Source organism: Lotus japonicus, chromosome 6, assembly GCF_012489685.1.
Source record: "Lotus japonicus ecotype B-129 chromosome 6, LjGifu_v1.2".
NCBI classification, from domain to species: Eukaryota; Viridiplantae; Streptophyta; class Magnoliopsida; order Fabales; family Fabaceae; genus Lotus; species Lotus japonicus.
In genome coordinates this window covers 8547040-8617415 of record NC_080046.1, presented here as the reverse complement: position 1 = coordinate 8617415, position 70376 = coordinate 8547040, and the positions used below count along the sequence as shown (strand labels likewise).

Below are 70376 nucleotides of genomic sequence, written 5' to 3'. Positions count from 1 at the left end.
CTTTTTTACATATTATTAATATAGAATCTAATTACATATTTTACATTTTTTTATTTTTCCGTTTATGTAAATTACAATTTGATAAAATGATAAAAATTAATTATATATATTTATATATTTTTTACACCATTTTTTAGAGTGGGGTAATTTTACACCATTTTTTAACCTGCTATAACAGGTCAACACATTTTTTTTTAAGAAATTGAATATATAACAAATTTTTTATTTTGTTATATTTTTTAATTTTTCCGTTTTAGTAAATTACAATTTGATAAAATGATAATAATTAATTAAGTATATTTATATTTTTTTTTACAGCTCATAAAGAAAAAAGAAAGAACCGGGAAACCCGGGCTAAGGCCTCAAAGAGGTGACGCCCGAAGCGTCAGCCAACATAAGCAAACTCAAATCCCCCAAAGGTTGCTCCACAACTATGCAAGCTTCATCCTGAAGAGTGTCATGCTTAGCCAAAAAATCTGCACACGCATTCCCCTCTCTCAAAACATAATGCAGCACCACATGCCAAGATCTCCCCAGAAACTCCTTAATGTCCCGAAGCATAAAGATAAGTCGCAACAGGCACAGAATACACAAGTTCCACCGCATCCCTAGAGTTTGATTGACAATCCACATAACGCGATCTACACTCTCTCTCACTAAAGCTATTTTATTTCCATTTACCAAACTTTTCTTCTAAAAACTTTACTAATACTTGCCATGTCTTGTTATTAAAAAACCTCAATAGCAATTATACCCAATTACTAGACAATCTTAGTTTATCAATTATATTCAATCATTTAGTCAAGCTAATATTATGATAACGTAATTTTACAATTAATATTTTTTATTCTATAAAAAGATTCAGTATAATATGTTCAAATTTAAAAAAATACAGAAATTTCTTCTTCTAATCAATTCATTCATGCATATTACCTTTCAATGGTATTTGGTTTGAGATGCACAGAAAATAACACTCAGAACATAACATTCATTTCATGTATGGTCCCGGGATACTACAAGGTGTTAATTAATGAACTAGTAACTAGTAGGAAAAAAATGGAATATAAAAAAATAAAATTCTGATTTCATTGACAAAAAGAGTTACATAAATGTAAAAGGTGCGGAGACAAATACATCTCTGTCAGTAAGAAAGATCGGACTTCTCAATTAATATATACACTTTTGACAAACATGGAAAAAAGGGGCATTTCTCAAGAAGATGCTGCCACCTTAGTCTCTTCCAACCATTTCCACACCATCACTAAACCAGTTCCATCACCAGTGAAGAAGAGCCCACCAGGACCAACCTCAATTGATCGGATTTCTTTTCTTGCAAATAATCTACCCCTCTCTGAAAATCTGTAGATAAAAGAACACAAGGTTAGTGAACAATTTATAACTCAAGTTACAGAATAAAAAAAAAGGATGCAGTGCAAGTTTTAAGTTTTACATACGGTGGCAATTCATACAAGCGAACAGAATTGTCTCTGGACGAGCAACACAATACATGCTTGCCTTCTGCATCAGTCATTCCATTAAGTGCAACAACACCCTGTACCAAAAGTTGAAATAAAATCAACTGATTGAATCAACTAACTCCACAACTATGATAAAAAGCAAATATACTTGTAAAAAATTTAAAGACTAAGTACAGATGTTGTTTATAGTGGTTAAGTAGCTTACATTTTCTAGAGTGTGCGTATATGTCACCTTCAAAGGTCCCTCTTCTGTGGCAACCCAGATCTTAATAGTGCAGTCAGATGCCCCAGATAACAGAAAATCGCTCCAACAAATAAGTGATGTAACTTCCCCAGTATGACCATTGAGTGTCATTAAACACTCTAAAGTATCAAGGTCCCAAACCTGCATAACACAGTAACAAATAGGAAAACGATAAGTCACCCAAGATTCATAATGACAAAAGAACATAAAGCAATTTCAATGTTAACACACCAAAAAGACCAAGAAGATTTTAATGAAGTCTACAGCAGTATGAACTATGAAGAACTGACAATCAAAATTTGAAATCTTTCTTTAATCCAATAAAATCCTGCCTTTGGAAGAACTCCACGTGCAGCAATACATACATTTAAAAGAAAGCAAGAGCACAAACTTTCACAGACAGACATTAGACATACCTTAATGCTTTGGTCCATTGACCCTGAGTAAAGCCTATTGACACCAACAGTCAGGCAAGACACAGCTTTAGTGTGGCCACTGAGTGATGCAACCAGTTCAAAAGGGGAGTTGGCATCAGAGCTTCCTCTCCATGCAGAGATTACACCATCCTCTGCTGCAGCAAAAAGTGTATCATTGCCAACAATCATGGCAAGGACTCGCCCCTTAGGTCCAAGAAGAGTAAACTCTGAAGCAGTCGGAATATGCCAAGCCTTCACAACAGCCAACACCATATATAATCAGCTAACATGTATACATATGATCACAAAATGAAGCAATACAAAGATCTACATAAGAAGAGCTTACCTTGACCGCATTCAGCAGGCCAACAAAAATCCATGGGCCCTCACAGATTAAAGAGGCCACTTCAGCACCGAGATTTGTTACATTAGCACATTGACCAGTATGGCAGTCCCATGTACGAACTGTCCCATCAGTGCTGCCAGAGTAAAGTTTGTCTGATCCAGCTGGAAATGCAATCCCAGTGACAGTCTGTTGTCAAAAGTTTCAATTAATTACTCCAAAACTTTTAACATACAAGGGGGAAATACTAAATCTAGCAACATATAGATTCTAATTCCTGAATATGTAAGATATCAGGCAAAAATTATTTCAGTAACAGATCATCATATTTAATTCAACTATTAGAGTTGAAACATATAAACCAAGGGTAATAAAGATGACATCAATTAAAACACAGAATTGGATTATACATTATATCAGAATTGAATCTAAAAGTTGTTAAGAGAATCAAGTACCTTCTTGTGTTCATGAAGTTTTGCTAATGTAGATATCCCATCACCATTGTGCCACGAATGTAAATTCCGACACTGATCACCATATGTGCAGTTGCCAGTGACCCAATATTTGCATATACTCAGTGACGGCTTCTGAGAGGCTTCAGGAATACATGTCCCTTGTCCACTTTTTGTATTCAACACCGCCTTGGAGTTATGCTTAGGGTTATTCTCAGAGGGAGTCCTAGCATTGCATCTACTTAGTAACGGCTTCTGAACTGGCTCAGCGATACCGGATCCAACTCTGCTCTTACTAATCAACACGGCCTTGGAGTTATAGTAAGGGACGCTCTCAGATGAAGTCTTTGTATGACGATAACCAGCAGATTGCGGTGGCGGTGGTGTTTCTCCATGCCAGAAACTGCAAGGGTTTCTGTTGCATCTCCCCTGCAGCCAGAATTTGCAAATCTCACCCAGTCGTTCAGTTCTCTCACTCTTTGCCACCCTCATATCCATGATACTCTAAAAAACAGAAACATCCAAATAGCAGCGAAATCAGCCACTTCACCATCCACAACAATGTCTTGCATCCGAAACATTCCACAATCATACTCAAAAACAGTCTATTGAAACCCTAATAAAAGAAACCCTAAAATCGGAACCCTAATTAAATCGGCACTTCAGCCGGGTCGGAAAGAAGAAAGATACTCGTAGTACCACATGGCCGATTGTAACAGAGAAATAGATAGAAAATGGAGTATCATTCGCAAGAGAAAGCAAACCTTAGAAGTGGAACTGGAACAAGAAAGGCTCCGAAGAAATCTCAGACGAACAAGAAAGCAAACGATGTTTGTTTGTGTGTTTGTTTGTTGTGTTGTGTTGAATGAATGAATCTTGAATGTGGTGTGTTCAAATTTATAGGTCATTATTGTCTTCCCTCGGAAACGCGGTTTATGAAATCTTCCCGTTACAGATTCTTTCATTATTCAATATCTTTCTGTTTTAGATAATATCTTTTTTTACATGTTTCTTATTATTTTGGTGCTAAAACAGTCTTTTTTTTATATAACAAATATATACCAATTTTTATATTTGAAAATAAAATAAGTATTAGTTATAAAATATGTTATAAATTATGATAAACTTTTGTGAGTGTATATTACTCAAAATTATTTCATAAATTAAAAACAGTTAAAAGAAACACATTTTCATTATTTTCATTTTCAGAAAATGGAAAATATGTAATTAAACCAAACACATTCTCTAAATGTTGAAAAATTGAAAATGAAAACCATTTTCCGAAAATGAAAATAGAGAATATTTTCTCAAACCAAACAGACCCTAAAATTGAAGTTATGATATATATTTTTTCCAAATATTTTCTCATATTTATCAAGGTTTTTATAATGGAAATAAAAAAGAAAGCAACTATATATATATAATATCACTAAAAAAACGTGTTTTTAGAGGCATTTGGAGGGACATCTTCTGGTTGAGGCTCTTGTACTGCAAGAGCTATAGAAGTTGCTCGCCTTTTACGAGCTTCTTGTTCACGCTTTTTACGGTTTGATGTCGTAGGGTAAACTCTGCTAGCGCGAGGTTGACATGGATTGTTGGGATTCTTTGTTCTTGCCATATTTGAACCAATATTAGAATGCTTAACATAAGACTCAGAACATAAATGGGAGAAAGGATTTGCAACTTTGAAGGTCACTAATAGAAAACACACTTTCATAGTGCGTTAATAACGTTAACTAACGCACTTTCAAGGAGTGTTATAAACGCACCTTGAAGGTGCGTTGCTATCGCATCTTAAAAGTGTGATACGATAAGAAAAAGAAGGGAAATGGTTGGTTGGAAATGGAAAACTTACACAACGAGAAAGAGGTGATCGATACTACTCACCTTGATGGTGGAGGAGCAGATTGGTCGGATTCGTAGCAATGTTGTTGAAGAACGTTGCAGGAAAAACTGAGGAATCTGCCCAATGCAAGGCAACAACACTTGCGCCTTCAAACTTTGGGAGAAATATGTTCTTTTAACATATTATTACAAACATATTTTTAAATTTTTCTCCATTTTTTCATTAAATTGTTTTAAAGGTTATTTTTTTACTCCAAAGTAGAGATTAATCCCGAGATTCTAGGATCACGTTAAGTAGGTAGATTGAAATTTCATTTTAATTTAATTACAAATACAATATGATAAAATGATAAAAAATAATTAAATACATTTATATAATTATTTACACACTCTCCCTAAAGGCTATTTTGTTTCCATTTACCAAAATTTACTTCTCATTTTTTTTAATAATAATTGTGTCTGCGCCATGATGATTATGAAATATAATAGAATAGAATGAGGAATGAACTAGTTGGCATAAAACCGGTGTTTCAAAAAGCTCATATGTGAGGTGGATTGCGAGGAGTTGCTGGTGGTCTTGGAGGAGCTTGATAGCGATCATTTTATCCCAAAAGCTGCAGAAATAAATCAGTTCCTTGAGAAGGATTGACTTTAGACATGTTCTTCATGACTCTATTACATCAGTAGATTGCATTACGAAGCTAGGAGCTCATTCCCCTTCATCGGGTGCTCGAGTGTTAGACGCGCCTATCATTAGACTAGAGACTCTTTTATTAAGAGACTCTTTATCAGTTTCTTAATTTTTCTTTCTTTAAGTCTTCTTTTCCAATGTAAAGAAAAAAAAGAGTGAAATGGAAAACAAGAGGTGTGGGCCAAATAAACACCAGCCCACCTTTTGCAAATGAAAAGCCCATTCTGAAAACTCTTCCATTTTATTAACAAAAAAATAATAATTTCCTTTTCTTCTTCATCTTCTCTCTCTATCCACTCCACTTTATCTTGTATTGAGATTGCTTTACAGCACTGTGGTGTGGTTTGTGGCGTTCCTCTCCAATGGCGTCAGTGTCAGTTATGGCTACAGGCAGCGAAACCAGGTGGAGCATGTCTTCACTGCGCTCAGCTCTACCTTCTCCTTCTCCTTCTCCTTCCTCCTCCTCATTGCGCTTCCCTCAATTCCGGCGACCATCCTCACCACCGTCACTCCGAATTTCAAAATCCAAACCCCAAGCTCTTCTTCCCTCTTTCACTGGTCTCGCCCCTCTTCACCATCTTTCCCTCTCCTCTTCTTCTTCAGGTACCTCTCCTTCTTCGTAATTTCTTGCATTCATTGCTTTGGTTGGTTCTGTAACCCCCTTTTGTTTTGTTGTATTGATTTGTATATGAATTTTGTAAAAATATATTCTTTTTACTTCATCTTGGAAATTGAAACTTTTGGGTTGTGCCCAGTACTTAGATACAGGTTTTGGATTTGTCTCTATACTAGAATTACAATTGTACCATTTATTCAGGTGTGTTTAGGAAGAAGGGTGTTGAAGGAAAATAAACATTAAAGCTTCATTCATTCACCCTTAAAAGTGTGGATGAAGTGGAAAGAAGAGAGATAGGAAGAAAGGAGAGAAAGAGTAAGAGATTTGATGGATGATATGATTGAATTAAATAGATAGAAAGTGAAGGTGGAAATGAGGTGGGTGTGTGATTCTATCATTTTATTTAGGATTGTATGATAAGAATGTATGTCAATTACAGATAGGATACCGTCATAAAATGATGGAGAGCATGAGCATGGAGAAGAAGAGAGTAAGGGTTCTTTAATATCATGAAATTATGCCCTTTGTTTACTGGTTTTTGGTTACCTTATTTGCTTGTAAAAATGAGTTGATTACAATTGCAAAGAGAACTCTGGGGACATTGAAAATCTGTTATCATTTGAATGTAAAAGCCATTGGAATTTTAGTTAATTTTTGGTTGATTTATATGTCTGGAGAAACTTAATCTGACAGGCTCAAAGGTTGGAAACATAGAATGGTTCTGTTTGATTCAGAGGATAGAATTGTATTAGAGGGGAGAAGAGGAATTTTAATTTCTATTATGTTTGGTTAAGATGAGGAGAAGGGGCGATTTTAATTCTCATCTTATCAATATTGGGTTCAGTGGAACAGGAATAACTCAACTTCTTGTTTGGTTAGTGAGGGCATAGGAGGGATTTTAAAACAAATTTATTTTTCTTGCATGTACTTTCAAAATATGAGCAGTGACATTTTAGTCACGCAATTTATCTTATATTCAGTTAGGAAGGGTTTTGGCTCCTCCGACCAAACTCTATGAGTGCTATTCTTATATTCGTGATAGATCAAGTTGGGAAATCATGTGTAACATTGTTTCTGAGGTTGTTGTGTGTGAATGAAATCTGCTTTCCAATTCTATTCATTCTCCTTTGAAAGTTTAGTAGTCCCGCGCATTCCTATTGACTTCACCACTGTACTTCATACTTTTTTTTCTTGGTGCAGAATTTAACAGCTTTAGTCACTGCTTCACCATTATTGACAATGGCGGTAGAGTCTATGCCATGAGACATGGGAGGCGAGTACCCAAGCTCAACAGGCCCCCTGATCAGCGTCGGGCACTTATTCGAGGACTTACAACTCAGCTCCTTAAATATGGCCGCATCAAGACAACCAGAGCTAGAGCCAGTGCAATTAGGAAGTATGTTGACAAAATGATCACTTTGGCAAAGGATGGTTCTCTTCATAAAAGGAGACAAGCCCTTGGGTTCATCTATGAGAAGCAGATTGTTCATGCTTTATTTGCAGAGGTTCCAGAACGTTATGGTGAGAGAAATGGTGGTTATACAAGAATTATAAGAACCTTGCCGAGGAGGGGTGATAATGCACCTATGGCATACATTGAACTTGTGTAGCCATCGCCTTTATCTGGATGCAATCTGTAGCAATCTTGCTGCAGTTGTTGAGATTGGTAATGCATCCAATGGTAACAGTTTTACTCTTCCTATGTTTAGTTGTTTTTGTAATATGAGGTTTTTTGTATTAATGCTCAGTTTGCATCTCTTTTTGTACTTATGGACAGACAACCATCTTTGATCTTAAGCTCTGCAAATGGTCATAGATTCACTTATTTTTCTTTTTTTAAAACGAACACTTATTTCTTTTTTAGAATTTCAAATGTTAAGTATGTTTGTATTTGTATTATGTCTCTTTGACTAGTTTCTGTTTCCATCTCTTTCTGATCATCTGCTAAAGGTCAATTTCTGCAATCTGCTTCATTTTGTTGGGGTTAATATATGCTTTGTATTTAATTTTTTTATTTATAAATAGACACTAATAACAGTTTGCACTAACAAAAGTATATCCAATTTTAAGCAATATCATTTCTTTGAAGAATTGATTTGGAAGGAAAACTATTGTTTAACTTCTCGAGTACTTTTTGGTTTTAAAGTGTTTAGTAAATGATGATTGTAAAGCAATGCAATTTGCAAATGTGGAAATGGACTTATAGAGCTTTCTGTAAGAGATTAAAGGTAAGCAGTATTTTTTGCCTTTGTGGTTTGCACAATGGTTTTGTTTTTGTTTTTTTGTTAATTTTTCTTACCTACCAGAGTTGGTTCAAGTGGTATATGCTTGATTCCTTTTAAGAAAAGTTTTGGGTTCGAAGCATGTGGATGGTAAAAACCTCTGCTAGGAGAGTTAGCCCCACTATGATGTGAAGGCTCGAACAAGATTGCTTCTCGACGAGGATACCTAAGAAAACAAAAAGTCCTATAATATGAATATAATTTTTATTCTATAAGCAATATTTGTCAGGAAAAAAACAATAAGATCCCTTGAAGAACCAGATCTGAGATGTTTGCGATAACATCACTTAAAAGAACCAGTGCAACTTCATAAGATGAGAGCACCTGATGCACAAGATTATGGTTCCAGTGCCTCAAATCCTGATCAATAAGATCAGAAACAGTAGCAACGACACCATCAAATTGATAGCAAGAGACAAGGTGAAAGTTCCCAGCAGAAGGAACCCAATTGTCATCCCATATGCATTTGGCCCATGCTCACTCTCCAAATACATTCTCTATCAATCACCCACTTGGGATTATAAATACTGTTCCAAGTATAGCTAGGCCAATGACCCAGTTTAGCAAGACATAAAGGGGTATGCTTAAAGTAAGCAACTATTTTGGTCTTTATAGTTTCAATTATTTCAATTAAGTCTTTGTACTTTTAAAATTGAACAAAATTTGGTGTTTTAATTTGTCATCCAATAACTAGCAAGAAAAAAACTGATATATTATAATTTTTTACGTCAAAAATGATAAATCATCTGAATATGCTACTAATATAACAAACTGTAATTCACACTAATCGTTTTTGTTAATTATTAGATGACAAGTTAATGTCCGAATCATAGTTTTAAGAGTAGAAGCACTTAATTGAAACATTTGAAACCATAAGGACTAAATTCACGCATTAGTAAAATTATATGAATTAAAAGTGTAATTAAGCCTAAAAAAGTGAAAAAATAGAATGGAATGAAACTTAATGAAAATCAGGCTAGTTTCATTTTAGTAATAGTATTATATTTTTCTAATTAGTGAGAAAGAAAAGGTGAGATATTGTATGAATAGACTATAATTATGTATTTCAATAAGTTTAATTTTATTTATTTTTTCACAATTCATATAATGAATTTTGGTATCATTTCATTTCATTTTACTTTCTTTTATTTATATATCTACCAATACAATGATAACCTAAGTTTTTGTCACTACAATAAAATCGTTAAATGTTGATGTCAATTAATTTTCAACTCACCACTACATCACATGTTAATATTTAATGAATTAATGATAACATTAGAGAATCAACACTCTAGCTCTTGAGCAGGATGAGGCCTTCGTGGTTATAGATCGACCCCTGGACGGCTGGACGGGATGAGTTTACTTTTGCTGGCGGACGCTTCAGGCTTTTCCTCTGAGAAGCCTTAGTTTTGGGGATTTTGCCAAGTTTTTCGGTTTTTCTTTTAATTTAAGAACAATACCAAAAAAAAAAAACTCTAGCTCTTAAAAAAGACAAAAACATTTTTTTTTACTAAAACCCAATTTTATTTTTAACACACACAAGTACCAAATCCATCAACTTTTCATTTAATTTTTTCTTCATTTATGAAGTAGGATGATAAATAATTATCCTTGTTATTTTAGTAACATAGCAAATTAATTAAATAGGCCCTAGTGTAATGTAATTAAATATTATGAAAGTAAGAACAGATAACTAGATAAGGTTGTCACTGATATCTTTGGTCTTGTCCCATTGTCCCTGCGCCAATTGCCATCCCTCTACGGGATAGAATCACACAACTCTCTCTTTTGCTTCCTTAACTTCTTCACACACACTCTCTCAATCTTTTCTCACCTTGCAGATTCAAACTAACAGGAACAATTTTCTGGGCTATCACCATAACAACAACAACAACAACAAGACCATGATGCTAGGTGTGGCAACTCTCACTCTAGGCTCATCAACTGCAATGGCAGCTCAGAGCCAAGCTCAACACCCCACCACTCTTGCCTCTGTCAATGCACTCACAGGAGTTAAAAGGCACAGTCTTTCTTATAGGACTCACTCTTTGCCTATGAATTTGGTCTCCCCCACCAATCAAAATGTCACCTTGTTCTCTTCCTTCAAGGAACCAACACCTGCTGCTGCTCCCTTTACCACAGCTGTTGCAGCTGTTGATTCTGACAACCTCAGTTCTTCTGATCCTGCCACAAAGGTTTTTTCTTCTCTTCCACTCCAACCCCACATCATAATTTGTTTCAAATTTTGCAACTTTAGTGTTCATCTTTTTTTTTTTTTATATGCAAATGTTAGTTGTTAATAAATTAGTACAAATTATCCCTCCTCAGGGTTCGAACCCTGGCCCTTCACCTGTGAATGAAGTTATTGATTAGTGATGATTCTAAGCAGTTATATTTTTTTGGCCAACTGATTTCCTATTTGGGGTTGAGTGGTTTTGGCTCATTTCATTCCAGTTTTCAGCATAAGCTAGTGGGATTGTGTTTGATGGATTTAGTTAGTTTGCATTAGGTCATTTGTCCATCACAGGGTTCTAAATTGCGGTTGCTGTAGTGGTTGCATTTGTTTGCGGAATTGTGGATAAATGTGGGTTGATATGACCGCAATTGCAGTCGTGATGCTGTTGCCGTTACCAGGACTCTCTGGACCGCAATTTGAAACCCTGGTCCAGAACTCATTGCCATTTGCCACATGAGCCCAAAAAATTTCAGATGAGTGTGACTATAGATGTTTGATCTATTATGATCCGGTTAGGATGCCATTTGGCTGTTTGTGAGATTTTATGCAAATAACCCTTGTCAGGAGAGAAAAAACTTGATGGTTTCTAAGCATAGTACTCATGTCACAAGTTTTGAGTTAGTTTTTTATGGTAATGAATTTATTCCTTTTTTGCTCATATTTGCAGAAAGAAGCCAACAAGTATTACTTTGTTATTGCGAATGCAAAATTTATGCTGGATGAGGAGGAGCATTTCAGAGAAGTCTTGTTTGAAAGGCTTCGTCTCTTTGAAGAGCGTAAAATGGAACAGGATTTCTGGCTTGTCATTGAACCTAAGTTCTTGGATAGATTCCCTGGCATTACCAAGAGATTAGGGAGACCTGCTGTGGCTCTTGTGTCAACCAATGGTCCCTGGATCACGTAAGGATATCAATTCATCATTTTTTAGTGATTGATTCTAGTACTGTTTTTCTAGAGTATTGATTGTAGAGTACATGGAAATCTGACGCCTCATTGATGCTTGGAGTGGCTGTCATGACCATGAAAGGAGGGGAATTTTTTCACTTCATCTACCACATATTTGATTCGGATTATCTCTTAGCAAATTACACAATTCGGTATAGGGTCCACTAGTTACATTAAAAAAAACAAAAATGTTTCATGGACACGAACTTTGGGTGTAGACACCCTTATTCGGAAGAGGGAGAAAGAAAGAGAAGAGGGAGAAGTGATAGGAATTAGGAAGAGAAAAATTAGGTGTCGCTACTGTTTGAATGTCTTAAAAGTGAGATTGTTGAAAAAGTGTCTTTCTATCCCTAAAAGGATCATATCTTATTGTTTAGTAGCAAGAGAAAATCCAAACTCGTTCTATCCCTTATCTATATGCATTTTCTCTCTCCTTCTCGTGTCTGCATCCAGCTGATAGGATCTCCTCCCTTTCAAATGATGCAATGTTGCAGCAATGCCATACAAAAAAAAGTGTATGATAAACTTTTTTATGCAATGAAAGTTGTCAACATAGCATCCAGCTTTTGATGTTTAAGACAAATTGTAACTCTGTCTTGTGTGTGTTTTGACAGATACATGAAGTTAAGGTTAGACCGAGTTTTATCAGAAAGTTTTGAGGCTGAGAGCATAGAAGAAGCATTAGCCTCCAATCCTACGAATCTGGACTTTGGGAAGCCTGATAAATGGGTGGCTCCCTATCCCAAATATGAATCTGGATGGTGGGAAACCTTCTTGCTCCCTGCACAGAAAGAGGTGTAGTCTTGAGATTTTTTTTTTCCCATTCTGTTTCAGTTCTCAAACATCTTCTTCAAGGGGTTTCGTTCCTGTATTACTTGATGGTAGTTGAGGTTGGCTAAATTTTCATTCAGTTTTGTAATTTTTGGATGGCACAACAATGATTTGAAGTTGTAGTATTGTCCTTAGGATCGAAGTTCTAGGAATTGCTTGTCTCTAAATGGAGTAAAGGATAGATATTGTTATGAAACCAGTGTTCACAGTTAGTGGAATTGTATGCTAAGGCCTGCAGTTTGTTATATTTTCTGTCTTCTGTATAGTAGCTTGCATTGAATCTATTTGATTGCCTATCAAATGAACTTACCTCAAATGTACTCAGTTTACACTTTTTATACATTGGAGTACAAGTGCTTCCTTTGTAAAGGTAGAGATCCTTGTCGTATCAACCATGCGATGCCTCTGAGAACTCTGAACCTGTATCAGCCTATATCTAAGGACTTGGTTGGTTCAGCCCGCTATGATCTCAGAGCCTGTCTTCCTTATGGAAGATGTACATATTCTGCAACATTGCTTGCACTCTTTGGATGAATACAGGTTGACATAGGGTCTGGGAAACTGTTGGGGCCTAGTGTGGAATGCAGGTTCAGTTTCCGGTTGGAGATCCTCATCTTTTCTGTAGGTCTAGAAATTGTTGGGGGTATGTAGGGAAGTAGTGTTGATGGGAGGATTAATGAAAGCTTTTAAAGGTGCTTACTTTTAGCCATTACCTTTTATGGGAACTGTTAGTTTACTGAATCCTCCAGGAATTTTACCTGACATGTTGCTGCACATTCTGAATTGGGAGGTAGTTAAATAAATCCCACCAATATATATTTTTCATGCATAACAAACTAAAACGGTTTAGCTTTGATACTTATGGTCAGGTTGAATACTACTTTTAGAAGGCCTTTCATGTTGTATGTTCTGTAGTGTTTTCTATTTCTGTCACTAATTTCATAAAATACAAAAACTTCAATCCAGGACTGTAAATGCCTACAATTTCTAATGAATTTTCTAAACTTGTGGAAATGAAGAACACACTAAATTGAATCTATTTCTGCAAGCAAGAGGCGAATGACAAGTAAATTAAGTGCCAGAAAGAAACATATCATGATAATTGATAACACATATGGTTACAGAACTGGGTGTAACATCAACGATCAGTGTCAATCAAATATGAAACTTTGGTGTATCATGTAGTAATTAATCAAAATATTCAACCACATGCTGTTAACAAAAAATTGTACATTGTTAACTGGTGTACAAAATTTCAGATCCATATATCAGTGAGGATTAAATATACACTCCATCAATACATCATATATGCATAGGCTAGTTCAAAATTACTGAACCTGGTGGCTAACTCTTGAACTATATTTATAAGAACACTAGCTGCAACTTCTAAATACAATTATGTAACAACATTGTTTTGCGCACGTCTTGTTTCCAGCCAAAGTTAAACCACCATGAAGTGTTAATCCGGAACAAAAACCATAACATGCAAATTGATTTGCAATACCTCTAGTCTAGAATGCTGTCCTGCAAGTTTTGGGAATGAGAGTTCCCCGAAAACTTATTCATCAACTCTGCATATCGATTACTTAATTCAATCATTGCCTTCTCAGCAATGATATCAAAGAAAGCCCCATGCCTTTCGTATACTGCTGGCACTATAAACAATATCACAGACCCTGCACCAACAGAGCAAGATAAAAACAGATTAGAACTAACTTGAACTAGTGTTACCTTTTAGTTTAATATACACATTTTTTTATCTTAGAATTCAAGTTACGACTAACTCTACCCCAAAACTAGATCAGGGTGATGATTCAATAATATTTGGTTCACATACCATTTCCACCTCCACTTGGGTGAGATGTGAAGAAAAAAAGAGAAATGACTCAAATGAGCGATATGATAAATGATGTAATAGGAAATGCAGAGAAAGATAGAAAGAAAATTAGGTGAAAATGAGATGGAAGAGAAAGTAGAGTGTGATGAATCATTACTCGTGATGATTGCTCCACCTTATATATTCTTTGGCCATATCAGGAATGAACATTTGCAGGTGACTCATATATGAGCAATTTTTAATAGACAGATCTATAATAGATTCTGATATCATCTTAAAATTTGATCTAGGCTTAACTTTAACTTAAAAATTAGCTCATGGGTAAGGATTACCTTATATTATATGGACTTATTTGACAATATCTCTAGTCAACGTGAGACCTTAACATTTTACATGTGTGGAATAGTTACTGCCATGGTAGATAACTTAACAATTCTAGGGTTTGGTGATTTGAGATTAGCTAGCTGACCTATGTAGATGATAGTTGCAGCTGTGAACCATCTGCCAAAAACTGAGACAGCTCCCAATGTCAATGTAACCTGCAGATTATTTTGTTGTCAGAGAAAACCAAATGCCACGAACAAAATGACAAAAGGAAGGTTAAAAAGGATGCTGAAAGGCACCAAGAGGAACTTCTTAAAGTCTCTTCCGGAAGCTAGGACTCCAAATATTATGAGTAGTTTGTTAAGCCCACTAGTCATTGAATGAGCAATGTCAACAAGCAACCCATGGGGTAAGATGAATGCTGATAATTTAGGTGGAGGTCTGTTTTAAACAGAAAATAGCATCATCCCTTGGTGTAAAATAATAACCCAACAAAGCATGTAGATAAACTCATTCAGTTAATCAGGAGCCAGACAATGAAACATGACAAATATTATTTTCAACCAATTCTTCAATTGCCATATCTACCGATGATAATAAACACCACACTGGATATAGCTATAGGTCTAGAATTGACACAGAACTTTCAGTTACAGATGAAATAGGTAGTGTTGATTCAAAATAGATTGTTTGCAGATGATTATATAGCTCTTTACACAAAACAAGTAGACTTTGTGATTATAGCACTTATACTAAGGTAGTGTTTGGAATGTGGATAAATGGAAGACAATCTGTCCTATTCCTTTGACCTATTTATTCTCCTTGGTTCCACACATTTAGAGAGAACCAAAATGGACCAATTTGTTCCACTTCTAATATACATCAAACATATATGTCCTGTTTAGTCATATTCTAACATGTCTGGCAAAGGCTACCATCTTGAAATTGAACATTCATTTACAAGCAAGCTAGTTAGGACTTGTTTGGAATACTTTATTTGATCTTATCTTATAATATAACCATTTATGCAAATGTTTGAGGAGCTGATGTTAGTAGCTCAAGATCTATGTATAAGCTGTTTTGAGCTTATTTTAATAAGCTGCTCATATTAGCTTACGAATGAGCGTTTATTCCTACTTCTAAGTTCTAACCTATTTTGAGCTTTTTTTCATCACTTGTTCAGATTAACTTGTGAATAAACACTTATGTTTTCCTATAACCTATTTTGAGCTTATCTAATAAGCTTCTCAAATAAGCTTATGAATAAACGCTTATCGTATAAGTGCTTATTGCTATGAGCTCTTAATTAAGCTGTTTACCCAAATCAGATGGATTGGGAATTTAATTGCCCTAATATAGGGTAAAAATGCTTTAAAATTATTGATAGAGTGAATTAAACTCACATGTCTATGAAGGTGGTTAAATGAGTCCAGAGGAACAGCATTGCCAATAGAAGTATGAGAGAGTCACAAATGAAACTAAGCAGGGTGTAATCCATGCTCTTAAAAAGAATCCATAACAAAGTTACACCAGTGAGAACGCTTGTTGAGTTCCTCTTATCTCTCCAGAGTATGATATCAGCAACTAAGCACAGAAAAACCATGTAAAATAGTGATACTAACTTGGTTAATAGATTCACTGTAATTTGCTAAATGAATGAAACGTGCAAAGCATGCCTTGTTTGAAGGATTGAAAATGGAAATGTAAAAAGAAGCGGAGAAGCATACTTTTTCCAGAACCTAGGACAATATGAAGAGACCTTGTCCTGCCAAAAAAGCGGTTCTTGGCAGAGGAGAACACAAAGTATTTCTCAAACTCAGAGTCAAATTCTGATTCATCATCATAAGGTTCTTTGTTACTGAGGAAATCTGAGTCTGCAACATCCATGAATCCTGTTGATTGGGGCATTATTAATTTATCCTCCCTTCTCTTCTATATCTGATAGATATTTCCCTAATGTCATGCATATATATATAGTAAAACCTGTAAACAACAACATTTCCAATGAAAAACAATGGCATGCATTAACAAGAACAATGTTATTATGAGTATATACATTTGAAGAAACAAGCCTAAGAATGTGACATGCATCAATAAATTTGTTAACATGAATACAATCGCACGATACCTTTAAAAGATGAAACGTAGAGTTTTGCACTATTATGGATCAATTAGTGCATAGTCCATCCTTTGAGAGATTTCTTCTTTTCAGGATTCCATGGATTTGTTTTGGGGTATATGTATCTGCTTTCTGCGTACAAATCTATGGGGGCCTGTACAATGAAACCGACCCCTCCAAATCACGACTTACCCTTTTTCCTTCATTTTTTTCAACAATAAGTAATGTTTAATAATTATAAATAGATTATAAGACATTCCACATTTCATTCCCTTGACATATTATAATTGAATTAAAAGTGGTTAAGTATGTGTAAAAATACATATTCTCATTATGTTAGGGGTGTTTGTTTCAAGCTTTAGAAAACGATACCCAAACTACTAGTTTATTTCCGAGAATATTAAGATGAGAATGTTATTTTAGGACATCTTTAAAACCTGTGTATGGTTAACAAATTCAATTCTTGGGAGTCTTTTTCAACATTCCTTCGCATAATTTATGACATTTAACGAAATGCATATTCATATTCTCAGGAATAATGAAACTTTTAAAATACCTTTACTACTTAAATTGTCAAGGTCTTCATTACTCACTACCATTTGCCACAACTGATCAGCATCATCCACCATTAACTGTCCGACACCGTTTATCATTGCCACCACTACTTAACACTCTCCACTATCGCTGCCACCCTCTCCACCACCACAACAAATGTAGTCGAGCACTAGGGTTGGAACTACGCATAAGAAAAATAGGGCACCTCCCCCCACCCCCAAAGAACAAAATCCTTAATAGAATAGTATTTATATGTTGTACATGTCCCCTTTGAATTTTTTACTCTACATCATCGAATTAGTCATTTTTCATTTTATTGAATAGTGTTAAACTTTCTCCCTCTAAAGTCTTATCTATTTGTTCTTGTTGTGTCTTGATCATTACCACTAGTATCTTTCATCTCCATAACCAAATTTTTTATGAACTAATGTGAAATTTACTCATAAAATCAAATTAAATTTAGACTGTATTGAAAGTGGATGACTTGAACAGATGAACTAATTGAAATGGAGAATGTTGAATATCAGTTTAAAAATCAATAGGAGATTTTAGGAGATTTGCAGAACACTTGCTAACGCTGATGAGCATTTATCCATTCATCCTGTTGAAATAGTAAGGGTATACATGAAGAAATAGTTTGCAATACATGTTTGGATTTACAATTACCTAAATTTTATTTCATTTTTTGATCAACCGTTTGACTAAGTATGATTTGAATTGAAGTTAACTTGAAGATCTTGGTGTCTAGCTTATCATAACCAGCAAGGATTTATATCATGAGCATCATGCTGTAATCATGAGGCATGAGCTATACAGTATTTTTTGTAAGCTTTTTTTTGGTAAAGTTCTGGTGTTGGCATTAGAAGTTTTGCAAGGCATATAAGGATTTCTTGTAATTGATTCAGCTGTTTATGGCATATAGTCTTGTAACTGTTCTAATTACTGCTCAACCTCATAACAATTCAAAAGTTCACAGTGCAGGTGGACTACACATTTTTTGTTGAAATGGAATTTCATGAATACCATGTTGAGAGAAATGGTTGTCTTTGACAAAATTAAACCTTGAGAATACATCACTCATGGTTGTTGCAGATCTATTTATTTACAAGAAGGAACTTCATCTTTCCTTTATCTTTGTTGTCCTTTCTTATCTTCAGGTGAAGTTGGGAAGCCAAGCTTGAGGACTGTTCACAATTCCTACTTGATTGGTGACTGTTGGAAAATCAGAGATGATAAGTAGCAATGTAGCATCATCAACCTTCCGTTATGGCTGTTAGTCCTGCAATTTCTTTCAGTGGCTTCCACATAAACTTTCTCCTGATCATTGACATAAACATGAGAATGATATGTAACAACAGTAAGTGAAGCAATATAAAGTTTTTTTTTTGGTAAGCGCAATATAAAAGTGAAGTTAGGCAAAAGCATTTTCAAGTCCTCAAGCCTTACACACTGGCAATTTCTGAAAACATATAACATAAAGAATAAAAACTATAAAACTTATGACAAAATAATAACAGGTTCAAAAAAGTTGGTATCCTACCAGTTTCCACATTCAGCAATGACCCTCACATTAGGCCTAAGGGTAGGAAGCAGAGCAAGGAACTGCAGTTCTGCTTTAGATAGAACCTGCATATGCGGAAAACATTTAGTGTCTGTTTGGATACCGGCAATATAAACTGATTTTCAACTCAATTCGGAAGGAATGACCCGTTTACTTATTGTCTTAAAGTGCGTGTGAACATCTATTTGCGCTAATGTAAATTGAAAATCAAATACACCTTAAATAACGAAAAAAAATCATAGTATACCTTTTTCCGTTTAAGACTCCATTTAGAAGAGTTTATTTTTGTTTATCTTATTGAATAAACGCTTATCCAAATGTTTAGATATGCACATGAAAAAGCTAAATGCTCAAATTAGCTTATGAATAAGCGCTTAAGCCTACATATAGGAAATCCTGAGCTTATATCAATAAACTTCTAGTTAGCTTATGAATAAGCGTCACATAAACGCTTTTTTGACAAAAGCTCTTGATTAAATTGTTTAACTAAACACACTCTACAAAGTATATATGGGGGAATTTTAAGGGATAAAACACCTTGGCTTCAATTATACACACCACCAGTCCTTTTGCATTTGGTGGCAATGCTTCAAGTCTGTAATCAACTTCTGGTGGGAAATACCATCTTGCTATTGGCTGCTTGCCAACATGAGGCTGAGATGCATGACAAAGTGTCAAAGTCCAAGTGAGTAACAGGAATGGATAGCTATCATGAAACCCCAAAAAAAACCAGCTAAAAGAGTCTAATTAAAAGCAAACTCACAGGGCAAACAGGGTGAATCTTGGTGAGTGTGGTTTCAGGATCACCAAGACCACGAGCTGAAAGGTCTAGAAAATAGTAACCTTGGCGCCTGAGACGAGACAAGTAGCGGCCTTCATAGCCTCCCTCATGAGGAGAGTAAATTGCAAGTGCTTTGTGCTCTTCAACATCTGAAAGCCAACGTCCAAGATCAGGTTTCAACAAGTCTCCCCCTATGAAGTCTCCTAACCCAACTCCACTGCATCTTACCACTCCTACAACATCCTTTTTGCTTGTCTCATAATGTCTTCTTCCTCCCCAACCAGTCATCATCCCAATGGTGTTGTTCCTTGTTTGTTGCTGTCTCTTTGTGACATGGAAGCATGTTGGTCCTCCATAACCCAAGCTGGTTGCTGCTGACATTTTTCTGATGAATTTTTGTTTTGGTGCTGAAGCTGTACTAATTCCTCACTAAAATGTGAGAGGTTATTAGAGACTGAGGTCCATGGTTTTTTTTCTCAGTTATGTTGAGAGATTAAAATGTATGTTAGACATAGAAGTTAGTGGCAATTAAGCAGGAGGCAGGAGATGAATGCATTGAGTTGTATTGTATGGTGGAGAAAGGAGATAATGTGATCACTGAGAGGGACTTTTGTCTTCACTTGATACATTCAATTAAAGATTCTGCCATTTGGTGAGTTTCTACTATTTCTTTCCTTTGTTTAGAACCTATATCGCACGATTTATAAGCGCAGGATCTACTCTCAGAAAAGTATAAGCACAGGATCTGTCACGACACAGCTAAAATAATAACAAACCAATTTTTTGAATAATATAAATAAGGCTTAAATAAGTTTTTGGTCCCTAACCTTTACCATATATTTGGTTTTCATCCTTCGCCGGAGCAAAGGTGGGTTTTAGTCCCTAACCTTTGTCAAAATGTTTGGTTTTGGTCCCTCCGGAGCTCTGGGTCAACGCCGGAGCTCCGGTGGCTCATGTGGCATGGACACGTGGGATTAATGAGGCCAAGTGGATTTTTTTTAAAAAAAAAAAACGCTAAAACTTGAGACATAGATCTCAGATGTTTTTTTTTGAGAATCAAAGTGATATATATATAAGAAACAAGACACCATCAAAGGCGTTGGAACGAGCAACAATTCATCAAACAGAACAACAGCAACTTTCACCATCAAGAGATTGAAAATGCCATCAGATTTATCAGGAGAAAACACAGGAAGGGATCAACTCAAAGTCTCTGAACACACCCATAGATTTGAAATTCGATTGCATCCCTTCTTAGCCAGCTTATCTGCTTCCCCATTAGCCTCTCTATAGACATGGAATACCCCTAAACAATTCACTTCTATCATCAGAAAATCAATGCGGTTCAAATCGTTGAGAAGCTTCCAAGGTCTGTTTATCATCGAAATCCCAGAAGTTCAAAATTAGAAACCCACCGCACCACACCCACTACACCACACCCACCGCACCATACCCATCGCATCCCAGAACCGACAACCCCCACCATGCCCATCGCAACCCCCACACACCGTAATCCAGAAGCCATAACCCGCAACCCCCACCTCTGCCCACCGCAATCCATAAATCGCAACCCCCACCCACCATACCCATCACCACTCTAGAGACAAAATCAACACAGAAGAGAGGCAAATGATCCATTTTTACTTAATAACCAAGCAAATTTGAGAGATTTGGGTGGTAAAAGTCGTAGGTCTGAAAGTTGGATTTTGAAGAAGAAGAGATGATGAACATAGGTGAAGAGTAGAGATGATCGATTTGAATGGTGAAGGATGAACGAGGGATGAGGGAGAGCAGGGAAGGGAGTGGATGAGATTGACATGAAGAAGATGATGATGATGATGATCGATTTGTACTATTAAATATTAAAGAGATTAATTAGTGAGGTTAATTAGGTATTTTTTTAACTAAAAAAAATTAGGTTTTTTTCTAAAAAAAATTTCATCTGACCTCATTAATCCTACGTGGCCATGCCACGTGGGCAACCGGAGCTCCGGCGTTGACCCAGAGCTCTGGAGGGACCAAAACCAAACCTTTTGACAAAGGTTAGGGACTAAAACCCACCTTTACTCCAGCGAGGGACGAAAACCAAACATGTGTAAAGGTTAGGGGACCAAAAACATAAATAAAGGTGGAAATTAGGGTGGTTCTTTTAGAAAAGGGGTCACCGGTCCCTGAATGATAGCTCAAGTGGTAAGAGTTATGAGACATTTGGGTTGCGGAGGGGAAGGTCAATGGATCAATTCCTGAAGGGTGTAATTTATCTTTCTGATATACCAAACAAAAAAAAGGATCACTGTTGGCCCTTCATTCAGAACCGCTAGATCTTGGAATCTAAGAATACTCTTAAGATAGATGGTCATGATTAAATTAGTGATAAAAGGGTAAAAATGCAATATCCTCTCTTTTATTAATTAAAAATTTAAACAAAAATTTGTAAGTCCTAATTAAAATTTTGGATCCATTTCTCTTCTCACTGGTTTTAGAACCACCGAGGGGGAGGAGGGTTTGATTAGGCGCGGGGGAGTAGGGTTTGGGGAGGAGCAACGGTAAGGGTGAGGGTGATAATGAGGCACACAGAGGAGGGTTTGCGGGAAGGGAGATGGTAGGAGTGTGGGTGATGGGGAGGCGCGACACATGAGGGTGGAGAGGAGGAGTCGTTGCAGTTGGGGAGGGAGATGGCGAAGAATAGAGAAAGGTAGGGTTTGTGAGAAAGGTAGTTTTGGTAGAGTGAAGCTTATAAGGAAAGTTGGGCAGAAAAAAAATATAAGACTTAGTATTGGCCTATCCGACACAAAATTTCTTCCCATGTCCTGGCTTGCCCGTATGCAGGATTTGTGTCGGCTCCAACCGCCGCTACATAGGCCGGTGGAGTTAGCGTCACGACACAGCTATCGCCATCTGCCCTAAGTTGGTTGGTACAATGGTCGGTGATCATAACATCGGTGTTAACCGACGCTAACTTATTAAAAGGCGGTCCTATTTACTGACGATCAAGCCGCCATAAATCTTAAGTTTTTTTTTTCTTCTATTTGCGTAGGTGACCACACAAATTTAGCGAAGTTTCATAACTGATATTAAATTTGGATGCTAAATCAACATATTCTCCTAGTTTTTTTTTTGGTTAAGCCAAATTGAATAAAAAGGAGTACTAGGGGTATTCCAACCCATTGTACAAAAAGATGATATAAAGAACAAGGGAAAGAAAAAAACAAAAGAGAAGCCACTAAATTAATAAAAGAAACAGATCAGGGCATTAACTAAACAATCCCTTAATCAAATGCACTAAAATCGATCCATTCCCTCAAAGCTAGGAGACCAGAACAACATCACTCCGTAAGCAAGATTGGCGGTGAAAACTGCCTAAGTCACAACACCACACCAACGAATCCCACATGTATCTAAAACAACGAGATGAAGTGCCATGGTTGGGCATGCCACTCATAAAAAGAACATCTAAAATCCTTCATTCTTCTTGTCAGCCACATCCATGATTTGAATTTGAACTGGTCCATCACCATCTCTAATTGTACACATTCATTCCTAAAGTTGCAGGCATTCCTATGGTTCCAAATTGACCATATAACAGAAATCCACAAAATCCAAACACCCTGTTTTTGAGTCTTTGACCTGTAATTCAGAACATGTTGCAGGAAACGAACCTTCCCTTCCATAGGAATGACTGTTGAGAAACCAAGCCAGGCGTAGCATTTCATCCAGATTCTCCAGGCGAAATTACACGAGAAGAGCACATGACAGGTTGACTCTACTGATTGTGAGCAAAAAGGACAGTTTACTTCCGGGTCAGTTTGAAGCACATTCCTCCTTCTTAGATTTTCCCTCGATTGGACTTTGTTATGTAGAACCCTCCACGCAAAAGCCATAGCATTGGTTGGTGCTGGCACACTCCACAACTCCTTGAACTCTTCCCCTATCTCCCCTGCATTAGTTCCTTGCAAAACCTGAAAGGTCGAATGGACAGTGTACAACCCTTCTAAATTTGTCAGCCAAACCCAGCTATCATGGAGACCAAGTTGGGGTTTAAACGAATGAAGAGTAACCAGTGTAAGATCAAGTTTTGATCTAGTAGTACAACTCTATGTTTTGATGATTACAAGTTAACCTTTTGATATGAACAATTGTGGTACTCTAACGTGTTTTTCTGAGTGTGCTATTTACAGGCTCTGACCTCAACTCAATCTCACACAAATCAGAAGCACTGTGTATAAAGAGTGACCCAAGCAACGCTTTCGCATTCACCATGTTCAGTATGAACAGTGGAAAAGCTTCAGAAGTTCTGAAGCTATACAAACTCTGATGTGGACTCAGTCGCTAGAAGCTCTGAAGATCCAGAAGTTCTGATAACCAAGAAACACTGAAGGTTCAGATGTTCTGATGGTGTAGAAGACTCTGAAGATCCAGAAGCTGAATAGTGGAAACTCTGAAGTCCAGAAGCAAGAAACTCTGAAGGCCATGTTCTTCCCTCTGAGTTCAGAATCAGAAGATACAATGGTCAGAGGATCTGTGCTTTCCCTCTGACTCTGATCAACCGGCTTCACAAGTTCCAATATGAAGTATTCCCCTGATCAGAAGTCTCCTAGGTTAAAAGGTCAAGTCGCTATCCAAGTACAAAAGCAAGTGTACCTTCCTGACGACCTACCTAACGTTCTCAGCCACAGCAGAAGCTGGATTTTCCAGAACTGCCCTCCAACGGTAGCATTTCCCATGCAACGCTCAACCCTAATCCTTGGAGTATATATAAAGGCTGAAGATTGAAAGAAGCGAAGAAGAAACTAAGTAGAAGCAATACACACGCGCAAGACATATTCAAAATATTCTAAGCTTTCTTTCATCTTGAAATTCATTGTGTTTACTATAAGCTTTTTAGAAGCACTTTCTTTGTAAACAAGAACTTCATATACAGTTGTATAGTTTGCCTTTAGGAGATCAAGGTTGATCGGATCCTAGAGAAGACTAAGAGAGTGAATCTTAGTGTAAGCTAAGTCAGTGTAATTGTTAGTCACTTGTAGGTTTCAAGTGCAGTTGTAACTCTTACCTGATTAGTGGATTGCCTTCATTCTAAGAAGGAAGAAATCACCTTAACGGGTGGACTGGAGTAGCTTGAGTGATTTATCAAGTGAACCAGGATAAAATCCTTGTGTGCTTTTCTATCTCTTATCTTTAGCACTTAAGTTCTCGAAAGATTTGCCAAAATCTTTAAGGTGGAAGTCTTGTACTGAAAACGTTATTCAAACCCCCCCTTTCTACCGTTTTTCATACCTTCAATTGGTATCAGAGCGCAAGTTCTGATTACCACACCTAACAGTGTTCAGTGATCCGGGCCGGTGTGAAAAACAATGGCTGCCACCACCAGTGAAACTCAAAGAGATGGTTACAACGCAAAGCCTCCTATGTTCGATGGTCAAAGGTTCGAATATTGGAAAGATAGACTGGAAAGTTTCTTTCTGGGTTTCGATGCAGATCTCTGGGATATTATTGTGGATGGCTATGAGCGTCCAGTTGATGCAGATGGCAAGAAGATCCCAAGGTCAGAGATGACTGCAGAACAAAAGAAGCTGTACTCACAACATCACAAAGCAAGAGCAATTCTTCTAAGTGCTATTTCCTATGAGGAGTACCAGAAGATTACCGATCGTGAGTTTGCTAAAGGCATTTTTTATTCTCTGAAGATGTCTCATGAAGGAAACAAGAAAGTCAAAGAATCAAAGGCATTGTCTTTGATCCAAAAGTATGAATCCTTCATCATGGAGCCAAATGAGTCCATTGAAGAAATGTTCTCCAGATTTCAATTGCTTGTAGCTGGCATACGACCTCTCAACAAGAGCTACACAACAAAAGATCATGTCATAAGGGTCATCAGGTGTCTTCCTGAAAGTTGGATGCCTTTGGTGACTTCAATAGAGCTCACGAGAGACGTTGAGAATATGAGTTTAGAAGAACTCATCAGCATTTTGAAATGCCATGAGCTGAAACGCTCAGAGATGCAAGATCTGAGGAAAAAGTCCATAGCCTTGAAATCCAAATCTGAAAAGGCTAAGGTTGAGAAGTCAAAGGCTCTTCAAGCTGAAGAAGAAGAATCTGAAGAAGCATCAGAAGATTCTGATGAAGATGAGCTGACTCTGATCTCCAAGAGACTCAACCGCATCTGGAAGCACAGGCAGAGCAAGTTCAAAGGCTCTGGAAAGGCAAAAGGCAAGTATGAGTCCTCAGGCCAGAAGAAGTCTTCAATCAAGGAGGTCACATGTTTTGAGTGCAAAGAATCTGGACACTACAAAAGTGATTGTCCAAAGTTGAAGAAAGACAAGAAGCCAAAGAAGCACTTCAAGACCAAGAAGAGTCTGATGGTGACATTCGATGAATCAGAGTCAGAGGATGTTGACTCTGATGGTGAAGTCCAAGGACTCATGGCCATTGTCAAAGACAAAGGAGCAGAGTCAAAGGAAGCTGTTGACTCTGACTCAGAATCAGAAGGAGATCCTAACTCAGACGATGAAAATGAGGTATTCGCTTCCTTCTCTACCTCTGAACTGAAACATGCTTTGTCTGATATCATGGATAAGTATAACTCTTTATTGTCTAAGCATAAAAAGTTGAAAAAGAACTTATCTGCTGTCTCTAAGACTCCTTCTGAACATGAGAAAATTATTTCTGATTTGAAAAATGAAAATCATGCTTTGGTAAATTCTAACTCTGTGCTTAAGAACCAGATTGCTAAGTTAGAAGAAATTGTTGCCTGTGATGCCTCTGATTGTAGAAATGAATCTAAGTATGAAAAGTCTTTTCAAAGATTCCTAGCTAAAAGCGTGGATATAAGCTTAATGGCTTCAATGATCTATGGCGTAAGCAGAAATGGAATGCATGGCATTGGCTATTCTAAACCAATTAGAAATGAGCCTTCTGTGTCTAAAGCTAAATCCTTGTATGAATGCTTTGTTCCCTCTGGTACCATATTGCCTGATCCTGTACCTGCTAAAGTTGCTAAACATCCTCTTAAAAAGGGATCTTTCTCTATGACTAAATATCATGCAAGTATTCCTTTAAAATATTATGTTGAGACACCCAAGGTGATCAGAACCTCTGGGGTAACTAACAAAAGAGGACCCAGAAAGTGGGTACCTAAGGACAAGATCATCTATGTTGCAGATATCCTTGATAGCTCCACTGAAACACCAATCATGGTATCTGGACAGTGGATGCTCGCGTCACATGACGGGAGAAAAGCGTATGTTCCGAGAGCTGAAACTTAAGCCTGGAGGCGAAGTTGGCTTCGGAGGAAATGAAAAGGGTAAAATTGTTGGTACTGGTACTATTTGTGTAGATAGTAGTCCATGCATTGATAATGTTTTATTGGTAGACGGCTTAACACATAACTTATTGTCTATAAGTCAATTAGCTGACAAGGGTTATGATGTTATATTCAATCAAAAGTCCTGCCGGGCTGTAAGTCAGATCGATGGCTCTGTTCTGTTTAACAGCAAGAGGAAGAACAACATTTATAAGATCAGATTATCTGAGTTGGAGGCTCAGAATGTGAAGTGCCTTCTGTCTGTTAATGAAGAGCAGTGGGTATGGCATAGACGGTTAGGGCATGCCAGTATGAGAAAGATTTCTCAGCTGAGCAAGCTAAACCTTGTCAGGGGCTTACCCAATCTGAAGTTCGCTTCAGACGCTCTTTGTGAAGCATGTCAGAAAGGCAAATTCACAAAAGTCCATTTCAAGGCAAAGAATGTTGTCTCAACCTCAAGGCCGTTGGAACTTCTGCATATCGACCTTTTTGGACCAGTGAAAACTGAGTCTATAGGTGGCAAGAGATATGGGATGGTTATCGTTGATGACTATAGCCGCTGGACATGGGTAAAGTTTCTAACCCGCAAGGATGAGTCTCATGCTGTGTTCTCTACCTTCATTGCTCAAGTGCAAAACGAGAAGGCTTGTAGGATTGTGCGTGTCAGAAGTGACCATGGTGGAGAGTTTGAGAATGACAAGTTTGAGAGTCTGTTTGATTCCTATGGAATTGCACATGATTTCTCTTGTCCCAGAACTCCTCAACAAAATGGTGTTGTTGAGAGGAAGAACAGAACTCTTCAGGAGATGGCTAGAACCATGCTCCAAGAAACTGGCATGGCTAAGCACTTTTGGGCAGAGGCAGTAAATACAGCATGTTACATTCAGAACAGAATCTCTGTGAGACCAATTCTGAATAAGACTCCTTATGAATTGTGGAAGAACATAAAACCCAACATTTCTTATTTTCATCCTTTTGGCTGTGTTTGTTATGTTCTCAATACTAAGGATAGATTGCATAAATTTGATGCTAAGTCTTCTAAGTGTCTATTACTTGGTTATTCTGATAGATCTAAAGGTTTTAGATTTTATAATACTGATGCTAAGACTATTGAAGAATCTATTCATGTTAGATTTGATGATAAGCTTGACTCTGACCAGTCAAAGCTAGTTGAAAAGTTTGCAGATTTAAGCATTAATGTTTCTGACAAAGGCAAAGCTCCAGAGGAAGTTGAGCCAGAGGAAGATGAACCAGAGGAAGAAGCTGGTCCCTCTAACTCACAAACTCTGAAGAAGAGCAGAATCACTGCAGCTCACCCTAAGGAATTGATTCTGGGCAACAAAGACGAACCAGTCAGAACCAGATCTGCCTTCAGACCCTCTGAAGAGACCTTGCTGAGTCTGAAAGGATTGGTGTCCTTAATTGAACCCAAGTCCATAGATGAAGCTCTTCAGGACAAGAATTGGATTCTGGCCATGGAAGAAGAACTGAATCAATTCTCCAAGAACGATGTTTGGAGCTTAGTGAAGAAGCCTGAGAGTGTCCATGTTATTGGAACGAAATGGGTATTCAGAAACAAGCTAAATGAGAAAGGAGAAGTAGTCAGAAACAAGGCAAGGCTAGTTGCTCAAGGCTACAGCCAGCAGGAAGGAATAGACTACACTGAAACATTTGCTCCGGTAGCAAGACTGGAGGCAATTAGACTGTTGATCTCCTTCTCAGTAAATCACAACATAGTTCTACATCAGATGGACGTAAAGAGTGCCTTCCTAAATGGTTATATCTCAGAGGAAGTCTATGTTCATCAACCCCCAGGTTTTGAAGATGAAAAGAAACCAGACCATGTGTTCAAATTGAAGAAATCACTCTACGGTCTGAAGCAAGCTCCCAGAGCATGGTATGAGAGACTTAGCTCATTCCTTCTGGAGAATGAGTTTGTAAGGGGTAAAGTAGATACAACTCTTTTTTGCAAGACTTATAAAGATGATATCTTAATTGTGCAAATTTATGTTGATGATATTATATTTGGTTCTGCTAATCAATCTCTATGCAAAGAATTTTCTGAGATGATGCAGGCTGAATTTGAGATGAGTATGATGGGAGAATTAAAGTACTTTCTGGGAATACAAGTTGATCAAACACCAGAAGGAACATATATCCATCAGAGCAAGTACACTAAAGAACTTCTGAAGAAGTTCAATATGCTGGAATCTACAGTGGCCAAGACTCCAATGCATCCTACATGCATTTTGGAGAAAGAAGATAAAAGTGGTAAAGTATGTCAGAAGCTCTATCGTGGAATGATAGGTTCACTTCTATACTTAACTGCATCTAGGCCAGACATATTATTTAGTGTTCACTTATGTGCTCGTTTCCAATCAGATCCAAGGGAAACCCACTTAACTGCTGTCAAGAGGATCCTAAGGTATCTGAAAGGCACCACTAACCTTGGCTTGATGTATAAGAAAACATCAGAGTATAAGCTTTCAGGTTATTGTGATGCTGATTATGCTGGAGATAGAACAGAGAGAAAAAGTACTTCTGGAAATTGTCAATTTCTGGGAAGCAATCTAGTCTCATGGGCAAGCAAGAGGCAATCAACCATTGCACTATCAACTGCAGAGGCAGAATATATCTCAGCAGCAATATGCAGCACTCAGATGCTCTGGATGAAACATCAGCTGGAGGATTATCAGATCCTTGAGAGCAATATCCCAATTTATTGTGATAACACTGCTGCAATCTCGTTGAGCAAGAATCCTATCTTGCATTCAAGGGCAAAGCACATTGAGGTAAAGTATCACTTCATTAGAGATTATGTGCAGAAGGGCGTACTTCTTCTGAAGTTTGTTGATACTGACCATCAATGGGCAGATATCTTTACAAAGCCCTTAGCAGAGGATAGATTTAATTTTATTCTGAAAAATCTAAACATGGACTTTTGTCCAGAGTGAAGATGGATCAGAACCTCTGACTATGATACTTCTTGATCAGAAGATGTCTAGTCCAGAAGGTAACTCAATCAGAGTGTGTGTGCCCACTGGTACTGACTCTGAAGCTGAGACAACAACACGTGTGTCAGAATTTCTGATGCATAATTCCTTGTGCTCGTGTGACAGTCTGTTATGATTGCGTGTAGATATGCTTATCTCCTGTGTGTGATTGTGTATTTTACTGTTACTATCTATCTTTAATTTTCAACCGTTGATCTTAAAGTGCTTTTTGAATCAACAACGGTTATTTGATAAAACCCACTATACACACACGTTCTCGTTCACTTCCGGTTTTCACTCTCGCACTCTCTGCTTTTCAAAACCGCCTCTTTCTTGATTTCTCTCTCGATCTCTCTTCATCCTTCAAACTTCATCTTCTACCTCAAACCTTCAACCTCTTCAAAATGGTGAGACAAACCAGAGGATCTACTGCAGATACACCTCAGTTCCCTCACATGGAAGTTGGTTTGGCAACGGGTCAAAGGGGCTCTGAGAACCCGGCACAAGAACAAGTTCAAGTTCAAGAGCAGATTGTTCCTATTGCAGAACGGGGCTGTGCCGTTCACTGCGTATTTGCTCCTGAGGAACTCCAAGTCCTGGCAGAATGGAGATTCAACCTCGATAACTTGGCTGCAAATGGGTATGATCTTCGTCCTGAAGTCCAAGCTCAAGGTTGGGGAAACTATTTCAATCGACTTCGAGGACCGGTGTATGAGAAATTGGTAAAGGAATTCTGGAAGCACGCAGACTGCGATGACACTCAGGTGGTCTCTCACATTCTTGGCAGGAAGATCATTATCACTGAGAAGTCATTCGTGAATCTGCTAGGTGCAGATACTGCTTATGGGTATCGTTTCCAACTGACGGAATCGAAGCTGAAACCCAGCACCAAGGACATAGTCAACCAGGCTCTGTACACCACCTTCAAACCGGGCAAGACGAGTTACAAAGTGATGGATCTTCACCCCAAACTCAGAATCTGGCACAAGATCCTGCTCAACTGCATCAATCAGAGACCGAAGGGCAGTTCCCCAGATTACATCAACTTCAACCAGAAGGCGATGCTGTTCTTCATTCAAAACAAGGAGAAGATCTGCATTCCCTACTTCCTGTTCTCCTACTTAAAGGAATGCATCCGGAAGTCTCGCACCACCGCCTCCATCAAGTCTGCAATAAAATACATCCCTTTTGGGAGGCTGCTCTCAGACTTTCTCATTGAAAGCAACTTGGTGCAAGATTTGATCAATGCTGGTTGCACAGAGGATTTGAGCACAATTGTCAGTGATGTCTTCACTGCAAACTCCTTGAAGAAGATGGGCTTAATCCAGAAGAAGATTGCTCCTGCTCATGAAGACACATCTTCTGAGATCAGAGGAAGAAGAATGCCTCTGAATGACTACCCTCTGTGGACTCAAGCAGACCATCCTGAAGCCATCAGATGCTATGTTGAAGACCTCAGGGCTCAAGGTTTCGAAATTGACCTTGATGATTTCATCAGCAGACTACCGCCAGCTCCATAGTTTCCTTCTCCTCCAAAGAAGAAAGCTCAGAGGAAGATGGTTCTGGAAGAATCCTCTGAAGACTCTGATGTCCCTCTGGTCAAGAAGACAAAGAGAAAGCCTGATGATGGTGATGATGATGATAGTGAGGATGGTCCTCCAAAGAAGAAGCAGAAGAAGGTCAGAATCGTGGTGAAGCCTACTCGGGTGGAACCAGCTGCTGCAGTGGTCAGAAGGACTGAACCTCCTGCCAGAGTGACTCGATCATCAGCACATACAAGTAAGCCTGCACTTGCTTCTGATGATGATTTGAATTTATTTGATGCACTCCCTATTTCTGCCTTGCTTCAACACTCCTCAAATCCCCTCACTCCTATTCCTGAATCCCAGCCAGCCGAACAAACCACCTCTCCACCACATTCCCCAAGATCTTCCTTCTTTCAACCTTCTCCTACTGAAGCACCTCTCTGGAATTTGCTTCAGAACCCAACCTCTAGGTCAGAAGATCCAACCTCTCTCCTTACCATTCCGTACGACCCATTATCTTCTGAACCAATCGTCCAAGACCAACCCGAGCCCAACCAAACAGACCCACAACCCAGAACGTCTGATCACTCTGCTCTCAGAGCATCAGCACGTCCTGTTGCCAGAACCACGGATACAGACTCTTCAACAGCCTTCACTCCTGTATCCTTCCCAACCAATGTTATTGACTCTCCTCCCTCCAATACCTCTGAATCAATTAGAAAATTCATGGAGGTTAGAAAAGAAAAGGTATCTGCCTTGGAAGAGTATTACCTTACCTGTCCAAGCCCTAGGAGATATCCTGGCCCTAGACCTGAACGTCTAGTTGACCCAGATGAACCTATCTTGGCCAATCCTATCCAAGAGGCAGACCCCTTAGTTCAACAAGCTCACCCTGTCCCTGACCAACAAGAGCCCATTCAACCAGACCCTGAACCTGAACAATCAGTGTCTAACCAATCCTCGGTTAGATCACCTCACCCTCTGGTTGAAACTTCAGACCCTCACCTTGGAACCTCTGAACCCAATGCTCCCATGATTAACATTGGTTCTCCACAAGGTGCCTCTGAAGCCCATAGCAGCAATCACCCAGCCTCTCCTGAACCCAACCTCTCCATAATTCCCTATACTCACCGTCAACCCACATCTCTCTCTGAGTGCATCAATATCTTCTATCATGAAGCCTCTTTGAGGCTCCGCAATGTGCACGGTCAGACTGATCTCAGTGAGAATGCTGAAAATGTGGCTGATGAGTGGAACAATCTGAGCACTTGGCTAGTGGCTCAAGTTCCAATTATGATGCAGCTCCTGCATGCAGAGGGCAGTCAGAGCATTGAGGCTGCAAAGCAAAGGCTTGCTAGGAGGGTGGCTCTTCATGAACTAGAACAGAGAAATAAGCTTCTTGAAGCTATTGAAGAAGCCAAGAGAAAGAAAGAACAAGCAGAAGAAGCTGCACGTCAAGCAGCAGCTCAGGCTGAACAAGCCAGACTTGAGGCAGAGCGTCTTGAAGCTGAGGCTGAGGCAGAGCGACTTGCACCAGTTGTGTTTACTCCTGCTGCTTCTGCTTCCATTCCAGAACCTCAAGCTGCTCAGAATGTTCCTTCCAGCTCTACTCAGACAAGCTCATCCAGACTCGACATCATGGAACAACGTCTTGACACTCATGAATCCATGCTGATTGAGATGAAGCACATGATGATGGAACTTCTGAGACGCACTGACAAACCTTAGTTTTTAGGATCTCTCTTTTTCTTCTTTTTCGTTAACTTTGTTTTCCTTTTGTTAAACTCTGTTTCTTTTTATTTATTTATTCTCTTTTGTTCGTTTGTGATTATATATGCATATATATATCTATATACTTATGTCACATATGTTTGCAAAAGTCTTTTTTATTCATTGTTCTATGTTTACATCATATTTCTTTACATCATATAATCTAGAATGGAGGTTCCCTCCTCATTCTTCTGCACTCCTGGCGCTGCTCTGACCTATCCTTTTCCAGACGATCCAGTACATGCTGGATGTTGTTGAGTCTGACTTTTAGCTCATCTTTCTCCAGAATCTCTTCTGAAGTCCTGAGCTTCTCTTCCAAGATTTCTTTTTCTTCCAGCAGCTTGAGTTCAAGCCGGCTGAGTTCTTGCACCTCCTCCACGAAGGCAAGAAATTCCTTCAGGTCTCTCTCCAACTCTGGACGCAGGTCCTCTTCCAGCAGTGTCCGTGTCAGCTCCGCGATGGTTGTTGCACCCTCTGGATGCCTGATGTTCAGGAACAAGTCCTCTTCAAAGGCCTTCTTCCTCAGCTCTTCTAGTGCTACGTTGTATGATGCCATTTTTTTTTACTGAAAATTATTCGAGGTGTGAAGCTTACCTTTCTCTCCAACGCTTTTTATAAGCTTCACTTTCTCTCTGAAAGTTAATGCTATTACAGTTTCTCGAGGTTAAGTTCTTGGTAACTGACCCTTCTATTTACTCACTTGACCGGTGGTAAACGTTCATCCCTTGCATTAACTCTTCTATTTATTTTCGCATAACTCTGATTCTTACATCGTTTTCATTTTCTTTAAACTTAGACCTTCTCTAAGGGGGAGTACCTTGTACTTCAAGCTAAGTTTTTCACACCCCAAGCTTTTTGCTTATGACAAAAAGGGGGAGTAAACCCAGTTTTTGATGTGTAAGATGTGTTAGTGTGATTTATTTTTCTTTTGGAGAATTTAAGAGTTCCACCTTCATGACCATAGATGTGTCACTGGGCAAATACAAGGAATACATTTCACTTCTTCTGAAGTGATTCTAAGTTGACTCTGATACCCAAGACTCTGATACCTTGTCCCTGACTCTGATCACTTATGCGCTCTGATTATTCGTTCTTCATCTATGTCATAAGTTTTTCACTCTGAACTCTTACATCATTTAGCTCAGAATCTAGACTTTACTAACGTTTTCATCAAGTATTAGATTCAGGGGGAGCTAAGCTCAGAATCAAGCAGTGACTTGAATTCAGAATGAGCAAGATAAACTATTCACATCAGGATAAGTATTATTCTATATCTCTAAACTCTGAGTGAATTCAGTTTAATGTTTAAGAATTGTTCATCAAAAATCTTAGTTTTGTCATCATCAAAAAGGGGGAGATTGTAAGATCAAGTTTTGATCTAGTAGTACAACTCTATGTTTTGATGATTACAAGTTAACCTTTTGATATGAACAATTGTGGTACTCTAACGTGTTTTTCTGAGTGTGCTATTTACAGGCTCTGACCTCAACTCAATCTCACACAAATCAGAAGCACTGTGTATAAAGAGTGACCCAAGCAACGCTTTCGCATTCACCATGTTCAGTATGAACAGTGGAAAAGCTTCAGAAGTTCTGAAGCTATACAAACTCTGATGTGGACTCAGTCGCTAGAAGCTCTGAAGATCCAGAAGTTCTGATAACCAAGAAACACTGAAGGTTCAGATGTTCTGATGGTGTAGAAGACTCTGAAGATCCAGAAGCTGAATAGTGGAAACTCTGAAGTCCAGAAGCAAGAAACTCTGAAGGCCATGTTCTTCCCTCTGAGTTCAGAATCAGAAGATACAATGGTCAGAGGATCTGTGCTTTCCCTCTGACTCTGATCAACCGGCTTCACAAGTTCCAATATGAAGTATTCCCCTGATCAGAAGTCTCCTAGGTTAAAAGGTCAAGTCGCTATCCAAGTACAAAAGCAAGTGTACCTTCCTGACGACCTACCTAACGTTCTCAGCCACAGCAGAAGCTGGATTTTCCAGAACTGCCCTCCAACGGTAGCATTTCCCATGCAACGCTCAACCCTAATCCTTGGAGTATATATAAAGGCTGAAGATTGAAAGAAGCGAAGAAGAAACTAAGTAGAAGCAATACACACGCGCAAGACATATTCAAAATATTCTAAGCTTTCTTTCATCTTGAAATTCATTGTGTTTACTATAAGCTTTTTAGAAGCACTTTCTTTGTAAACAAGAACTTCATATACAGTTGTATAGTTTGCCTTTAGGAGATCAAGGTTGATCGGATCCTAGAGAAGACTAAGAGAGTGAATCTTAGTGTAAGCTAAGTCAGTGTAATTGTTAGTCACTTGTAGGTTTCAAGTGCAGTTGTAACTCTTATCTGATTAGTGGATTGCCTTCATTCTAAGAAGGAAGAAATCACCTTAACGGGTGGACTGGAGTAGCTTAAGTGATTTATCAAGTGAACCAGGATAAAATCCTTGTGTGCTTTTCTATCTCTTATCTTTAGCACTTAAGTTCTCGAAAGATTTGCCAAAATCTTTAAGGTGGAAGTCTTGTACTGAAAACGTTATTCAAACCCCCCCTTTCTACCGTTTTTCATACCTTCAACCAGTAATTGTCCTCTCATGATTTCTTCATGTACCCTCAATTCTCTTCTCCACTTCAGGTCCCAAATCCATACACCGTTCTGCTAATAACCTAACTCCTTAATGCTGCTGCACTTCTTCAAACTCACGCTGTACAACCTAGGGAAATTTACACAAAACTCCCTTGGTTAGACCACAAATCTGTCCAAAACATGGTCTCATTCCCTTCTCCCACTTTCCTACATATGTTTTCATCAAACCACAGATCATTTCCCTATGAGAAACATGCCTGTTTCAGGTCTTGCCACCATATTGATGCTTTGGAAGAATTAGAGGTCAAGTACTTGGTCCTTATAACCTTACACCATAGGTTATCCCTCTCCCTTAGAAGTCTCCACCTCCATTTACCTAACAATGCTAAGTTGAACTTGCCCACATCTCTAATTCCCAAACCACCCTCTTCCTTTGCCATACAAATCTTCTCCCAACTCACCCAAACAATCTTTGCTCTATCCTCCGAACCACCCCACAAATTTTTTTTCATCAACCTATGACAACTCTTCACCACCCCCAACGGGGCTTTGAAGAATGAGAGGAAAAAAAACGGGATAGAAGAGAGTACACTCTTTATCAAGCAAATTCTACCACCAAAAGACAAGATTTTGTTTTTCCACAAAGCAAGTCTATTCCTCACTCTTCTCAAAACCGGCTCCCAAAATGAGATTCTACGAGGATTGCCACCAACCGGTAGACCTAGGTACTTGAAAGGTAGAGAAGAAGTCTTACAATGTAAAGAAGAGGCGAACCTTCCAAGGGATTCATCATTGCAAGCTACCCCAAACAAATTGCTCTTGAAGAAGTTCACCTTGAGACCTGAGGCTAGCTCAAACATCTCAAAACACATTTAAGGGTCATGATGTTTTGGGATCTTGCCTCTCCCATGAAAAGAGTATCTTCTGCGAATTGGACCATAAAGATCTCCACTACCTCTTCCCTTCCCAGTTTGAAGCCTTTAAATTTGTTGTGCAATACCGCCTGTTTAAGGAGGCCATTTAAACCTTTAGCTACCACCAGGAATAAGAAAGGTGCTAAGGGATCACCTTGACAAAGGCCTTTGTGCATGTGAAACTCCGGGCTTGGGCTACCATTGACAAGAACCGAAACAGAATTAGAATCCAAACAACCTCTGATCCAACTTATCCACTTGTTACTGAAGTTCAATCTGTGGAGCATGTAGGAGAGAAAATCCCACCTAACAGTGTCATACGCCTTCTCATAGTCCACCTTGAAGACTAAAGTTGGAATCTTCTTCTTCTTGGCTTCATCAATGACTTCATTGACAATCAACACACTATCCAGCATATTCCTATCCCCAAGGAAAGCAAATTGATTGGCATCAATCACCTTAGGCAAGACAAGCTTCAATCTCTTGGAAAGGATCTTGGAAACTACTTTGTAGATGCAACCCACCAAAGAGATAGGCCTAAAGTCGATTAAGCCTATAGGATTATCAGATTTTGGTATAAGAGCTATGAACGAAGTATTACTACCTTTTGGCCAAGATCCATTGTGGTGAAATTTATCCAGCACCTTCTTAAAATTTGAGTATACAAGGTGCCAAAAAGTTTTTATGAATTTAAAATTGAAACCATCCGGACCTGGGCTCCTGTCCCCTTCACAATCCCACACCGCCTCCTTAATTTCATCCACCTCAAAATGTGCCGTTAGGAGCTCATTATCTTGCTGAGAAATCTGGCTAAAAGGAACGCAGTCTAGCCTTGGAGCCATCCAAGGGTCTCCCTTAAACTTATTTTCAAAGAATTCCTTTACCTTTAGCTTGACCTCCACCGGATTCCCAAGCCAATTGCCCTCGTAGATGAGTCCCAACATCGCACCGTTCCGTCGTTTCCACTTAATGAGAGAATGAAAATACTTGGTATTGGCATCACCTTTCTTGATCCACCTCGTTTTGAACTTTTGATAGAGAAGTGACTCATTTAATCTAGCAACCTTCCACCACTCTACTTGCACATCCTTCCTCTCCTTTGCTTCCTCCTCACTAAGGCCCTTAGCCTCCGCCTTCATATCCCAATCATCCATTTTCTTGTGTAGCTATTTCCCTCTTCTATTAAGATCCCCAAACACCTCAGAGTTCCACTTCTTCAAGCTTGACTTCAAAGCTTTAAGCTTCTCTTTAAGTATGTAAGTCCATCATCCCTGAAACTGTAAACCAGACCAAGCCTCCTCTACAAGAAGCGGAAGGGTTTAGGTCCCCAATTCACATCAGAGCGTTTAATAACAACTGGGCAATGATCCGAAATATCTCTACTCATCACCTGTTGGAAGCAATTAGGCCAATCTTCCAACCAATCAACTGACACTAGGGCCCTATCAAGACGACTCATAGCTCGACCGTTTGGTCTAACCCAAATGAATCTCCTCCCCGCCAAAGGGATGTCACACAACTGCATAGCATCAATGAAAAGATTGAATTCCTTTATATCTCTCCTTGAGGCATAAGAGCTTGTACTAACTCCTCTTCTTTCTGCCAATGGTCTAACCGAGTTGAAGTCTCCTACCACACACCATGCCAACAACGGACTCGTAGACCTCAAGGCTACCACCTCGCTCCATTGAATCCTCTTCTCCTTTAAAGAGCAAGGGCTATAAATATTTGTTATGACACACGACAACGAATTCTCCCCCCAAACGCCTCTCAAGGAAATAAAGCTACTTCCCCGATGACAATTCTCTAGGACAAAAGCTCCTTGTTGCCAAATACATAAAAGATCTCTGCCCCTATTAACCGCCGGGGTGAATGCCCACTCGAAGGAAGAGTCCCCCCAAATAAAATTACAAAGGGGTTTATCAATAATATCCAACTTTGTTTCTTGAAAGGACACCATATCAACCTTCTCCTTCAATATAAGCTCTCTTATGAATCTCCACTTGGTTCTACTCCCCAAACCTCTAGTATTATAACTGAGGATCTTCATTACTATACCACGCGATAACCCCCACAATGGCTTGTTCTAGCTGCCATATCTTCTCCATCCCTCCTCTCCAAATTCTGCAACCTTGTGATCATTTTCTCCTCATTCCCTTGATAAGAGACCCCCAGTTCTTTACCCAATGTCTATAGATTCCTAGCCTCAGTATCCTTCATCTTGTCCCAAAACAATCTATTACAATTCAGGATCCCTGAGTCAGATAATGAGTGGCACAGTGAGAGATTTGAATGTGTAACCTCCCTGTTATCCTCTTCTTCGTTTCCAAATTGACACCCTGATGCTCACACAAGGGAACAGTCCTCCACGGGTCGTTCAATAGGGCCAAGACGCTTTGGTATTGCTGACATGTCTCCATGCTCTCTTGTCTCTTCGTTGGAGATGTTTTCAGTTGGATCATTAGAATCAGAGTCTGCATTTGATAAATCTTATGTTATCACTTTACAAAGAGCATCCACGTTATTATTAACTTGATTGGGTTGGATTACATGTAGCCCTTGGTTGTGTATAAGGTCCAGCCCATTAGGAAAAAGTGGTTCCCCGTTTTGAAGCTTTTTTTTATCTTGTTGAAGCCTCCCTTTAGCCAACATGCAAACTTGGATAGAAACAAGAGGCAGGTTTTGTTCTGCCACGTTAGAAACCAATTGGGCCCTCTCGTAATCCTCGTCGCTATCCACTAGTACAGTATCAGTCACTCTACTAACCTCAAGGTTAGGGTTGACCAAGGGACTCTCACGTTGGCACTGCTCTGCGTCTACACTGCTTACTGACATAGCTAGCGTCCCTTTTTTATGAATATAATTTGGCCCCATCGACTGCACATCATTCCTGTCACGCTCAGACTCCCTCAAAGAGACATCACGTGCAGCACTCCCCAACGGTTGATGCGACACGCTTTTCCCGTTGCCGCCGCCACTATTCGCTCTACCACCGCCTGAGAACCTCCCTTCTTCCCACTAGCCAACCACCTCTGCTTCGTCTACGGATTCATCGTCCAGTTCTTTGAAAGACTAGGCCGCCTCACTATCCTCCGAAGACGAGCTCAAACAGCGGGACCTTGCGCTTTCTAGGTTACAAGTTCCTCCATCAATCTAATCCGATACAGTTTCTCATTCAGTCTCACTTGCCTTGTACAAAGGATGGGTTCTTGTCTGTGAGTTCTCACACTACGCCTCGCAGCATCAATCTTCTAAAACGATGAAGAGCGCTCATCTATCGCCATCAAATCCCCAAACTTATGCACAAGAGCCTCAAAGGATGGCTTGGTCCAGAGGCTCAGAGGCAATCATTCACATCTCAACCAAACAATGAGTCTCTGTGGGATCATCAACAGGTTCCATGGTTGAATATAATCAAACAGTTCTTTACCCCAACCCTTCTTCTCCTTTATCAAGGATTCAACCTCACCTCCCTCTTCCCCTGTTAAGAGCACCAGGTTGTCCCCCATATATCGGGCCTGAATATTGCACGCACCCAATAAGACTAGGCTCTCCTCCAGAGATTTTAATCCTTGCACCACTCTGACTTTCCCTACAAAGCTTCGTGAGAGCTAGTTCTTCTACTTGGGTATCAAGATCAACCTTAGGAACGGAGGCTTTATGTGTTGTTGTCCTCTGAGTAGATTTCCTCTATAAAGTATCCTTCACCCTCGGAAAGTGCTCCTTGTAGCCACTGTTAGTGAGGATTTCAGCATAGGATCTCCTCTCTACACTCCAACCAGGTCTAACCGTAGGATTGGGACGCGAAAAAGCATTGTCTCCACTGCGGGCATCATGTCGAGATTGAGCCTGCCTCCCCACTTCCTTCATACCACCTTCAGTGACTTTGGAGAACCTAGGGAAGTTTACATGAAGTTTCCTACCTCCCACCACTAGCTGATCTAGGCGTTCTACCAGATAGGAAGGGTTCGTGACATTCAAGAACTTAACGAACCCGAACCTCCTACCCCAACGGTCTCTCTTCTGCGGAATGTAAAGGTCCCATAATCTTCCCCATTTCTGAAAGACTCTCCAAAGTTCCATCTTTCCTACACTCTCAGATAGGTTAGAGAAGAAAAGAGACGTAACATCGCCTCTGCGGTGTTCGTTGAAGTCTCTCCTAGCTCCTCCTGTCCTCCGCTCCTATTTTGCCACTATCGCTTTCCTGTTCGCCTTGATCGCCACTCACTTTCTCTCCTCTCTTTCTCTCTCCTCTCACTTTCTCTCATGGCAACACTCTTCATGTAGCCAACACTAACAATAATGTTTTAACATATTCTCCTAGTGAATCAACGTTAGCTGGCTCAAAGTGTTAAAATTTAGATTAATAATTTCTTTCAATTTTGAAAATTTTCAAATATATTAAAAGCTTGTTTTGTACGTTGTATTAGGCATAATAATATAAGTTTATACAATATATTATAACTTTATCCATTGTTTGGTGATAACATTGTATTGTATAGGTCTATTCATCGCCACAACCATCATCACTACCACCCATCGCCATTGTTGCCACCACCGCCCTACAAACACTGTCGCTACCACCACCATCACTATAGCCACAACCACAACTAACTCCACCACCACCCTCACTGCCGCATCCACCACTTCCATCGCCACTACCACCCCAACCACTCTACCGCCAACACCACCACCCTTCACCACTACTACCACTGTTATTGTCGCCTCCACCGCCCTACAACATTACCGCCTCGCCACCACCCTAACCAACTCCACCACCACTGTTACCATCGCCACTACCACAACCATCACTTTATCACCAATGCTCCAGCACCACTACCACTGCTTTCACCATCAGCGCCACCTCTACCACCACTACTATCACCATTATCACTACCACCCTTCACCATTACTGTTGTTTATCAAACATATGAGTGTATCAATTGAAATGATATGTAGATATACAATGTATGACCAAACACTAGATAATATTCAATTTTTATCAGGACTTATCCTATCAGGTCTAATACTATCATGCCTAGAACTATATATCAAGCTTTATACTATACAACATATCAAACAGACCCCAACCTTCTGCCCGATTTTTGCATGTATACCCTAATTTCTTCACCCCTCTCATATCCATCTCTGCTCCATTCAGCCCTATCTCGTAGCTGGAAGTTTTCGCCTTCATAAAGTAGCTCCTCGAGGTCGTTCTGCACTACTACCACCTTGACGTACACTACTAGGTAGACATGGAACCGTGGAACCACCGAAGTATCCCTCATTGCAGATATTGTTCTGACACTACCACTACAATAAAATATGCAACTACCTACAACTTTTACCGACAATCTAAAAATCGTCGAATTGGCCCAACCAAACCGAGTTGACCCACAGTCAAAATTGGCCCAGATTATGAAAAGCTCAGTTGCTCGTGATTGGGCTTCAATGGACTCAAACCCAATTGTACCCGACCGATGCTCAACCTAAAATCAGTGCCTTCACAGATTGAATGATCTGTCTGATATTTAAAACATTGATAAGCATCACTTTATGGTCTTACCAAACATTTGACTAAGAGTGCTGGACTAAAATAAATACCCGACAAAACAAAAAGCCTTTCAATTAATACTTTCATTTATTTATATTTATTACCATTTATTTAACTTTAACGTATACAATTTGTCATATCGAAAAGGACACCAACAGAATCATCAAAATTGATGCAAATATATTTCAAAAAAAATAAAATTGATGCAAATATGAAGTGTCCTTTTGCATGTAACTTAGACGTAGTATTTTTTGCACAATTGAAGGAAAGCTTTTTCAAGGCCCAGTTGTCAAATTTACGTTACAAAGACTAAGTAAACTTGCCACCGGTAATAATACCCAGTTTCTGGTTTTGAATCCAAAGAAACATTTTTCTTCTTCTCAATTTTAGATTTTATAAAAAGAACTACAAGAAGCTAACTGGCTAATGTGGTTTTTGGGAAATCTTGAAAGGTTTTGAGCTTTTAGAGAAAGTGGTTTCTTCTTCTTCTTACTCTCTTTGTTAGCTAGAGACTCAGGTAAATTTCTTACATTTCTACTCCTTTTCTTGTGACTTTAAAGTGGTATGTCGTTTATGGTCTAATGTTGCTTTCTTGTTTGATTGTTTACCCAGGTTGATGCATGCTATCTATCTGTAATGGGTATGTCTTCAACTTTATATGGACAACTTTAATTTTCTCCTTGAATCTAATGTTTCAATTTGTGGTTGCTCATTTTTTCTTTTTAAATTACCATGGCTTTTTTCCTTCTCTCTTTTAATTCCCCCCCCCCCCCCCTCTATTTAGCATGATCTAACTTGTCTTAATATTAAGTTACCTTCAAACCTCACAACCCCCAGAAAAATTATTCCCCCCTGTACCCCTTAATGATTATGCTTAATCTACCTCTCACTTTGCCCTCCCTTAATCTCCAAGGCGTGACCTAAGTTTCTTTTTAAAGAGAGCTTGAATTCGCTAAATGGAAGGCATAGAAGTCAGTACAAACGTGGTCTAAGTTGGATTAACAATATTAATAGCTCCAAACATAAGGATGTCACCAATGCCTAACTTGGATGAGGATTTCTTCCTTACTCCCGATCCGAGATTGCTCATTGTCCCAATCCAGATCATAAACCCTCATCTCAGGGTATTTTTGCCCTGTCCATATTCTTCCCCATTCAAGGAGTCCATTATTTAGAAGGATTTTTTTGTTAAATATAAAATTTTTAAATTGAAAATAAAATGTTACTAAGGGATCAGGTAAATATTGTTTTAGATTGTAATTTTTAAATTTAATAAATTATATTATTAATTATTTAATTAAATATCTAAGTCATTAATATATGAGTAATATGCATATAATTGAAGTTATTTTTGTCATTTTAATTTGATAGGAAACTCGAGAATATTATAATTAAATGTGCTTTTGGATTTCTTTGCTCTTGTAAAAAAAAGTGCTTTTGGATGATGTTTATCCATTTCCCAATCCCCACAGAAGAAAAAACTTCCCAAACTCAAAATCCGGATAGGATAGTCCATATGAGAATTCTCAAATAACCAAGAAACTTATATTCCTATTCAAACCTTAGTTTTCCTAATTAATGTGTCTTTCCCTGTGTATCCATTCATGTTTATTTAATTGAAATCTTACAATTCATATGCTTAATTAGGGTAATGTTTGGGTTAGATTAGTTATTTTCTTAATTTTTAATATGAAATTATAGCTTATGGTGAGATCAATTTGTTTGTTTCCAACTCGCCCAATTCCCCAACTTTTTGTTTTGTTTTCTTTTTCTCATTTTGTCTCCCTCATGATCTGATGTGTTTAACCATTAATCTCCCTTCCAATTGGTGTTTCATTACCGGTTTATCTCTTGATGATAATGGTTAATTGACTTCTAGTGTTGGTGCCATAGTTGACATTTGTGTTTGTGCTGCGTTTTCAGCTTGCTGGTTTTTGTGTTGTTAGCTCTTTTTTTTTTATTTGCAGCTGGATTTGTTTTGCTCTTTTCTTTCCTGTTCTTTTTCCGGTCTTGACTTTTCCATTTTGCTATATTGTATGGGTGGCACCCCTTGTGCTCTTTAATGCAATGAGCTGATTTATCAAAAAAAAAAAACATAAAGGTGTCATATGAGGGATACGGAGGAGGTGTCATGTGATGGTTTTTAAATTTTAATCAAAGTCTTTATGCTTAATAAAATTAAGAGTCAAGATTAATTTGGAGTAAGTTTTACTCTTGAAGTCAATGGATTTGTTATTTTTAGTTTTGTTATGTTATGTTCAGCTTCTAAACACAACCTATATATGTACGCGAAATATTAAAGAGTCATGTCAAATCACGCCTTGTTATATATAGGGGCTGATAGAAAAGAAGTGAGATTTCAAGATGATGAAATTGATTATATAGAGCGAAGAAGAAGTAGCAGAATTATTGCTTTGGAAGAGAAGAAGCAGCAAGAGATAGAAAGGAAGGTGACATTGGCATTAGCCAAAAAGAATACTTCAACAAACCACATTGTCGACAGAAACAAAGGGAAGGCAAAGATGGATGGAGGGGATCACTTGGATGATTTTAGGGAGGATAAGAAACATGGTCCATCCAAGAAAGGACACAAGAGAAAAGAACTTGATCAACTGATCTCTTCAATTCAGGTGTGATGTTTCTCATTTTTTTTATTATGTATATCAAATTGCTAAGAAACTACTTAATTTAGTAAGAAATTGATATTGCACTAACATTGCACCTATACGTATGTCCATCTTAGACCTTGCATTTCTTTTTATTGATGAATATTCCATTCAACCATGTGCTTTATGTCTGTTATCCATTATTCTACCATTTCAAAACTCATGCAGGAAGGAAGACACATTAACAGTACAACTACATCAGGAACTAATGGTATGCTTAATTATTATTTTAAATGCATTTAGACTTTGTAGTTGCACCAGCCAATGCTTAGGCATTACATGTAATATTTCAAGAGTTGTTAACAATGTAGTACTTTACATTTGCAGTTTCATCTCAATATAATGTGCTAGAAAAGCATGTTCTTGAACTTGCTATAGATTTCCTACAAAGGTAAAAAAATATCATGTCTGTGTGTGTGTGTGTTTTTTACACATAGTATTAACTAAAACAATCACTTAAATGTGCAGGAAAGATGAAGAAGAGTTATTTCATGAACCGATCAATCCTGACATGGTTTTGAACTTTTACGATTTGAATATCTCATAATTTATATCTTGTTTCTCATCAATATAGAAATGTTAGTAATTTTGAATTTCTACCCTAAAAGGTGAAGAATTACAATCAACTTGTGAAGGAGCCAATGGATTTTGGTACAATCAGGGCTAAAATACATGAAAACCTATATACAAACTTGGAAGATTTCAAGGTTTGGGAACATAATAACTGCATACTCATTCATATATATTTACCTCTCTTACCTCTTCTCTTTTGCTAACACACACACATGCACAATCACTTAGATCGTATATTTCCATATTGTCTTTGTACATATATATTCAAGAAATTGAAAATTGAAAATGTCTCAAGTCTAAAATAATAATAAGATCTAATGTGGCCCAATGTCTCTAGACATTGGATATATTTCACCTCTATATGTAGTTTGTGAAATCCTTTCTTCAATCCTAAACTAATGGTTCATTCTATTTCAATGATATACAGCGCGATGTGTATCTATTATGCTTCAATGCTATGAATGTTTTTCCCGAAACCTCAAGATATTACAAAATGGTATGACCAAATTAAATAGAAAGCTTTAGTTTTTCTATAATTTTTTTGTTTGATTTGCAATTTAAGATACAAGTTTTATATATATATATATATATATATATATATATACCATAATTAAATTCTGAATGAATCTAACTATTTCAACATTATTCTTTCCAGGCTGAAGTTATAGGTTTTCATGCTATGAGGCTTTTTAAGGATCTAGGTGTTGACTCTGAACATTTTGACTTGGACTTTTCCCTCAGCAACAAGCTTCTAAGTAAAAGGCCACAAGATAGGGAGCTAGAAAATTCATTGGTTGACAGATTTTCTTCTGAACTTGCTGGTATGGAAATTCATTCCCATGTAGTCTAAAAAATAATGCATGATCCATCTTGTAAGAAAAACTTGTTACTTTCTTAGTGTAGTCTTTGTCATAATTTTTTCATTCTAAGATAATGATTACAAATTGACATTTTGTTTTACATAGAAAGAGAACAATGCCTTCTCACTATAAGGTGTAATAAATTCTTAAAGTTTTTTTTTAAAGGGACTAAAGTAAAATTTGCATAAATAATTTGTAAGCAATACTTTTTTTCTCTAAATGGTTAAGAAAAATATTTATTGTACTTTTATTTTTCCTTAACACAGGGAAAAGCAATGTTACTCCTTCTGCGGTTCCTGAAACACAAAAAAGACACATGTACTTGCCTTCAAGCAAGAAGCAAATGGTTGTAGAGGTCCTAAACTTTAACAAGTCAAACATTCAAGTAAGTTCTATCTCATAAACCATTACTTTCAGAAGATGATCTAGAAATAACCATACAAGTTAATAACAAAATGAGTAAGGTTTTGGGAAGAGTTCCAAAATATGCTAAATGTGGAACAAAGTAGTGAAAAAATGTATTAGATACTATATATAAAAAAACTTTATATTACCATCCCATTTATCACATGTCCTTATTCTTGGCTCCAATTGGGGTGGTCGATGAACTTGAAAAGCATATACGGTCTTTCGTATGGGGGAGGTCGAATGGTGGACGTGGTATCCCGTGGATAGCGTGGGAATAAATCTGCAAAAGTGCCCAAGTAGGTGGTTTTGGTGTCGGATTCCTAGCTAGGTTGGAAAAAATAAAGTGCTTCTTCTCAAGTGGTCATGTAGATTTGGGAAGGAAAATAATGCGCTATGGAGGAAGTTTATATGTGCGAAATATGATTGGGATGATTGACTTCTACTACTGCACTTGAAAGCGATTAACACTAATCTTTGCTCCATTATGTTTCTTGGAATCCTAAAAGTGTTGTTTGGTGACTCCATTTTTTGCTTAAGTGTTTAGAGAGGGTTGTTGTTGTTTCATTGGATTCCCTCATCTATTTGCACTTGGAACTAATAAAAATGCCATGGTAAGTGATTTGGGGTCTTTCCAAAATGGTCAGTGGATTTAGAATTTGGGTTTATGTCGTCAACTCTTTGATTGCGAGGTATTGATATATCAAGAACTAATAACAGGGTTGAACTTGGTGTTTCCGTGTGACAATGAAGACACCATAAGTTGGCCGGGGGCTCCCAATAGAGCTTTCACTGTTAAAGCAGCTTATTTAGCAGTTGAATTGAGAATTTTTGGACTTGTCTTTTGGCTTATTTTTAAGCTATGCAGGAAGATTATCCCTCCCAAAGTAGGGCTTTTCGTTTGGCAACTCATGGAAAATTGAGTGGCGATTAAGGAGAATTTGGTAAAAAGAGGTATGGCAATAGAAAATGGGGATTCTTGTGATATATGTAGGCTATGTGTTGAATCCGCACAACATCTTGTGCTTTGTTGCAACAAGTCTTGGCGATCTGGTGTTCAATTATGGAAAGAGAAGGGATCCAGTGGTGTGTTTTGGGATTCGTTGATGATTTATTCAAGGAATGACCCTCATTGCGTGTTAAATACGATCTTGTGCTTTGGGATCTTGTTCGTTGTGCTATGGTTTGGTCAATCTGGTTGGCTCGAGACAACCTAGTTTTCAACCATAAAGAATTTGAATTTTTCTTTGAGACCATATGGGACCTGCACCTGATGAGAGTCGTGTGGTGGACAAGTTCTTGGTGGAAAGAATGCCCCTACTCTACTATCGAATTCACTCAGAACTTTGAAAACATAAAGATCAAGGCCAAGGAGCATCAGGTGAGGCATTGTGTATGGTGTCCTCCTCCTGATAATGTTCTAAAATTTAATGTAGATGGATCTGCAAGGGGGTGTCCCAAGCATTACTGGGATTGGGGTAGTCTTGAGGAAGAGCGGTAGCGCCACTGTGGGCTCACCAGGGTGAAGTAAAGGCCATATACTACGCCCTTTCATTCTCAAAGCAACATGGTTGCTCACAGGTATTTGTTGAAAGTGATTCTATCCTCGTTGTAGGATGGGTAAATTGCAAATCCACTAGACCTCTGTCACTTCTTAACGAGTTGAATGCAATTGATTGGCTCATGAAGGAAGTGGGGTGTGTGGGTGTGATTCATACTCTCAAGAAGGAAAATGCGGAGATTGATGAACTAGCAAAATTGAGTTGCGATAGAATTGTGCCTCTCTTGGGAAAAACTACCTTAACTCCATCTCTGGTCTGACCTATCTTGGATTTTCTTCCTTTTCCCCTAGGTTGGTTCTATTATTTGTGTTCACCAAATTTGATTCTCAAGTTGTTGCTCCATGAGTCCTGTTTTGTTTATAACGCCCTCCCCTCCCCCCTCCCCCCCCGCTGGGTTTCTTTGTCCCTCGTGTACTCGATCCATGGGTGGATTGGAGCTCCTTATGTGTTACCAGTGGTGTTCTGCTACACCAGTTTCGTCTGCTTTTCTTGTTCTATATTTTCGCTTTGTGTCTTTTGTGATGTTGCCCCTGCCTTGTGCAGTTGGTGTTTGCATTCTGCTTTTTTACTATATGTACTATGTTCTTATCCATGAGAAGGTTGTTCTCATGCTTCTTCTTATTATCTATATATTTCATATTATATATATATATATATATCTGAAATATAAACATGTTATCATTTCAATTCCTTATACATGATTATCAACTTATAGTCATCAAGCTCTTTTCTAACATTATAACTTCATTGTATAGGTCAGGCTTTTTTTTTTTTGGTGACAAATGGAAAATAGTATAGGTCAAGCTTACCCACAATTCTCAAAAATATAATTATTTATGCTTTCATTAAGATGTGTTAGAAAAATTTATAAACTAAGGATTAACTAGTAACAACCTTCTTTCTAGATAAAAAGTTTGAAAAAAGTAAAAAAAAAAAGTGGCATACATATCTATGTTGAAACCACATTGAATCTTACTTATTTTACCTTGACATTTATACTTTAGGCACAAATTTGATTCCATGACACTTCAAGTAATATTACTTTCTTGTAGTTGTTTATATTATTTACATATTTATTTAGTACTTATCATGAATCTCAACTATTCACAATTCTTGTAGGCATTACAAGTGAACAAAGACCCTGTTAGTTATAAAGATAGTCTATTGAGGTTTGTGGAAGATTTGGGACCAACCGCTCAAGGGGTTGCCACAAAGAAACTAGAAGCATTGAAGTTTGAGAAACTTTCAGATGGTGACGATGACCGAACCCTAAAGCTGTTTGAAAATTTTTGCACCACTCTACATGAACAAACAAAATCAAACACTCTGAGCAGTGCTCAAATTCTTTCTCTTGCCCTTCCTTTTTTCAACAAGTCACTGGCTTTTCCTGGTACTTCAACTCAACACAACAAAAATTTCTGCACCATGTTTAGGAGTGTTAACATCATGGATGATACTAATTACAAGGGGAAAAAGATTATAACAAATGATAATTGGCATGCCTCTGCAGCTATTCTCTTGAGCAGTAATTTTTATAACAACAACAAAGGAAAAAATCACATTGGAATTAATAGCTCTAATGAAAAAAGAACCCTGGATAATTGTTATCTTTCAAAGTTTGGAGTCATTGAAAATTGGAACACTTGGGCTTCTAGTTCTAGCAGTGGTCTTGCCAATGTGTATCCAACATGTGTAGTCTTGGCCCCTCAGCCATTGGAGTCTATAACAGGAAATGTTCTCTCAAAGAAATTTCCTCTGTCTCAACCAAACATTGTTGCTTTCAATGAAAATGGGTCATCTTTTTCATCTCAACCTAGTCAAGAAGAATCCATGACTGGTATGCCAATCAATCACCTTTCAGATCAATTTCTTACACATCATCAATTATGTTCCTCTATGTCTGGCTTAAATGTTCCCTTCAGTGCATCTATTTTTTCTCAACTAAACGAAGATGAGTGTATTCCCAAACAGAGCATACGACCTGAGGTAACTATTTATCCTTCTAAAGAGTCGGATACTTCTTCATTTGGTTTAGGCATCCCTTATCACCCTGGGGACTTCCAAGCTCTAATGGGTTCACAAGACTTCAACAACATCCCTTACCAAAAGCATGTAAGCCATGATTTTGTTCGTCAACAATTCATATCATACATACTTCTTCACTAGAAACTTTATGATTTTCATACATTGTAAATGCAGGAAAATAGCCAGTTGAACCATCTCAACCCAACTTCTTTGAAAGAACCAAAGTCATCATCAACTCTTGAAATTTCAGGTGGTGGGATGAATTGTTGTGGAGGAATTGTTGCTCAAGAAGACACTGATTTGCAACTTCTTTGGGATGGTGATCAACAACCAAACTTGGATCTTCAACTCTGAGTGACTAGAGCACTAGTGCAGTACTGTTTTATGTAAGAAATGGAAAATTGAAATCCTTTTGATCTTTGTTAAACATATTTTATTTCTGCCTGAACATTATAAATTTATTTGCTTAGAAGTTAGAATGGACAAGCGTAAGATGCTTGGAGTTAAATTCCATAAATAAATAAAAAGATGCTTGGAGTTAGAAACTATTCTTGTTTAACTACCTTAAAACATTTAATATTTTGAATTAGATAGCATACCCATGTTGTTTATAAGGCATGATTCAGATTTTCATCATAGAAGAAAAATTAAGTAGTCATTAATTAAGAAATTAACTTTTGAGATTTAAATGATTTCATAATTTACTATATGATTATTTTGATCATTGTATCAACTAATGATTATTTAATTAATGATTGGATGAGACTAGGGGTAAAAATAGGTTAGGAGGTCTATCAGGGGCCTACGACCCGACCTGCTAAAGACCTGGTCTGGCCTGGCCTGTTTAATAAATAGGTAAGACTGAGGCTTTTTAGAAAATCTAGTTATTTAAATAGGCTGGGCCTAGGCTATTTAAAAAGCTTGTTTGGCCTAATAGACCGGTCTGTGTAAATGAAAACATGTAAGATGCAAATCCAAATTAAAAATAAGACTTTAGACCCAAGACTAATTCTGTTAGTCCCACCTACTCTTTTTCAAATCCTAAAGTCTCCCCTCCCTAAAATTCGGTGGAAGATGTTGCGGCTAAGTTGACCTTGTTTCACCTATGATCCTCTGTCAATCACTTACAATTTCTTTGGTTTGGGAATCAATGTTTTATCTATTCTTTACTTTGTTTTTAATTGTGAAAGTTCTTATCTATTCTTTACTGCATTATAACTTAACTGCCTTTATTTTTTCATCTTCTTGTTGTTACATGGCATTTTAATTTCTACTGTGTTTATGTTTTTGGTTGTAGATAGTGTTACAAATTGTAGTTCTGAAATTTTCTTTTTAAATCTGTAGTTGCTTTGCACTGCGACATTAATTAAGCTCTATTCATTGTGCAATTGACGGATTAATTGCAAAATCTGGCTATGGCTAGGATCCTAAAATTGGATGTTTGCAATCTTTAAAAAAATGTCACTCCTCCCTATTCTGTTGAGCGTGACTCTGCATATTGAAAATATCTAATTTTGTTAATTAGGCTGCTAAACAGGCTAACAGGCACGCCATAAAAAGGTCAGGCCTTAAAATTTAGCCTATGACAGACCACGGTCCAGGTTTAGGCCACACAGGTCAGGTTTGAGTCATGCAAAGCCTGACCTAACTTATTTCCACCTTTATATGAGACTAAGAAAGAAAGCTAAAGTACAACATGCTTCTAGCACTAGTAGATGTAGGAACAAAATATTAAAGCAGAAAGTTTGAGCATGCTTATAATTGTTTAAATGCTTAAATGTTTCATGGATTTGTCATGCTACACAATAAATTGAATGAGATTCAAAAGGATAATTATTCTATTACATTTGAATCCTGATTCTATCCATTTTTTTAGAGGCAAATGTTAATTGCTAGTAAATTGGTCCATCCTCAGGGTTCGAACCCTGGAACCTTCACCCTTCATCTCACTCAACCCTTATGTTCTCTAGCTCTTACCACTTGAGCTAACCTTCGAAGACTTTATCCATAATTCAAGCTTCCATCATGTTCCTACATCGGTTTACTAACCTTTATTGGTGATGTGTTGACCACCTATCTGGAACTCGTGGCATGAATCAATGATTAAAGCAAGAGGGAATGGAACAAGTGATTAAGGGAGACAGATAATGAGCGGTATTTTAGTTCAATAAATCTTCTTATTTCTTGGCCTTTATTTTTACCTTTTTTTTTATGATGACCAAAGACGAAAGTTATAAAGCTAATGATCTTACGTGTTTCAAAGTCTTAATTAGATATAAGTACAAAGATCAAGTAATAAGAAAAGAAGAAAGCTCAATGTCAATACAAAGTTTGAAGATAACACAAGCAGACGAATGTACAAGTTCTAATGTCTATTCAAAATATACAAGCTATATCGTCCAAAGTTTGATCGTCTGTCAATACACACAAAGTCAAATTATTTACTCGAGATCAAGAAGCAAGATTCTACACAGTCATATCATCTACAAGATCAAGCAATGGAACAAGTACATACTATCTTGAAATGATCATCAGACTACGCACACCATGAAGCATCAATTATCTTAGATAGTATGGTACAATGAAGATGTGGTACGTCAAATGTTAAGTACATTGAAAGTTAAGTCCATGGGCCTTTGGCCCTCCATATTATCAAAAAAAAGTATAAGTTAATTGAAGATATAGTCCACAAGTATGCATTACACTTAAAAGACAACCAGACACTCTCTAGAATGTTCAAGTACAAAAGCTTGCAAAAGATAATCAACACATTTTGTTAGAAGTCTTGTCAACATAGCCCTCTTCACCATAGAATAAGCATAGACTGCATACATCTTCTAAATTATTGTTCACATCACTTTATTTGGAAGACTCCTTGTCATAAGTAGTCAACGTCAAATCTAACCAATGCCCAACAAGGAGACAATGAAGAAAAGATCCGCTGAAGAAGCTCTCTTTCTCACTGAAGACAAGCTCAATGTCTACAAAGTTAAGTTTTAAAGAAAAAAATCATTGGAACTCAAAGAGAAAGGTTGAAGAAAGATTCAAACGTCACATCCTTAAAGTTTCAAGAGATTACTTATCAAAGGAAGAACTTGAACCTCAAAACTTAACGGTTATATTTATCTTATAAGATATAAAAACGCATTTGTGAGTGTCAGTGTAAAAAAGTGGATAAAAAACACCACGCTCAAAACACCAAGAGATTGTTGTGCCCATTGAAGATCTAAGACACACCTCTAAAGAAAAAGCAAGAGAAAAAAATACTCAAACTCAAAGTCTATTTATTGAGAATTTAAGAGAAAAAGTAGTAAGTGATTGAGATCAATTAAATGTCGCAATGTTTATTTATATTCATCAAAATCAAAATTTAGGATTAGAGAACTTTCAATGTATATTTAACTCTATCATGTAAATACTCTAGAATGTTGCAAACTAGTAGAATCCAATGTATATTACTCAAGCGTATAAATGGAGCCTTCATTCAGTTGTTGAAAATGAGAAGTTCTATCAATACTTGTAGAGCATGAAGATGCTTGTTAAAGAATACTTGGCGAAGTCCCAAATACTTAAGAGGAGACTCGGACAAGAAAATTCAACAACTTGAAGTAATCAGAGCAAAGAATACTCGTGAAGGCTGGAGAGGCTTGGACAAATAGTACTTGTGAAGCCTGAAGAGGCTTAGATAGAGAATAGTGGTAAAGTCTGGATAGGCTTTGGCAAAGATTATTCAAGTGCGGAGTTGGAGTCCCACATTGGTTAGGAGTGGATTTGAGAAGACTTTATAAGAGATGTGACACATAAGCCTAATGCCTTAAGGTTTTGGGTTAAGATGTGGCGTCGATATCTCTTGGTGTCTTGCTCCTCGGCCCATGGGCTCCCCTATCTCCCCCAACAAATGGTATCAAAGTCGATGGTTCGTGGGACCCTGGGTAGTGGCTCCTTGTGTCGAAAGTCTTCCTAGCAGCTTGGCTAGGCGGCAGGTTCTGTTGCTCACGGTAGAGCGAACAGAGGTGCAAGTGTGGATATCTTTCGCTGCGGAGCGGGGCCATGATAATATGGTGGTGACTCATGTAAGATCAAGATTTGGTCATGTGGTACAACTCTATGTTTTGATGATAACAAGTATTTATTTGTGGATGAACAATTATGATACTCTAACGTTTGTCTTGAGAGTTTTGACAAACAAGTTCTGATTCTGATACCATAAGATATATTCATCGGAAGATCTGAAGTTCTGAGGATCAGAAGATCTGAAGACCAGAGGCTCTGAAGGTCCAGAAGCTAAGAAGTGAAAACTCTGAAGTCCAAGAGTAAGCTGGCTCTGAAGACCAAGTACTTTCTACTCTGAGGTCCAGAAGCAAAAGTTACGAAGGTCAGAGGATCCAAGCTTCCCTCTGACTCTGATCACCAAGCTTCACAAGTTCCAACATGAAGCGTCGTCAGATCAGAAGTCAATGGTTAAAGGCAAATGTCTCTATCAAGTAGTTCAAGAGCAGTGTATTATTCTGACAAGCCTACCTACCAAGGTTCAACCACAGCAGGTTCTGGAAGTTCCAGAAATGCCCTCCAACGGTCACATTCTCTCAACAGAAATATCCTTTGCACCTTGGACTATTTAAGGCTGAAGAAAAGAAGAAAGATAAGAGAGAGAAACCAAGAGCTGCAATACAAGAAAAGACTCAAGCCTCCACTTTCTTCATCTGTTCTTATTTAGTTTACACTTAGCTTATTCAAAAGCAAACCTTTGTAAACACCAACCTCAAACAGTTGTTTGTTTTTCCTTAAGGGACCGGGTAGGTCAGTATCCTTAAGAAGACTAGGATCTGTGTATCTTAGTGGTGATTCCTTAAGGGACCAGTTAGGTCAGTATCCTTGAGAAGACTAAGAGAGTGAATCTTAGTGTTTACTAGTTCATTGTATTGTTAGTCACTGAGCAGGTTGCTAGTGCAGTTGTAACAAACTCTGAATAGTGGATTGCCTTCATTCTAAGAAGGAAGAAATCACCTTAACGGGTGGACTGGATTAGCTTGAGGGATTTATCAAGTGAACCAGGATAAAATACTTGTGTACTTCTCTCTTATCTCTATCTTTATCCGTAGCACCATCTATCTCAGATAAACCGAAAAAATTTACTTTAAATCTTAAGGGGAAAGTTTTATTCTGAAAACTCTATTCAACCCCCCCCCCTTTCTAGTCGTTTTTCACACCTTCAATTGGTATCAGAGCGCAAGTTCTGATTACCACACTTAACAGTGTTCAGTAGATCCGGGCCAGTGTGAAAAACTCATGGATTCCACCACTACTACAAGCAAATATCAATACAGTGCAAGACCACCTATCTTTGATGGTCAGAGATTTGATTTCTGGAAAGACAGAATCAAAAGCTTCTTTCTTGGCTTTGATCCTGATCTCTGGGATTTTGTTGTTGATGGCTACACCCCTCATGTTGATGAACATGGTGTAAAGATCCCAAGGGAGAAGATGAGTGAAAATCAAAAGAAGGAGTTCAGAGATCATCACAGATCAAGAGATATTCTGCAAAGTGCCATTTCATATGAAGAATATGAGAAAATTACTGATCGTGATTCCGCTAAGTGTATCCTTGATTCCTTAAAGATGACACATGAAGGAAACAAAAAGGTGAAAGAGACAAAGGCGTTGTCTCTGATCAGGCAGTATGAATCCTTCCAAATGGAACCTGACGAATCCATTGAGGATATGTTTTCCAGATTCCAGTTGATTATTGCTGGAATAAGACCCCTCAACAAAAGCTACACCACTGCTGATCATGTCATGAGGATCCTTAGAGGTCTTCCTGAAAGCTGGATGCCTTTGATAACTTCCTTGGAGCTCACAAGAGATGTTGAGCAGATGAGTTTGGAAGAACTCATAAGCATACTGAAGTGTCATGAACTAAAGCGTGCTGAACATCATGATCAGAAGAAGAAGTCTATAGCCTTGAAATCCAAATCTGAAAAGGCTAAAGCTCTCCAAGCTGAAGCAGAAGAATTTGAAGAAACCTCTGAAGATTCTGATGAAGATGAGCTAACCCTGATATCCAGAAAGCTCAACTGCATCTGGAAGCACAGGCAGAGCAAATACAAAGGTTCATCAAAGGACAAAAAGCCAAAGAAGCACTTCAAAACAAAGAAAAGTCTGATGGTGACTTTTGATGAATCAGAGTCAGAGGATGTTGACTCTGATGGTGAAGTTCAAGGACTCATGGCTATTGTCAAAGACAAAGAAGCAGAGTCAAAAGATGCAACTAACTCTGACTCAGCATCAGAGTTAACATCCTCAACCTCTGAACTAAAACATGCTTTGTCTGATATTATGGATAAGTGTAACTCTTTATTCACTAAGCATAAAAAGTTGAAAAAGGATTTCTCTGCTGCTTCTAAGACTCCTTCTGAACATGAGAAAATTATTTCTTAATTGAAAAATAATAATCATGCTTTAGTGAATTCCAACTCTGTGCTTAAGAACCAGATTGCTAAGCTAGAAGAAGTGGTTGCTTGTGATGCCTCTGATAGTAAGAATGAATCTAAATATGAAAAATCTTTTCAAAGATTCCTGGCTAAAAGCGTAGACAGAAGCTTAATGGCTTCAATGATCTATGGCGTAAGCAGAAATGGAATATATGGCATTAGTTATTCTAAACCTTCTGAAGTTGCTCCATCATCTCTTAAGAAAGGAACTTTCTCTATGTCAAAATATCATGCTCAAATTCCTTTATATTATCCTGTTGAAAGACCCAAAGTTGTCAGAACTTCTGGGCTAACTAACAAGAAAGGACCCAGAAAGTGGGTACCTAAGGATAAGATTATATATGTTTGACGAACGCACTGTCGCGGGTGCGTGCCAAAGTATTTTGCTTTGAATGCAGTACAAGGTGTTGAACACCAGGATCGATCTCACAAGGACTTGATGAATTATTAATTGATATTAGAGTAAAACAAAAGCAAATTAAAAAGGGGATTTTCTGATTGATTCAATAGAAGGTAACAAACAGAAATTAATAGAGATTTAATTCAGATAAAAGAAAGTGTTAGTCATCGGATTATAACATTCAAGTGCAACAAACCTTCATTGGTTACAAAAGATTAATTCTTCCTTATTGTTTCCCTAATTCGTGAGAGTTGATTAACTAAGCGAAAATCAATTCACAGTTTCCTAAACTAAGCGATTAAGAAACAGTTACGAACTAACATGAACTAAGCGAACATGCATCAACTCTTATTTCTAAAACTACAGAATTAAGCAAACCCTAGATCAGAAAAAGAGATGAAGAGAATTAATAAAGAAGAAATTTGCATTAAGAACATAACCTCAAGTTTGCAACCACAAGAATATTAAAAATCCTAAGACTAACTATGGAGTTTAGCAACTCATACTAGAAAAGATGGAGAGAGATATTAGGAGAAGGTGGAGGAGGTGATGGTGAGATGTGGTGAGGTGGTGTTGTCTAACTAAAGCCTAAACTCACTTATTTATACAAATAAATAAACTTGTTCATCAAGTAACAATCTTTGTTATCTAAATCTTTTCTAAATCTTCACAAAATCGGGCCCACATAAAGGAGTAAGCTGCTGAACAATCAGGCATTCTCAGGTCCCACAAGAAGTCTGAATCTTCAATTGAGATAAACATGAGAGTTGTAGCTCTCTAAGTCAGCTTCGAGGGCCTTCAATCGGATCCTAATTCGGAGTTCTGTAGCCCAAGATATGATCATTTTAGTGCAGACTGTTCCAGACTCGCAGGATTAGCGACAGCAACTTTGCAAGGAAATTATGACCAAGTTAGAGGCTGATTCTCAAATTGTGCTGAACATGAAAGTTGTAGGGCTTCGAGTGATCTTTCCAATGACATATTATTCACCCAATTTAGATATTTGTAGCTCCAGGTTCAACCTGTTCTAGCAAAACAGTCACAGAAACTAAAAGTGTAGAATTAAGCACTTTTCCATGAATAATCCAAATAAGCACTAATGGTCAAAACATGGCTAAGTCATAACAATTAAACACAAAAATGTATATAATGAAGCTTAGAAAGACACACGTAAAGTGTATCAATTATGCGCTTATCAAATACCCCCACACTTAACTTTTTGCACTCCTGGGCAAAACTTAACTTCAAAAAAGATTCAGAAAATCAATTATGATAACAAGTACTTCCTAAAACATAAAAACTCAGCTCACACTTATCTTTGAGAAGTAGAAATTCAGATTTATGAGCAAGAAAACAACCACTTCATTTTCCACAAAGATTAGACAAATTAGATTCCATCACCTACATTCCAAGCCAACAAGAAATCGCAAATTGAACATCAAAGTTGGATGCAAGTGTTATACTCTCTACTCTCAAGTGTTTGGGCTTGTGTTTAATCATGCTTAAGCAACTCTCATCATCTCATGAAAACATGCATCTATCATAGGCTTGACAAGATTCTAACACACCAATTAAATTGAACAAATGCATACAATGATCAAAGGACTTTTGAAGGTTGTAATGAGGCTAAGGTCAAGGAAGGATTTGTGAAAGATATTCAGAGTTAAAACCTTAGGAAAAATAAGAGCAATGGGGAAAAATTCAAATTAAACTTACTCACAACCCCAAGAATTAACACATTCTTCCTTTTACAACTTCATTTTTTCAACTTCCACTTCCTTTTCTTTCTTTAGTACCTTCCTTCACTTTGTAACTTCTCTTTTTTTGACATTTGCATATTTTTCTTTTTTTTTTCTTTCAACTTCTTTTCAGCTTGCTTACAATTTATCCTCATGGAAGGCACATCTTTTGAACAACTTAGACCATGCATTCAAATAAATCACCCCCGCACTTGTTGAATACTCATTCCCAAGTCAATTCCAAAGCTCTTACATTTCCTAAGGTAAGGTATCATCATTGTTTTTCACTTAGGCTTGTAATGAGCTACAAAAGAATAGAGATATTAGGCTCAAAGGGGTAACAAAGGTTAAAACATGCAAGGTAAGCTTTTTAGGCCAATAGCTTATTGGAAAAGAATGCCTTATCACATCAAAGTATGAAAATGAACAACAATTTGAGTCAAAATCAAGTCAAGTTCTGCAGTGCATATAAACATAAGGAAATCACACAAGAAAGAAGAGCATCATGGCATAGATATTTCCATTCAAGCGTTTGGTCCAAAATCTCACAAGGTAGTCTCACATGGCAAGCATATAACACAATGAATCCAACAAGTCAGTTCTCAATGCAAATCATGATGAACTCAAAATGCAAGCAACTTCATCCAAAAGAGACTTGAAACTTAGCATAAAAGTGGTTATATTGCTCACAAACTCAACATCTTTAAAACTCATTGAAAAAGTGTGAACTATTTTATTGAAAACAATAAAAACAAAGCAAATAAATTATAATTGCAAACTATCCTAACTGAGGTTCTACTACTCCTAAATAAGATTCCCACCCCCACACTTAAATCACACATTGTCCACAATGTGAGGCACAAATCATCAAATAAATTAGACAAGTGTAATAAAAGAGAAAGGTTAGGAAAAACCAGGGATCAAGGAAGCTGGCGAGACATGAAACCTGGTAATGCTCTGAAAATGCTATCACCTGGGTCCGGCGGAGGCCTTGCATTAAGGGGAAGCTCATAGTCTTGAGGCACAACAACAACAATCCACAAGTCAGGTGGTTTTGGAGGGATCTCATCTGCAACAATCTTAACAAACCCAAACTGTTTTCTACCACTGTCAGCACGACTCATGACAATGTTCAGTTTGAGTAAAAACTTTTTTCGAGCATGTGTACCACCTGAAATAAGAGTAAATGAAAAATCAGTACATTCAACAATCAACTCTTTGTCTGGTGGCTTTGGCAAGGGTTTGAAAAAGTAGTCCTCCATGGAAATTGACTCCTTGCAATCAACATAGTCTCCAATAAGCACAACTTTTTCAAAAATATCTAGATTAATTAAAAGCGGCTTATGTGGAAAAATTGCTAATTTAGATCCACATTCTACATCCATCTTTTTAACTTCATCCCCTGCAAAACACTTCTTGAAATCATCCAACAACTTATTTTCTTCTTCACCAGGGTACATCTTCTCACTCTCATAAGTTCTATGTGGAAGAGGGAGATGTATTTCTTGTTGGTTGGCTTCATCATTAGAATCTGCAAAATCAAAACATGTTGGACTATCAACACTAGTATCAAAAGCAACATTGACTTCAAGCTCACTAGCATCACTAGAACCATCAGTGTTAGCATCAAGATGAGTATCAACATAAGAATTAACTTCATCATCTATCTCCGCATAAGCTTCATGTTGCAATGTGGGAGCGCATGCAACTAGCTCGTTAACTGGAGCTTGTAAATATGCAGTATCTTGCAGGTGTTGATCGGCATTTGCATTGAGATTTGCAGACATTTGGTTCAACATGTCTTGAATTTCTTGCAATATGGAAGGTTCCTCGTGTCGAGATTGTTGAAACTGGGCTTGGTTTGCTTCATATTGCTTTGAAATGTCTTCCAAATATTGTGGTGGATCATTCCAAGGTTGATGAAATTCCTCTTGTGAATGATGTGGATCATGAAAAGGATATTGAAATTCCTCTTGCGGATAGTAGTATGGTGGTGCATAAATAGGTTGCTGGAATTGCCCTTGTGGATGATAGCAAGGTGGGTCACACCAAATATTTTCAAAATTCTCTCGTGGATAACATTGAGGTGACTCAAACTGTTGTTGACGGCTCTTGAGCAACATTTGTATAACAGAAAATTGTATCTCGTCGAGTTTGGCTTCTAGCTCATCAAGTTTAGCTTCCATCACTGCAAAAGCTCCACAAACCAACACTTGTGATCCAATATTATATTTTTTTTTTTCACCACAAAAAAAAGAAAAAAAAACACGTTAGTAAAAAAAACAAGAAAAAGAGTTCAACGTTAGTAAAATAAAACAAGAAAAAATAAAGAAAACAAAAAAAAATTGAACGAGACCTGAAACAATAAAAGGAAAAAAAAAGGTTAGTAAAAGAAACAAATCTAGTAATAATAATAAGAATAATAACTATGAAGGGAAAGAAGACAGAAAAGATAGCAAAATAAAATAAAAGAGAGAAAAGATAGAGAAATAAGAAAGAGATAGTGATATAAAAATAAAAGATAAGAAAGAGAATTAAGAGATATGAGATTGAGATAAAAGATATGAGATAGATATAGAAGATATAAAAAAAACTAAACTACAATCTAATAATAGTAAAAATCAAAAGGTGTATAATGCTGTTACGTTGGTTCCACTTTTTTTTTAATAAAAACGAAAATAGAAATAAAAATAGTAAAATAATACAAAAAATAAAAAATACTCTAAAAACAATTAATAATCACCGAAGTCCCCGGCAACGGCGCCAATTTTACGAACGCACTGTCGCGGGTGCGTGCCAAAGTATTTTGCTTTGAATGCAGTACAAGGTGTTGAACACCAGGATCGATCTCACAAGGACTTGATGAATTATTAATTGATACTAGAGTAAAACAAAAGCAAATTAAAAAGGGGATTTTCTGATTGATTCAATAGAAGGTAACAAACAGAAATTAATAGAGATTTAATTCAGATAAAAGAAAGTGTTAGTCATCGGATTATAACATTCAAGTGCAACAAACCTTCATTGGTTACAAAAGATTAATTCTTCCTTATTGTTTCCCTAATTCGTGAGAGTTGATTAACTAAGCGAAAATCAATTCACAGTTTCCTAAACTAAGCGATTAAGAAACAGTTACAAACTAACATGAACTAAGCGAACATGCATCAACTCTTATTTCTAAAACTACGGAATTAAGCAAACCCTAGATCAGAAAAAGAGATGAAGAGAATTAATAAAGAAGAAATTTGCATTAAGAACAGAACCTCAAGTTTGCAACCACAAGAATATTAAAAATCCTAAGACTAACTATGGAGTTTAGCAACTCATACTAGAAAAGATGGAGAGAGATATTAGGAGAAGGTGGAGGAGGTGATGGTGAGATGTGGTGAGGTGGTGTTGTCTAACTAAAGCCTAAACTCACTTATTTATACAAATAAATAAACTTGTTCATCAAGTAACAATCTTTGTTGTCTAAATCTTTTCTAAATCTTCACAAAATCGGGCCCACATAAAGGAGTAAGCTGCTGAACAATCAGGCATTCTCAGGTCCCACAAGAAGTCTGAATCTTCAATTGAGGTAAACATGAGAGTTGTAGCTCTTTAAGTCAGCTTCGAGGGCCTTCAATCGGATCCTAATTCGGAGTTCTGTAGCCCAAGATATGATCATTTTAGTGCAGATTGTTCCAGACTCGCAGGATTAGCGACAGCAACTTTGCAAGGAAATTATGACCAAGTTAGAGGCTGATTCTCAAATTGTGCTGAACATGAAAGTTGTAGGGCTTCGAGTGATCTTTCCAATGACATATTATTCGCCCAATTTGGATATTTGTAGCTCCAGGTTCAACCTGTTCTAGAAAAACAGTCACAGAAACTAAAAGTGTAGAATTAAGCACTTTTCCATGAATAATCCAAATAAGCACTAATGGTCAAAACATGGCTAAGTCATAACAATTAAGCACAAAAATGTATATAATGAAGCTTAGAAAGACACACGTAAAGTGTATCAATTATGCGCTTATCAATGTTGCAGATATCTTCAATAGGTCCATCGAAACTCCAACCATGGAACCTGGACAGTGGATGCAGGAAACACATGACGGGAGAAAGGCATATGTCCCAAGATCCAAAACTTGAACCTGAAGGTGAAGTTGATCTTGGAGCCATCAGTAGAGTAAGATTTGGTCAAGGAATCATTGGTTTTTTATAAGAACCCCTCTGTTGATATTCTGAACGCTATTCATGTTAGAATTAATGATAAGCTTGACTCTGACAAGTCAAAGCTAGCTGAAAAAGCTTGCAGAGATGAGCATGACCGTTTCAGAAAGAAACAAAGACTCAGAACTTGACAAACCCGAAGCAACAACATCAGAAGATGCTACTACAACTTCTGACTTGCATCATTAGAAGAAGAGTAGGTTCATATCTTCTCATTCTGAAGTATCTGAAGATGAAATTTTTGTCCAGATTGGAGATGTCACCAGAACCACACTTCTGCTCTCATCAGAAGATATACTAATCAGAAGCCAAGTATCCCTTGGTATTCCTTCTGAGGGGGAGTATTTCGTCTTATGCTCTTACTATTTTTTTCCACCTTCATTCTTTTTGCTTATGACAAAAAGGGGGAGAACTAATAGTATCTTGACAACTTCCTTATGTGATCAATTTCTATGCTCTGACGATACATTCTGATTGATGTCATCTCTTTCAATGTTATGATACATCTTATGACTCAATTAACTCTGATCACATACTTCAATATAGCTCAGAATCTAGATACTTCTAACGAGGTTGATATTAAGTATTAGATTCAGGGGGAGCTTAGCTCAGAATAAAGCTCGAGTCTTGGATTCAGAAGGAGCTAGATAAACTATACACATCAGGATAAGCTTTAACTCTGATACCTTATACTCTGAGTGTATTTAGTTTATTTGTTTAGAGTTGTTCATCAAAATACATGGTTTTGTCATCATCAAAAAGAGGGAGATTGTAAGATCAAGATTTGGTCATGTGGTACAACTCTATGTTTTGATGATAACAAGTATTTATTTGTGGATGAACAATTATGATACTCTAACGTTTGTCTTGAGTGTTTTGACAAACAGGTTCTGATTCTGATACCAGAAGATATATTCATCGGAAGATCTGAAGATCAGAAGTTCTGAGGATTAGAAGATCTGAAGACCAGAAGCTCTGAAGGTCCAGAGGCTCTGAAGGTCCAGAAGCTCTGAAGGTCCAGAAGCTAAGAAGTGAAAACTCTGAAGTCCAAGAGTAAGCTGGCTCTGAAGACCAAGTACTTTCTACTCTGAGGTCCAGAAGCAGAAGTTACGAAGGTCAGAGGATCCAAGCTTCCCTCTGACTCTGATCACCAAGCTTCACAAGTTCCAACATGAAGCGTCGTCAGATCAGAAGTCAATGGTTAAAGGCAAATGTCTCTATCAAGTAGTACAAGAGCAGTGTACTATTCTGACAAGCCTACCTACCAAGGTTCAGCCACAGTAGGTTCTGGAAGTTCCAGAAATGCCCTCCAACGGTCACATTCTCTCAACAGAAATATCCTTTGCACCTTGGACTATTTAAGGCTGAAGAAAAGAAGAAAGATAAGAGAGAGAAACCAAGAGCTGCAATACAAGAAAAGACTCAAGCCTCCACTTTCTTCATCTGTTCTTATTTAGTTTACACTTAGCTTATTCAAAAGAAAACCTTTGTAAACACCAACCTCAAACAGTTGTTTGTTTTTCCTTAAGGGACCGGGTAGGTTAGTATCCTTAAGAAGACTAGGATCTGTGTATCTTAGGGGTGATTCCTTAAGGGACCAGTTAGGTCAGTATCCTTGAGAAGACTAAGAGAGTGAATCTTAGTGTTTACTAGTTCATTGTATTGTTAGTCACTGAGCAGGTTGCTAGTGCAGTTGCAACAAACTCTGAATAGTGGATTGTCTTCATTCTAAGAAGGAAGAAATCACCTTAACGGGTGGACTGGATTAGCTTGAGGGATTTATCAAGTGAACCAGGATAAAATACTTGTGTGCTTCTCTCTTCTCTCTATCTTTATCCGCAGCACCATCTATCTCAGATAAACCGAAAAGATTTACTTTAAATCTTAAGGGGAAAGTTTTATTCTGAAAACTATATTCAACCCCCCCTTCTAGTCGTTTTTCACACCTTCAACTCGCACTTGAGGGGGAGATTGTTGATAATTCAAGTGCGGAGTTTGAGTCTCATATTGGTTAGGAGTGGGTGAGGAGAAGACTTTATAAGAGATGTGACCCATAAGCCTAATGCCTTAAGGTTTTGAGTAAAGATGTGGCGTCGATATCTCTTGCTGTCTTGCTCCTCGGTCATGGGCTCCTCTGTCTCCCCCAACAAAAGAATACTCAACAACTTTAAGAGGATGAATCAAAGATTACTTGAGAAGAGTCCCGCAAATACTCAACAAATTGGAGTGGATTAAATAACACTTGGGAGGAGAACATGACAATACTCCACGACTTGGAGAGACTAAATTAAAGAACACTTAGGAGAAGTCCCTACAATACTTGTTCAAGAGGATTGGAGGAGTCCTATTAATACTATTTTTAGTGAAAATCATGGTGGAAAACCAAGAACGGGATACAACTCAAATTAGGTGAACTATGATAAAATTATGTGAGCCCTCAATTTTTATTTTCTTGCAATTATCCGCTGTGACTAATGTTTAGCCGACGCAAGAAGAATTTTGAAAACAAAATTTTAAGTTGTCAAAAACAATATAAGGTTTACACATACATAATTCAACACCCTTCTAATAAGTGCGTGTAATAATGGGTGAATTTTATTTTGGCTTAATTGCAATTTTGGACCCTAAAGTATCATGTTTGTGCGATTTGGATCCCTCATGTTCAAAACGAGCAATTTGAATCCCGACATTTTTATTTTGTGCAAATCAAGTCCCTCATCCAATTTTTAACGGACGTCGCCTATGTGGCCTTCAATAATGATCTGGATCTGACAATGGGTGCCACTAGGATTCCATATCATATGTTTTCTTTTTCTTTTAAAAATAATTTTTGTTCTTTTAATTTTTCATCATTTTCAATCCTTCTTCATCTTCTTCTCTCTTCAATTTCTCCCTTACCCAGTAACAATTCGCAGAGACACAGTAACATCAATTCTTCCATTTCTCAATTTCACCCACCACCACTACTACTTCGTCTTCTTCTTTCCTCCATCACTCCCCAACCCAAAAGCACTTCCTAGAGACAGAAATTAGGGAGAGATTTCTAGGGATCGGAAGAAGATGAATCAAAGCAATCTTCATATCAGAACTCGCGAGAAGCAAATCACAACCTCTTCAAATCACAAACCCCCAAATCTCTTCAGGTCAAAAAACACCAAAACTCTCCAAACCTGTTCAGATCAGAAACTCCAAAACCCTATATCGCGAAGAGGGAAAGCGATTGAAGGGGAGGGAAGCGGTTGCAGCGCCGGAGACGGAGACTGCGCCGAAGACGTGCAATGTTTCTAGTTCCATCATGGTGGGGGTTCGACGATTTCACGGTGGCTGGGTTATGGACACAACGACTTCCCTTCAATCACGACGAGGCCGCACCATGACGATGGCGTCGAAGACGTTTATGATGGCTGAGATGGCAAATCCGAATCTGGATTTTGTGAATGTGGGTTCTGTAATGGTGAAGAACGTTGTGTGGGTTAAGAAGGGAGTGGTGGGAGTGAAGGTGGTGGTGGTGGTGGTGGTGGTTTGGGGTTCAGATCAGATTGGGGAAGAAGATGAATTTTAATTGGAATTTTTTTACGTTATGTTTAATTATATTAGTTTTAATTTGGTTTTCTAATTAAATTGTTCTATTCTTTTTTATTTGCTTATGTGTCATAATAAGTGGTGTAATTAGCAAAGTGGTGCAAAACTAGGTTAAGGTGGTGTAAATAGTTGTGTCATGTAAGCAACGTCCGTTAAAAATTGGATGACAAGTTAACGGAGGGACTTTATTTGCACAAAATAAAAATGACAGGACCTAAATCGCTCGTTTTGAACATCAGGGAGTTAAATCGCACAAACGTGATACTTAAGGGACAGCAATATATACTCAAAGGAGGGAGGAGCAGCGGCGGAGGAGGAGAAACCACGCAAAGGAATCAAAACAGCGGAGGTTGGTGGCGGTTCCGTTCGATCCAGGAAGAACCAATCGAGGTTGGTTTGATTCCGGTTGCGTATAGAAGGAGACAACAGCAGGGAATTCCAATCCATTCTTCCTCTTGTAACAAAAAAAAAATCGAAAATAGTAGTGATCCTGCATGTAAAGAATGGCATCAACATTTAACCTGGAACAAAATAATTGGCAGATTCTGACAAATAAACACAGAACTGGGGTTTGTGCATAATCTTCTTCTGATTTAATGGAACTTTATAATTTAATTACATCAAAAGTCTGGCAACATGCTCTGTTCTCGAGCTCTAGCATAAGAAAATTAAATAATAGGTAAAAAGCTAGTTCGATCTAGTTCAAGTGTACTTGCATCTCGAACTTGTCATGGAACTGGCTTAGTTTATAAGTTAGTTCAGTTACACACATGCAAATGCAATACTAAAATAAAATTATCCTATTGGAAGTGTTGTCTGAACTCTGACGAATAGCACTTCCGCCACAAAGACAACTAGTTTAGAAAACCCAAATCTTATCATATCTTAATATGCTAAAAATGGTACTCTTAACAATATAAGATCAGGTTTCAAAAAAAAAAAACAATATAAGATCAGGCTTCAGAGTAGATCTAAGTCTAACAGTACCAAAACTATATGAATATGTTAAAACAAATGAGGCATATATTTGTAAGACATATATATGTGCATATTGTATGATAAGCCTCGTGACTATTTTTAAAATTCTCCAGGGGAATCAGTTGACTGATAGCAGTTTACTAAAAACAGCATTTTAGACAAAGTATTCTAAAATAGTCTGCTTACCATGAGTAGAATTTATAGTGAATTGAAACATGCTAGCAGTAACACATTTTTTATGTAATTTTTTCTTTTCAAGGTATCTCATCAACAAACGCAATGAGACTAATCTCTCAAAGCTCAAAAGTCACTTTAAGTAGACAGACATTTCTCAATAAATATTTCTCCATACATGCATCAATCAAGATTCAAAGCACATTTTTTAATGTCTTATGCTCTGTAATTTGAGAGGAAAAAGCAAAAAATTGAAAAATGTGAAAAAGTAAGTTATGGGTTCAAGTTCCAATCTCTGGCTGGGCCCCACCCCACAACAGAGTAAGGCAGGAATTTTGGTGGCGGTTTGCACGTCCAATATTTAATTGCAAAACTGGAACTTGATAAAGAATGTTCTCAGTTTAAAACGTGAAAAAGACAACACCAAAGACACTTTACAACCAGCCTCTTGCATCTCATACCAATTCTCTTCAATGAACATTTCAAGAAAATAACAATATAAATACTCTTAAATATTTTTTGTATCGTCATTCCTCCAGGGTTGATTGCTTTGCTTCACCTTATGACACTTTAGGATGATTGTTGAGGCTCATCGTCATTGACACATCGCAATCAGATCTCCCAGATGTGTTCCAATCACCATCCAATTAAAATGGTCTTAGAAGTTGCTGGCATTTGAGCTCCTCCAACTAATAAAGCAAACCACCAATGTGTGAAACTGGCCACAGTTATTGCTTTTGTGTTGTGTTTTGGAATAAAGTGACCGACAATACACAGCAATCGATTTCTGAGGCGTATGTGACTGTGAGTCCCCAGCCAGCTATCAATGAAAACATGCGCCACATTCCACTCTGTGCTGCATGCATCCACCACATGAAGGAACACATTAAACTATACTTGAGTTGAGTGGGAGCGAGGTAAATTTGTATATACTAACATGAGTTTCCTACACACGAGCAGTTATAGTTACTTTGTGTCAATAAGGTATAAATCAAGTGATAAGAGCTGATAGACATAAGGTAGACATAAGATGACAAGTGCATAGCCGGGATCAATCCCCATAGAAAAGATTAAACACTCCATCTTGAGAAAACAAATGTCTGAAAAAAAAAGCAGGCATTTAAAAAGTTAAAAAAAGAAAGTAAGAGATGTGACTGAAACAGAAAAGAAAGATGTAAAGAAAATGGAGTCGAAATGGAATGAGAGAATTTTTTTTTACGGTGGAATGAGAGATTAATGTGAATGAGTCATAGCTATTTTTTCCTGTCTGAAAACAAGGTGTCATGGTGAAATACCTTGCCCACCTCTTAGAGCATCTCCATCTCCATCCCTGATTAGCATATGGGTTGCTTGACAATATTCTTGTGGGCCCAAAATGACATAAAGAACTCATAACAAATCGATGCAGATTTTGCTACAATTACTTATTTTAGTTTTAGTTGAGTTCGACAATACCTCGTATATTGAGATTTTTTTATTTTCAACTTAATGAATGAGCAAAATAATTTTTTAAGCAAAAGTAACCTAAGAACAGAGCTAGCAACCATTGCAACGTTTAGCAACAAGCAAGGCCATGCCATATTACTTCAATGGGCATCCCAAAGAAAACAATAGTCAGTAGCTGCAAGAACCTATTAAGAACCAGCATTGAACTAGCATTGAAGATGCTCTTAATTGCCACTGCCACAAGGATATTTGAAGGATATTTGAATTTCCTAGTACTGACCTATAAGACGTGCACCTAGGTTAACCAAACAACCTCTCATCATATATATCCATATGAAAATTATAAAAGAAAGGCTACTTCATGCTGCTTGTCCCATGAAGTACTGAGTTTGAAAAAAACCTATACATGAAGAGTTAACCCATCAGGACATGGAGCTTCTCAACCAAGGAGGATTGTCCCATGTGAAAGATAACATGTTATACCAAAAAAAATAGTTACATAAAATTAAATGACTAAAAAAAGGTAAAAAAAAATGTAGTAGTTAAGAAGTAGAAACAAATTCACTAAATTGTTTCTTACCACAATATGGCTAAGGCTACAGAGAACAACCCACAAAATTAAGGAACTAAATCAGTTCTCAAAACAATAACTTACAGAGCAAGATGAGAATAATAACAATCACATAAAATGAAATGATTAGTCTAGTAAACCATAAGGTTCAGCATTGTGCTTGTTGATAATGGCATCACCAGCCTGCATGATCACAAATAAAATATAAAGCAAGAGGAGAAGATGATGACATGAACAGCAAACGGGTAAGATAATAAATGGTATGAAGACTAAAAGGGAGCTCCCTTCAGTCCAAGCAGAGACAAGAGAAGGATGAAATAAGCTCCCGCATCATTCACACATTCACGATAGCAACGCTTGTTCTATGATCTATCGTGTTTGAATGAATGAGTCAGCAGCTAATTCAAATCCCTTACCCATCCATGAGTGGACTGAAGGAAGCTCTCTTAAACCATTCATTCCGAATTCATTATCCATCC

General features: G+C 37.7%; 7 protein-coding genes across 7 annotated transcripts; 2 read left to right on the top strand and 5 right to left on the bottom strand.

The window, feature by feature from the left end:
* Positions 1 to 1062: 1062 nt before the first annotated feature.
* Positions 1063 to 3828, bottom strand: LOC130722773 (zinc finger CCCH domain-containing protein 48-like). Its single transcript, XM_057573614.1, has 7 exons — positions 3698 to 3828; positions 2937 to 3437; positions 2485 to 2670; positions 2139 to 2390; positions 1684 to 1863; positions 1455 to 1552; positions 1063 to 1359 (listed from the first exon to the last, which is right to left on the bottom strand). The coding sequence occupies exons 2-7, from the start codon at positions 3429 to 3431 to the stop codon at positions 1212 to 1214; spliced, it is 1359 nt and encodes a 452-aa protein (XP_057429597.1). The 5' UTR covers positions 3432 to 3437; positions 3698 to 3828; the 3' UTR covers positions 1063 to 1211.
* A 1927-nt stretch (positions 3829 to 5755) lies between these two features.
* On the top strand, positions 5756 to 7984 carry LOC130726088 (50S ribosomal protein L17, chloroplastic). The gene is made up of 2 exons (XM_057577312.1): positions 5756 to 6072; positions 7286 to 7984. Exons 1-2 carry the CDS (start codon positions 5832 to 5834, stop codon positions 7693 to 7695), a joined length of 651 nt encoding a protein of 216 aa, XP_057433295.1. The 5' UTR covers positions 5756 to 5831; the 3' UTR covers positions 7696 to 7984.
* Positions 7985 to 10082: 2098 nt separating this feature from the next.
* Positions 10083 to 12629, top strand: LOC130723997 (uncharacterized). Its single transcript, XM_057575153.1, has 3 exons — positions 10083 to 10565; positions 11274 to 11506; positions 12166 to 12629. Exons 1-3 carry the CDS (start codon positions 10275 to 10277, stop codon positions 12350 to 12352), a joined length of 711 nt encoding a protein of 236 aa, XP_057431136.1. The 5' UTR covers positions 10083 to 10274; the 3' UTR covers positions 12353 to 12629.
* Positions 12630 to 13198: 569 nt separating this feature from the next.
* On the bottom strand, positions 13199 to 16849 carry LOC130723996 (reticulon-like protein B5). The gene is made up of 6 exons (XM_057575152.1): positions 16672 to 16849; positions 16271 to 16526; positions 15947 to 16127; positions 14843 to 14984; positions 14689 to 14758; positions 13199 to 14058 (listed from the first exon to the last, which is right to left on the bottom strand). The coding sequence occupies exons 2-6, from the start codon at positions 16449 to 16451 to the stop codon at positions 13889 to 13891; spliced, it is 744 nt and encodes a 247-aa protein (XP_057431135.1). The 5' UTR covers positions 16452 to 16526; positions 16672 to 16849; the 3' UTR covers positions 13199 to 13888.
* A 1299-nt stretch (positions 16850 to 18148) lies between these two features.
* Positions 18149 to 20330, bottom strand: LOC130726207 (NAD(P)H-quinone oxidoreductase subunit N, chloroplastic). The gene is made up of 4 exons (XM_057577439.1): positions 19542 to 20330; positions 19316 to 19432; positions 18758 to 18843; positions 18149 to 18534 (listed from the first exon to the last, which is right to left on the bottom strand). Exons 1-4 carry the CDS (start codon positions 19938 to 19940, stop codon positions 18471 to 18473), a joined length of 666 nt encoding a protein of 221 aa, XP_057433422.1. The 5' UTR covers positions 19941 to 20330; the 3' UTR covers positions 18149 to 18470.
* A 17626-nt stretch (positions 20331 to 37956) lies between these two features.
* Positions 37957 to 38706, bottom strand: LOC130724838 (uncharacterized). The gene has a single exon (XM_057576109.1). The coding sequence runs from the start codon at positions 38704 to 38706 to the stop codon at positions 37957 to 37959; it is 750 nt and encodes a 249-aa protein (XP_057432092.1).
* A 1640-nt stretch (positions 38707 to 40346) lies between these two features.
* LOC130724837 (serine/arginine-rich splicing factor SC35-like) lies at positions 40347 to 40739 on the bottom strand. Its single transcript, XM_057576108.1, has one exon. It carries the CDS (start codon positions 40737 to 40739, stop codon positions 40347 to 40349), a length of 393 nt encoding a protein of 130 aa, XP_057432091.1.
* Between the last annotated feature and the right edge of the window lie 29637 nt (positions 40740 to 70376).

What these genes read in the sequence shown, in the direction of transcription:
- LOC130726207 (XM_057577439.1), bottom strand. Translation starts at nt 19,940, where the DNA reads ATGTCAGCAGCAACCAGCTTGGGTTATGGAGGACCAACATGCTTCCAT. An exon ending in TGTGTATAATTGAAGCCAAG is followed by an intron (nt 18,844 to 19,315) that starts GTGTTTTATCCC and finishes CCGCATATGCAG; the next exon opens with GTTCTATCTAAAGCAGAACT. An exon ending in ATTGCTGAATGTGGAAACTG is followed by an intron (nt 18,535 to 18,757) that starts GTAGGATACCAA and finishes GTCAATGATCAG; the next exon opens with GAGAAAGTTTATGTGGAAGC.
- LOC130723997 (XM_057575153.1), top strand. Translation starts at nt 10,275, where the DNA reads ATGATGCTAGGTGTGGCAACTCTCACTCTAGGCTCATCAACTGCAATG. An exon ending in CTTCTGATCCTGCCACAAAG is followed by an intron (nt 10,566 to 11,273) that starts GTTTTTTCTTCT and finishes TCATATTTGCAG; the next exon opens with AAAGAAGCCAACAAGTATTA. An exon ending in ACCAATGGTCCCTGGATCAC is followed by an intron (nt 11,507 to 12,165) that starts GTAAGGATATCA and finishes GTGTTTTGACAG; the next exon opens with ATACATGAAGTTAAGGTTAG.
- LOC130726088 (XM_057577312.1), top strand. Translation starts at nt 5,832, where the DNA reads ATGGCGTCAGTGTCAGTTATGGCTACAGGCAGCGAAACCAGGTGGAGC. An exon ending in CCTCTCCTCTTCTTCTTCAG is followed by an intron (nt 6,073 to 7,285) that starts GTACCTCTCCTT and finishes TTCTTGGTGCAG; the next exon opens with AATTTAACAGCTTTAGTCAC.
- LOC130722773 (XM_057573614.1), bottom strand. Translation starts at nt 3,431, where the DNA reads ATGGATATGAGGGTGGCAAAGAGTGAGAGAACTGAACGACTGGGTGAG. An exon ending in CAATGGACCAAAGCATTAAG is followed by an intron (nt 1,864 to 2,138) that starts GTATGTCTAATG and finishes TGTGTTATGCAG; the next exon opens with GTTTGGGACCTTGATACTTT. An exon ending in ATACGCACACTCTAGAAAAT is followed by an intron (nt 1,553 to 1,683) that starts GTAAGCTACTTA and finishes CTTTTGGTACAG; the next exon opens with GGTGTTGTTGCACTTAATGG.
- LOC130723996 (XM_057575152.1), bottom strand. Translation starts at nt 16,451, where the DNA reads ATGCCCCAATCAACAGGATTCATGGATGTTGCAGACTCAGATTTCCTC. An exon ending in TGTCCTAGGTTCTGGAAAAA is followed by an intron (nt 16,128 to 16,270) that starts GTATGCTTCTCC and finishes TTCTGTGCTTAG; the next exon opens with TTGCTGATATCATACTCTGG. An exon ending in ACTTTAAGAAGTTCCTCTTG is followed by an intron (nt 14,759 to 14,842) that starts GTGCCTTTCAGC and finishes AATAATCTGCAG; the next exon opens with GTTACATTGACATTGGGAGC.
- LOC130724837 (XM_057576108.1), bottom strand. Translation starts at nt 40,739, where the DNA reads ATGGAACTTTGGAGAGTCTTTCAGAAATGGGGAAGATTATGGGACCTT.
- LOC130724838 (XM_057576109.1), bottom strand. Translation starts at nt 38,706, where the DNA reads ATGAAGATCCTCAGTTATAATACTAGAGGTTTGGGGAGTAGAACCAAG.